The sequence below is a fragment of the Mesoplodon densirostris genome, chromosome 14 (genome assembly GCF_025265405.1).
Source record: "Mesoplodon densirostris isolate mMesDen1 chromosome 14, mMesDen1 primary haplotype, whole genome shotgun sequence".
NCBI classification, from domain to species: Eukaryota; Metazoa; Chordata; class Mammalia; order Artiodactyla; family Ziphiidae; genus Mesoplodon; species Mesoplodon densirostris.
Genome location: NC_082674.1, coordinates 8,588,199 through 8,659,972, shown reverse-complemented (window position 1 = coordinate 8,659,972; position 71,774 = coordinate 8,588,199). Strand labels below are relative to the sequence as shown.

Genomic DNA, 71,774 nt, shown 5'->3' with positions numbered 1-71,774 from the left:
AGTGTCTCTTGGTCACTGTATTCGGCACCTGATTTCCCAAAACTTCAGGGGCATTCCTTTGGCAAAACTGAAATCTCCAAAGAGTTCATTCCAGTTCTTCCCCTCTAACGAGCTCCGTGCAATCAATCAATACCCCTCCCCTTTTCCTTGACAAGCATTTCTGTGGGCCAGCCCCCTCCTGGAAAAAGCAGTTAAACAGCACATACATCTGAAGATACAACACTGACATTTGATAATAGAAATATGGCCGTGGTATGTGAGCAAAGAGGTGGACACCCACTGGACGGGTGTAAGATTTGGAGTCAAAGTCTCCAGCTGGTGAATTATAAGCTCAACAAAGCAGTAGACAACTTGGGAAAATAACTTATTTTCTCTAATTCTCAGGTTTCCCTAATACAAAATAGGTTAGCATGGTAACAGCTACACAATAGGATTGATGAAAGGATTACATGAGACCTGTAGTAAACAAGCCTAGCCCGGTAGGCAGCACATACACATTTGACCCTCAATGTCCACTGCTTCTCATCTGTGTCCTGGGATTTGGAGACACCATTCATTTCCCATCGTCTTTGGTCGTATAGGTCCAACTCTACACCATGTGGCCCAGGCTCCCGATCAGAAATATTCCTTCCTCCACCCAACCCCACTGATCCAACTGAACCTTCCAGAGTTATTCTCACTCCTGTTCTGTCAGGGTTAGAAGGACATGTGTCTTCCCCACTCTAGTCTATGAGCTCCTAAGAGCAGAGACCAGAACCCATTCGGCTCTTCAGCCCCCGAGCACAGTTCAGTACCTGGCACAGGCTACTATTCAGAAAATACTGGCTGAATGAAACCACAAATGTGCCGCTGCCACGGGTCCTGCTATAGCCCCCATGAGTGCAGCGGGACGTACCAAGCCAGAATGCCTGCCAACACGTCACCCTCAGTACCAAGAAAAGCCAGGCCTGGGAAGTTACTTCATAAACACTGGTTTATTTCATAAAAGCTAAATAAATGTGAAGTACTACAACGAAGCCACTGTTCCTATTTTTGTAAAGCAAGACCAAGAACCCTCAATGAATTGGAATTCTTGGGAAATAGGATGTTCCTATTAATTTAGGTTTCTGGTGAATCCGAACAAAACTCCAACCCAGGGCTACAGAAGTTCAGAAAAGGGAGAACATTCTATCAGCTCAGGGGACCAGGCAAGGCGTCCTGAAGGAAGTGGGCCTTGAAGGGTGACTAAGAGGTTCCCCAGGAACCCAGGTCTGTGCTAGGGACTCAGAGAGTCCAACTTGTGGCAGAGATCTTGAATGTTGCTCCCGGAAAAATCAGTCCCAATGGCCGAGCTACTTAAAACTTCCTTCCCTGAGAAGGCCATCCTTCAATTCTGGGACCGAAATCCCTCAAAGGTGACATAAAGGCCCTTACTCTTCCCACACTGGGACCAAGTTAAAGAGACCCAGCACTCTGTCAGGGAGATAAGCTGTGGGTCCCTCATTGACCCCCAGGATGGGTGAAAAAATATCCTTCCTTGGGAAATTAAACAGAAAAGATATACCTGAAACTAACACTACACTGTAAATCAAATATACTCCAATAAAAAATTTTAATCCTATATATGAAGCTGTAAATTGCAACCATATAACTTAGAAAAACTTTAGGATATAAGAAATCAAATTAAAATGACATAAGTATATTTTTTAAAAAAGATTTGATGAGTCTGCAGAGCTTTCTGGAACCATACCCTGCCTACCTACACAGTCTCATTTATGAAAAACAAACAGGAAAACAATCAGGTCCAATTAAGCCTATTATTTTTAAACTTTTCCTTTCCGCTCAAGAACAGAGAAGCCCTGACTTTATCAAAAAGTCCGTTCCCAGGCAGATGGGGTGATGAAAGAACCCACAGACATCTTCCCACAGTCCCTGGGTTCCTTTACCCAAGCTGCTCCAGCAACTGAAGGGTCATTTTGACCCGATTATCTTTGTGTATAAAACTTAAATCATATTCACTCAAGTAAAGCGTAAAACACACTAAACTGTGCAAAATGTCTGGGGAGTTGTTCGGAAGAGGCATTTCTTTCATTCTGTTCTCGAGAGGACCCTTCAGATCCAACGTCGGGTCCTTGATCACATAGGGAAAGAGGTTCAGGGGTAGATACATGGCTCCTACGACAGCTGATGGGACAAACAACCCGACCCAGGTTACTGACTCTCACCCCACTGCGCCTCCCATCGAAACTAGGGGCTCTTCTATTGGGTTGGCCAAAAAGTTCATTCCGGTTTTTCCTCCACTCTCCCCAGTATTTACTTTGGGAAAGAACAAAGAATTGTGTTTTCCATATGCCTCTTTACATATGCCCCCACCGTGATCTCCATGGAGAGGAAAAAGAAAGAAAAATATCTCCCTCCAGGAACACAAATAAGCATGCCCTGGATAAAGGGGATGCGACGCCTCCCTTCCACCCACCTCACCTCCCCCCTCCCCCCCTCCCCCCAGCACACAATGGAATACTGCTCAACACCACCTCCCAAGAAAAAAGGATTATGCTAAGAGAAATAAGTCTGACAAAAAGACAGACCCCATATGATATCACTTCTATGTGGAACCTAAAAGATGACAGCAACATAGTGAATATATACACAACAGAGGACAAGCTAGTGGTCTGCCAGTGGGCAGCATCTTGCAGAAAAACCTGAACGAACTTTTTGGCCAACCCAATACAATCCTGGGGCCTAGAAGCTCAAGACGAATTTTGTTCCAAAGCCTTAGGAAACCAGCAAATCTCCCCATGCCTGGTGTCGCCAAGAAAATCCTGGCAGGAGTCACATCTGTTTAATGCATCACTAAATGCCCAGGGCTTAGCCCATAGTAGGCACTCAATAACTATTTGTTGAGTGAATCAATTTGTATTTATAGGGAGAGTTGCTTCTTTCATTTTTTTAAAAAAAATGTCCACTTCAGCCCCATAAAAAATGATAGTTTCTTTCTTCGAGTTCTACTTATCTGAAGGATGGTTCTAAGACATGAGCTCTTCCACAGGAGCCAGGGGTCGACGGAGGGCCTCGGGTGGGGCGGGGCGGGGACTAAAAGCCTTGTAACGTGGACAGAATGTTATTCAAAATGGTGGTCGCCAAGCAAAGGGCGGTCAGCCACCCGAGGTGGAAAAAACAGTGGGTAGAAAAAATATAAAAAATACGAAAGTTTGGGGACTTCCCTGGTAATCTAGTTGCTAAGACTCCGCGCTCCCAAGGCAGGGGGGACTCGGGTTCGATCCCTGGTCGGGGAACTGGATCCCGCATACGTGCCGCAACTAAAAGATACCGCGTGCCCCAGCTAAGACCCAGTGCAGCCAAAAAAAAAAATACAAAAGTTTCATTCTGATCCATAGAAATGCAGCATTGGTGTCCCTCCCAAAACTTCTAAAAATGAAAATAAAAGAATTTAAAGGGCTTCCCTGATGGCGCAGTGGTTGAGAGTCCGCTTGCCGATACAGGGGACGCAGGTTCGTGCCCTGGTCCGGGAAGATCCCACATGCCACGGAGCGGCTGGGCCCGTGAGCCATGGCTGCTGAGCCTGCGCGTCCAGAGCCTGTGCTCCGCAACGGGAGAGGCCACAACACTGAGAGGCCCACGTACCGCAAAAAAAAAGAAGAATTTAAAGATGCTGTTGCTAGAGATGGCAGAGGCAAAGAGCCCTTTTTCAAATGAAGGTACTAAATGCCAGTAAACCCTTCACTTGAAAAAGGGTCCACTTTATGTCATATAAAGTTCACCTCAATTTAGGGGAAAAAAAAAGCCTTTACACTTCTGACACTGTTTTCACTTTCACGTACAACTCCATCGCCTTGTGCCATGGAAATTCCACCAGCTGCAGGCTAGAAATTCCCTGGTGATCGAGAGCGAGGGAGACTGAAGCAAGACTGTTCTTCTAGGAACACAGGTGCCGAAGTGACGGGCAGGGAGAAAAGTCTCACTGATGGTAACAGAGGCCACGTCTATGGAGGTCCTCATGACAGACCAGTGCTGGGCCACTACCTGAGGTGTATTATCTCATTTAATCTCCACAACAATCCTAAGAGAAGGGACTATGGTTATTACCCCAGCTTGGAGCTGAGAATACTTATCTAAGAGACTTGGGGCATCTACCAGGAGCGTCTGCTTTAGGACAGGTGTGGGCTCACTGTTTAACTAGGAATGGGTCTTGTTCCCAAGAAGCTCAGGAAGCAGAGGAGACCATGGATACGGGGGAGGAAGCACCACAGGGGAGAGTATTAGGAGCACAGGTAAGACTGAGGAGATGCTCACCTGTGTGAACCCCCAGCCACCCCTCCCCAATCCGAGTCGCCTTGAGATTTTGTCTGATGCCTCTTCGGAAAGGCATCCAGGTTCTCCCGAGATCCAGCTGCTCTTGTCATTTCCGCTCCACACTCAATGTGCCCCTCTTTTAGCTGGCCTTGCCCTGAATTCACCCTCCTGTCTTTCCCTGCCTTTCCCCTGCACCTGGAACGCCATCCCCCGACCTGTCCTCATTCCCTCCTTGATTTTCAGGGTTGGAGTCCCAGTTCCACCTTTACTGGCTAGGTCGTCTTGGGAAGAACTTCACTTCCATGAGCCTCAGCTCAGATGGGGATGATGGGGCAACGTTAAAAAAGCTCTGAGCCCTGGAAAACTGTTTGATGGGAAGCGGAGAGGGTGATCTGCTTCTGCCCCGTCATTGAAATCTCGCTCCCAAGGCCATCCACCAGGGAGAAGCTTTGCTCTCAGAGAGACTGCTGTGGGGAGTTGAGCCTCATACCTGGGCCATTGGCCAGAGGAGGGCAATTTGAGCACCAAAAAGAATAATTACTTCTCAGAACTGAGCCCACTGAATATGCTAAAAAGCCATACCTTCATAACAATACTAAAAAAATACTCATTGGTTGGCTTTGGAGTATGCTAGGGAACCAACTCATTATCCAGAAATCTGATGGTTGAAGAGCCAAGCACTTCTGCTGCCTTTCCTGTGTGATCTGTATTTCAGGGGAGCCAAGTAGCTGATGATGAAGAGTCCTTTATAAACGAATTCCAGGGCTTCCCTGGTGGCGCAGTGGTTGAGAGTCCACCTGCCAATGCAGGGGACACGGGTTCGTGCCCCAATCCGGGAAGATCTCACATGCCGCAGAGCGGCTGGGCCCGTGAGCCGTGACTGCTGAGCCTGCGTGTCCGGAGCCTGTGCTCCGCCACGGGAGAGGCCACAACAGTGAGAGGTCCCCGTACCGCAAAAAAAAAAAAAAAAAAAGAATTCCAGCAAATAAATGAAGAAGGAATTCCAAATTAGCGTATCATCATTTTGCAGTCCCTTATGAATTGGCAGTGACTGTCACTTGTGGCTAAATCCAATGCTGAAAGGCTGATGGGGAATTTATAAATGGGTAGATCAGGCTGACAATCCTGAACCCACTGGCCAATCCTAACGTCAGAAAGGGGGACACTCAGACGCGATGTGCCTCCCAGTGAGATGCAACGTAAGGTACGCACCATCACTCGGACACCTCTGGCCAAACACTGAACCTGAATCTGATCAAGCATCTATATCAAACCACCAATTTACTGATTATACAGGGACAAAGTTACATACTAAACAACAGCCCAGTGATGCAATCAGCAAAATCCAGAAAGAAGGGAAATGCAAAAGGTCAATGACCTGCTGGTTTCAACAAATAAATGGCAAGGAAAAAGGAAAAACTGTTATCAATCAAAAGAGTCCTAAGAGACTTATCAATAAAACACAACACATGGGCCTCCCTGGTGGCGCAGTGGTTGAGAGTCCGCCTGCCGATGCAGGGGATATGGGTTCGTGCCCCGGTCTGGGAGGATCCCATGTGCCGCGGAGCGGCTGGGCCCGTGAGCCATGGCCGCTGAGCCTGCGCGTCCGGAGCCTGTGCTCCGCAACGGGAGAGGCCACAACAGTGAGAGGCCCGCATACCGCAAAAAAATAAATAAATAAATAAAAATAAAAAAATAAAAAATAAAACACAACACATGGACCTCATTTGGATCCTGATTCCAACAAACAAATCAACTGCAAAAGCATGTCAATGAAACATCAGGGGAAACTGAATACTAACTGGATGTTTGGGATAATAAGGAACTACTGTTACTTTTTATTTCAGTGGGACAACGGTTTATTGAAAAGAGAATACCTTTCGCGGTAACACACAAAAATATTTTTGGGTGAAACAGTTTATCTGGGATTTGCTTAAAAATAATCCAGCAGGGAAAAGAAAACTGTTGGTAGGATAGACAAAACAAAATAGTCCATGTGTTGCTAATTTTTTAAGGTGGGAAATGCCTACAATTGTCCCTTGGTATGCAGAGGGGATTGGTTCCAGGACCCCTGTCAGATACCAAAATCCACAGATGCTCAAATCCCTCATATAAAATGGCATAATGTTTGCATGTAACCTACGCACATCCTCCCAAATACTTTAAGTCATCTCTAGATTACTTATAATCCTAATACAATGTAAGTACTATGGAAATAGTTGCCAGAGCAGCAAAACCTAGCTTTGCTTTTTGGAGCTTTCTGGAATTTTTTTTTTCCCAAATATTTTCAGTCCATGCTTGGTTGAATCCTAGGAATGTGGAATCTGAGGATATGGAGGGCATACTGTAGGTAGGGGTTCATTATAATATTCTTGTTTCTTTTGTGTATGTTTAAAATTTTCCATAATAAAAGGTGGAAAAGGAGAAAAAGCAGATTTGGCCCTGAAACTTTGGACTTAAGGGAAATGGTCATTCCTGGCAAATCAAAGGGAAAGGGAAAAAGGTTGGATTTGCCTTTCAGGCAGAGAGTCTCTGGGTACAGAAGACAACCTCAAAGGACATTTTGGGTGGGCAACAGTTAGCAGAAAGATTAACCTGGCAGATGATGATGTAAAATGGTGTACATCTAGAAAAGAAATGGTCTTCCACACGTTGAAGCCAAATCTCTGTAGTTTATGTTGGCTTTGAAAGGATGTTTTGTTAATCTGTTTTGTTTTCTTCCATTCTAAATACGGGTTTAGTCTACACTGTCCTGGAAAATGACTGTTTGTTCCTGGAAGGATTGTGTGTTCTTGTTCAGGCACATAAAAGTGGGAGTGGCCATCAAAGATGTTACGGAGGATGGGAAAACAAGTCTTCCCCAGGCGAGGTGAAGGACAGAGGGGAGACCACGCTCAGAAAGCCTCTTCTGTTGAAGAGCCCGTGGGGTGCTGTTGTTTGCTGGAAAACAAAGACTCTGGGAAACATTCCCATGCAGGGAGTGGGGAGGGGCAGCTGAGGGCAAGGCCAACCCTGGTTGTAGGGAGTGGGGTTTTCCCTCCCAAAGGAAAGAGAAATTCCGACCGCCAAGAATCTCTGGAGAAGGAAGATCTAGGGGTGGAAGGTGGACTAGGAGAGCAGGCCTGGGACTTGGGACAATGGGGACAGTGGGGCAGCCTGGGGGAGCCTGCTTGTGGTCATTCTCTCTCTTTATCCCTCTCTTGTCGAACTGGATGGAAAATCAGAAAATCTGAATCTAGTTGCAGCATCTATGAATGTCAGACCCTCTGATTTGGTCCTTTGACTCATCAAAGAAGCTGAAGTCAGGAGACCTGGAGTTGAGGAAAGCAAAGGAAGAAGCAGGTGCTGGCTTCTCTCCAGCTGTGTGTATAACACAACAGATGCTTGCCAGGTGCTTTGGGTCCCAGGTGTGCTGAGCTGGGAAGTGCAGAGTAGATCCCTCCTCCCCTGCCGTCAAAGACCTAGGGCTCACTTGTGTTGATGCGGTCACACTTAATACTACCTTTCCCCCAAATCATCGGGTGGACAATAAGCTTCAAACAGAGTAGAAAAGAGAGATCAGTGAATATCTGCAAACATAGGGGAAGTTCCTTGGAAGACTGGGACTCTGCTGGACTTTCACACGGGGAGGGTGTGGACAAGCAAGAGGGCATCACCCCATTAACGGTCCTCAGTGCCTCAAATTCTCGCAACGTTACAGGTCTTGCAATAGAGGAAAGACATGGTGGAAATGCCAATCACGGCTACTGTCTGAAAAAGCTCACCGCTGACTCCCAATCCCTGTGGCTAAATCTCCACTGGAGGTCCCCCGGAAGACCACCTGGAGGCCAGCTCAGAAAACTGAAGGCTAGACGCCCCCCCAGCCCCTTCAGCTCCATCTGCTGTCACATTCAAAGGCCTGGAAGAAAGCTTCATGGAGAACATCAAGTTTTCAGAGGCAGCTTGCAAAGGACACAGAGCCCACTGACCTGGCCACGGCTCCCCACGCCCGCCCCAGCCCCTGAAGCCCCGGCAGCAGCTTCCCATCACTCTGTGGTTAAGCTCTCTCATCTTTAACAAACGCCAAAAGGTTTTCTGGGCAGGTCCCCGCCTGCCCACCAGGCTGCACACCTCTGCCCTCCAGACATCCACCCCACTGCCTCCATCGCAGGCACGGGCCGCGGGGCTGAGCCCTGCAATGCTCACACTGCTTCCTGGGTCAGGACAAACCTCCTCCAGACCCACCACCACACCCCCTAGTCCTGCAGTTATTGCCAAGTCCTCTTCAGATCACGTTCCAATCTAGGTCACATTTCTTTGCTCTCTGCTCTCTGGAACTTTCTTCCTATCTGAGTGCATCCCTCCTCATTCATTCAGGGATTGTGTGATAAAGTCTGTCTCCCCCAACTCAGCTGAAGAGCCGTACACACAGGAGCCACGGCGGGGTTGGCTCACCAGTCTGTGCCTGACACACGGCGGGCGTTCAATAAATAATTGTTGTAGCAATAAGCAAACGCGGCGGCTTTGATGCCAGCCTGTCGCTTCTTCATCTCAGAACTACAAGTAAATTGCTCTCTCTCCGCCCCCCTGCACCACCCCTGAATGTCTGCCAACACTAAACCTCATCTCCCCCAATTTAATAGTTATTAGTAGCATACTTTACTACTGCTTTCCTCCCAGTGTCTATTTACAGGTGAGTTCAACCACTTTCATCATGTGTTATAACTCATCGATTTGTTACTATTGGATTTCCTCAAGGATAAAATCAATATTCTGGTGCTCTTACTGTTGTGGCCTCTCCCGTTGCGGAGCACAGGCTCCGGACGCGCAGGCTCAGCAGCCATGGCTCACGGGCCCAGCCGCTCCGTGGCATGTGGGATCTTCCCGGACCGGGGCATGAACCCGTGTCCCCTGCATCGGCAGGCGGACTCTCAATGACTGCGCCACCTGGGAAGCCCTGTGTCTATTACTGATCGTGATCTTGGTGAATGTGTGCCTATCTCTAAACTCATTACATATAATACAGAGATTTGGAAACGTTTTTGTTACATCACTGCAAAAAGAACACTGTATCAAAATTAAAAGTTGGAAAGAAACATTGTCATTCCACTAAGGTATATCAAGATCTAAAGAGAATTTTAAGATAATAAGTAGCAGCTGCTGCTACACTAACATGTTCCGGCTGGCTGATGAGTCTCTGTTTCTACCACATCAGGAATTACTAAGGTTAGGAAGTAGCCCTTTTTTTTTTTTTTTTTTTAATTATTTTTTCCCCACAGAAGTACCTCACGAGAATTTCTGAGGAAACCAATAAAACAGTAAATGACATCGTCCAACAGCCTTAGAACTACAAGGGTGTCTGTGCTGGGAGGTCATCTCTGACCTTGGGCGTGTGTGAAACCTCTATCCAAGCTGGGGGCTGAGATGAGGCCCCTACCACCACAACATGGTGCCTTAACCCTCTGGAAAGCTCTTGTATCAGTTGGCGCCACTGCCCCTCCTTTTCCAGTTCTATGAAGCCTGCGCGCCCCCCGCCCCCAGAAACTGGACAGCCCAGTGGCACCAACACAGCCTTGAGGATGCATAGACTTCAGTTTGAATCCCAGTTGACCCCTTCAAGCTGCATGACCCTGTCCTTGGGGGTTTCTCAGCCTCTAGTCCTCAACTCTGAAGTGGAGACAATAAAACTTATTCTGCAGGCTTGCTAGGAGCATTAAATCATGCATCCCTTCTATAAGCCCTATAGAATCCCCTATAAGCCTTCACTATATGAAGTGCTACAGATGAGACGATACATAAAGTAGATGGAGATACAGATGAAGTACCTGATACAATGTTTGTGGCCAGTAAAAATTTTCATCCTATTTGTTATTATTGCCTTAATTCAGATTCACTAATAAAGGAGCAAACAGCTGAACTGAGGGAGGCGCCAAGTTGTACTGGTTCTGTAAACTTACAAGGAAATCCAGGCTCTAATGAGTAAAAAAAAAAAAAAAATCAGTTCCGCCCAAACATAAATAGAAAGGGAACCCTAAGAGTATGATTCCTGGGAATTCCCTGGCAGTCCAAGGCTTAGGACTCTGCACTCTCACTGCCGAGAGCCCGGGTTGGATCCCTGGTCGGGGAACTAAGATCCCACAAGCCACACAGCATGGCCAAAAAAAAAAAAAAAATTATGATTCTTGAAAACAGAATAAAGCAAACCTAACAAGAAGCATCTCAAAATTATCTTTTCCTTTGGTAAAAGTATAATATAAAATAGTATCTAAAAGCACCTTCCCTTAGTAATGAACTGGGTTACAGTAATTCAGGAAACCTGTCTAAAATTCTTCACATCCCATCATGGAAAGAATCCCATAGTGGAAACAAGATGCCGTCCTCTCAGTCACATCCTTTTGCCTCTCAGCTCCCACCATCACCGTGGCAATTTACTCAAAAGAGCTCGGGACCTATGTGGATAACTGCAAAGTCTTAGGGCACACCACTGCATTAAAGGGGTTGAACATGCTCATTGGCCAGGAGGCTGCAGCACTCAGCTGGGGTCCCATGGGTGCCCAAATGATGGAGCCTGGTTTCCTGCCTTCAAAAGCTGGGCAATCCAGGTGCAGGTAAACAGGCGATGACATGCAGTGTGGTCAGGACAAAGAGCCTGGCACAGCGCTTGACCGAGGACTCTAAGATGGGACCAAAAACCTGAGCCCCGGCATCACGGCCAAGTCACATCATAGATGAAAATGTGGAGTAAAATGGTATCTCATGATCTGTTACATTTACATCACAGGCTAACACCGAAATCAAACTAGTTTGCCAGGACTCTCTACACTTTCTCTCTTAATGTTTCTTAGCCAAAAGTTGGCCTAGGAAAATGCAGCGGGGACCGATCTGCTGTCCCCCTTGTGAGCCTTTCCCCCACAGAGGTGCCCATGTGTTCAGAAGTCTGACCAGGATCCATTCCCTGCTGTAAAGATGTCAAGCATCCACTATTTGTTCAGCAAAACTGAGTCAGTCTCAGTGTTCCCTTATTCCAAGCGGCCAGAACCATTTGAACAGGCAAAGTAACAATCTATTACTTGAACATACCTTTACAAAGTTCCTACAATAAACAAAAGCAGGTAATTTTATACACAATGTTTTAGTTGCTACAATAAGAATTGTTTGCTAAGCAGAAAATGTAACAATACCATCTTAATATTTTTAAGCAACAATTCTAAAATCTAAAGAAATTATGTAAAAATGATATATGATAGAATACTCTGCAGATATCAAAATTTGTGCAGTAGAATGTTTACAGCAATGACATGGTTGACGCGTCCTAGCACACCTACAGGGAAACTGTATATACAGGAGGATAGCATTTTTTTGTAAAATTTCTATTGCATGTGAACATGAAAAAGACAAGAAGAACTTCCTAAAAGGCAAACAATGGTTATTTCTAGGTGGAGGAATTATAGTTTGGGGGTTTGTATTTTTCTGTGTTTTATAACTTTTCTGCAATTAACACACATAACATAAAGAAATGTAAAGAAAAGGCTTTTAAATCTTTTAATTAGGTAAGTAAACAAATTTTTTCTCAGAACAAAACAGAGAGACGGATGTACGTGGCTAACGCAAATACTACTGATCCGCTCTTACGTGGAATTAATAGTGGGACGGAAGGCAGAGGCTCTGCTCTCCAGGGCTCCCTGTGGGGAGACCCCTTCCACAGTCAGGGCAAAGGATAGGGCCAGATAACAGTGTTTAGACATGTCTTTGATGTCCGCAGCCATGATCCTGGACAGCTGAGCAGCGGAAACAAAAGCTCATTCTGGCAGCGCTGGTCCCACCGGCCTTGGTACCCCCCACCTTTGGGTGCAGTTGCGTTTGCCAGCGCTGACCTGTGCCCTCACACACACAGGCCTCATCTGCGGCATGATCCGCAATGTCAAAACCTCTCTCCAGATGCAGCCAATGAGAGAACAATTTCTTTTTTTCTTTTCTTTTTTTTCCAAACCAGCTTTTGTCTTGATGGTCCAGCTGGTGAAAGAAATGAGAAAAAAAAAATCTTCCTTCCAAAATTAATAATTTTTGTTCACAGGGATTATCTCAGGGTATGGGGATTACAGATAAATTTTGCTGAACTGTGCTATCTAGTTTTTTTTTCTAGTGAACACCTGTGTGTAATAGAAAACATTTTAAAATAATCACAAATTTTTCAGTGCAAACCCACACTCCCCAGATGGCACTGGGGTCCTGCGTGTTCTAGATACAAGTTTTGAAACCGCCAGCTGCTGGAGGCTGCACTGGGGGTCAGGGTGGGGCAAACCTCACAGGAGCTGACAGCTGAGATCACCAGGGATCAGGCAGGGATGCAGATGACAGGTGAGATGAAGTGGGAACCTAACCCGGTCATGCCCATGCCTTCCACAAGGTCAAGTCCACCAGCAGGTCAGCGTGCCCCAGGCCGATCCAGAACACCCGGTGTCACCACCCCTGCCTGGAAGAGGAAGCGGCCCAGCTGCCCAGCAGCAGCAAAACTGCAGAGAAGCTCAGCCTCCCATCCAGAGTCCCTGGGCCCTGACTCTCACTCCCCGACAGCTGCCATCAGGTCCTGACCCTCAGGGTCCCTCAGCTGAACTGTCCTTGTGGATGTCCTGACTATAATTAGCTACACGAGCAACTCAAATGTAAACTTCAGAGATGTGAGCTCATAGTAGTTCTGGTTTTCTGTTCAACCAAGAATCTCTCTCCTCTACTCGCTTCTAAGAGATGCTGTGAACAGCCATGAATGAACAGAAGAAAGATTATAATTAGAAGATGAAAGTAAAATCAAGCCAGCATCCTGGATACAGTCAGGCAAAGGTTATCTCTCTTAGAGCTACAGAAATCATAATGCCTAATTCTCTAGACAAAACCAAGAAATATCTTAGTAAAAGAGAGGGCCAAATGAAGATTTTTTTTTAGGCTAACACCCCATAAAAGCCTGTGAAAAAATGCAGGTTTTCAGAAAGAAACAGGGAAGATGATAGAAAGGATAAAGGCAGAATGTTTATCCTGAGATATGGCTGTTACTCTGACCAGCCCTGGGGCCAGGGCCAAGAGAAGGGAGACTGAATGACAGACAAATGAAAAGTACAAGTAGAAATTAACTTGAAACAGATGACCGATTGGACAGGTGACAGAATGGACAGAGACTTTTTGGGTGGGGCTAACATTTGCCTTCACAGTTGTATAGCCTTGTGGTCAGACAGATGTGCATTCAAATCCTGGTACAGCATCTCACCTCTACATGACCTGGATCAAGTTCCTGAACTTCTCTGGACTTTGGTTTTCCCACATATAAAATGGGAATGATAATACCTACACCTCATAGGTGCTATCAGTCCAACTCAGAACCTGGCCAGAATAGCCAAGAAATGTTAGTTCCCATTGCCTTTACTCCACTTAAAATCATAAGAGAGGAGGAACTGGGTTTTACTTCCATGTATCTAACTAAATAACTGCAAAGTTATATTCCTATCACAACTGAAGAAATTTACACTACTAAAATGAAAACTTCGTGAAACTCTTACAATGTGAAAATACAACCAAACTCAGTGGAGCCCATAACGAAGGTAACTAACTTTGCAGGACCCTGTTATTTAAATGCCTTCGAGTAGTTAAATGGTATTTAATTTTTAAATCTTACTAGATGTGCCCGAATTGGCTACTCAAATCAGTTCCCAGGTTTCCTCTTTGGGCTTCCATTTTCTTATTTCTAACTCTTGACTCACAGGCTCACCCTTGGGTGGCAAAACTGAAAAAACAATGCAATAGGATGGCCACCTGCAGAATCACCTTCAGAGTGAATGTGGGTGAAGAGAAAGGCACAGAAATGCACACAGATCATCCCTCACTACCTAGGAGATACAGTTTGAGGATCAGGTCCCACTTTTGTGATTGACCAGTTTTGTGATAGCTTCTCAATCTAAAACATGAGAATGATGGATTCCAAAGAGCAAGGAAGCCCTAGTAAATCCAAGGTCCAGATGGGTCTCGTGATATATTACTCCTAAACTGAGTCACATTCAAGTCTAACAGAAGACAAGAATGTCAGCAGGAAGCAGAGGCACAGGAAATGAACAGAATCGTTTGTCAAGACAGAAGCAGAGAGGACCAAACGGAATCCTTTGTAAAGGGTGGTCTGTACGTGTGCCTTCAACATCAAAATAAACCAGGACATTTAGGAAATGTGTGAATAATGGTGGTAGATCTTATTAACATGGCAGGGAGTTCATCTGATGGCTCAAATCCAGAAGTACTTGCTCTCTGAAGGACTTAGCAATTTTTGTGTGCTGTTTCCAGTCCAGAACTGTCTACCAACAACCGACAAACACCTACAGGTAAGTACCCTGTCATGTGTTGCCCCAGGCTACACAGGGGTATACACACTCAGTCTCCCTGCCAGGTACAAAAAAGATCACTGACAATAACGGTGTCACCTGTGTGTGCTCCAGCCTCACACACTTCAGAAGAAGAGCCTCGTTCCTCCTCTAAACCCCCCAAACCAGTGCTGGGAGCCCCTGTGTGCTCTTGCAAACCAACCCTAAAACTGCAGGCTCCAAAACTGAGCATGCTCACCTAAGGGGACAATCTTTGGAGTGTGCCATAGACTGAAGACTTGTGTCCCCCCAAAATTCGTATGTTGAGGCCCTAACTCCCAGTGTGTTGTATTTGAAGACAAAGTCTAAAAGGAGATAATTAAAATTAAGTGAGGTCATAAGGGTGGGGCCCTGATCAACAGAGTTAGTGTCCTTATTAGAAGAGACAGCAGAGGGCTCCGTGTCTCTCTCTCTCTCTCTCTCTCTCTCTCTCTCCCCATGCTCCTGTGGGAGGAGGTGAGGAATGGCCATGTGAGGACACAGCAAGAATGTGGCCACCTGCAAGCCAGGAAGAGAGCTTTTCACCAGAAACCAAATCAACCAGAAACTTGATCTTGAATTTCTAGCCTCCAGAATCGTAGAAATAAATTTCTGCTGCTTAAGCTGCTTGGTCTCTGGTATTTTGTTATGACAGCCCAGGCTAATACAGGGCAGTGCAAGAAGGCAATATTGGATCTTTCTTATTATGTATCTCTTACTTTAAAAATCATAAGTACTTTAAGCCTTGGTAATGGATTGACCCTGGCACTCCCCACCCCCAATGCATGTGTCACTTAGGGTAGGAAAGGTATCATGAGGAAAGAGTGGGCATCTCACAGCTCAGAGGGGTTGGCAGGAATGCCCACACCTGTCTGCTTGGTCTCCATGGATTGCAACATATTACAGTTTATATATGGCCAGATTGTGATCTTAGATAATAGAATCTTTACTATATTTTCTATGAAAATGAAAATCACGTACAGCACAGAGGTTCACTGCCAATCTTACCACTAGAATGTAAGTTCCAGGAGGGCAGGAATTGCCTGGTTTGTTCACTGCTGTATCTCCAGCACTTAGACAAGTACTTGGCACATGGTACATACTCAGTAAATAGGTATGTATTAAATAAATGATGCTAAAACTCGTGTTTCCTTTACAGACCATGATGTCTGCAGATTTTTAAATTTTGGAAACAACTTTCTAACCTCATTTTTAATTTTTACAAATGAAGGTATCAATGAGTTTTTATTTTGTTAAAATACAAAATTTCAAAACTTACCAATAAGCTCATGTCAGGGAATAGACATTTAGGCGACTCTCATAAAATACTTTTTACATGGTAGATGCCCAAAGATTGCGGTGGCTCTAGTAATTATTATTATTTGGCTAACTCTTGTGCCTGAAAGCACTGGAATGCAAGGTAGTTACCAACCAATGAAATAGTCGTATTAGTACGAGCTCCTTGTTTTACTCTTTTCTTTATTGCCTTCCATACTTCTCCCCAGAGGCCAAGATATTGCTAAGCACATAATACTTTTATGTGACAAATATAAAACTAACTGAACTTTTGGCTCAAATTCTCCTACACTGTAGTCAAGACCTCAAAATAGAACCCTTAATTGTTCTCTGATTGTTTCTACCAGTATTAGGCTTGGCTCTGTCCAGAGTTCTGTAAGTTCCCTAAAGAACAAAGCTCATTCGTTCCTCAAATATTTACTAAACACATACTATGGACCAGCCATTGTCCTGGGTGCCGGGGCGGGATGGTGAGCAAAGCAGACTTGACCCTTCACAGCACTTACCTTGTGCCACAGGGAAGATAAGACATCAAAGAAATAAATATGTAATTACAAATGTGGTGTGTCCCATGAAGTGGTTCTCGACCTTTTCTTTTTTTTTTTTGAATGAAAATTGCCTACATATACTTCAGTTCAGAAACATTTTATCTAAGCATTTCTTTCCCAAATCTTTTTGAGTCAAGAACTGTAACTATCAGAGTTCCTGATCAACAAAAGATCTCACAGTCACTCCACCATTGGTCTCATTCTGCACAAAGGGAAGAAGCTGACATTGTACTGACTTACCGAACTCGATGATGGGTAAATGCACAATTTCCAGTAGGGTTTCCTTCTTTCTTTTTTTTTTTAAATTTATTTATTTTTTGGCCGTGTCGGGTCTTAGTTGTGGCATGTGGGATCTTCGTTGCAGCGTGAGGGATTCTCTCTAGATGTGGTGTGTGGGTTTTCTCTCTCTAGTTGTGGCGTGCAGGCTCCAGGGCGCACGGGCTCTACAGTTTGCAGCATGTGAGCTCAGTAGTTGTGGCATGCGGGCTTAGTTGCCCTGCCACACATAGGATCTTAGTTCCCTGACCAGGGATCGAACTGTTGTCCCCTGAATTGTAAGGCGGATTCTTTACCACTGGACCACCAGGGAAGTTCCCTGTTCGTTTTTGTTTTTTTTTAAGAGCTTATAGACCTATTGTCTACCTTCACAGATTAGTGGTTCTCAAGCTTGGCTGTTCATCAGAATCACCTGGAGGGCTTATTAAACCACAAATTATTGGCAAATCTCCCCCTTCCCAGAGCTTCTGAGTAGGGCTGGGTGTGGGGCCTGAGAATCTGCATTTTGTGCAAGTTCCCTGGTGATGCCAAAGCTGCTGGTCCAGCAACTACAATTTGAGAACTACCACATTAGACTAAAAGGCAGACCTGAGCTTGAACAAAGTAAAAGTTGGAAGGAAGCTCATGGATTACCTAGGCCAAGCTCCTCAGGTGACAGATAGGTGAGCCAGAGAGCCAACCTGCTCAAGGTCAAAGCAGAACAAGGTAGGCAGGTCACTGGCATGTCTGTTACACAGCTTCCCAGCAAGCCCACCTTCCTGAAAACAGGCCCTTTTCGGTGGATTCGGAGGTAAACTCATCATCAAAAATCCAAGGGTATGAAATGCTGTAATGTCTTGGATTTACTTCAGGATTGCAGCGTGGGGAGGGAGGAGGAAGAAGAGACAAAATTGATAAAGTGTTCACAGTCGTTGAACTGGATGAGAGCACACAGAAGCTCAGTATATGGTCTTTCCACTTTTGTAGACGTTTGAAGTTTTCCACTATAAAAGGGTAACGGGAGTCAGTTGGATCAAGATTTGTCCTTGCACATCTCCGAGAGGACCTGGGTTCCCACACAGCCCCTGAAATATACTCCCCCCCCCGCCCCCACCAAAGGAATATTTTGGACATCTGTGACATGCCAAGTCTTGTCTGGCCACTAGAGGGAGTCAAACAAAATTAAGGCACAAATTGCTATCCTCAAGAAGCCCAGAATTTGGTGGTGTAAAGAAAATGCAAATTATTGTGTTACAGAGACAAATAAATGGCATAAAAGATAATGAAGAAGGGGCTAAGAGACTGAGAGGACTAACGCAAGGCTGCATCTTTTCCCACTGTATATCCCTGAAGCAAAACTTTTTGTGCCATTTTCTAAGGGTGGTCAAGTTTCAGAAATGTGTATTACCATCAATCAGTGATGTTTTATCAAAGTGGAAAGAACATCAAAAGCACAAATAAAAGGAAAAGCCCGAGTCTGCTAGGGTAATAGTTAAATTATAATTTATCCACACAAGAGAATACAAAATTGTAATTTAAAATGACAATATTGCTTTGCGGTTCCAACATGGCGGAGGTGATGGTGGAGACTCTCGGCTCCAACGGGGCTTTCGACAAGGGATTTATCAAAGATGTTCATGAAGACTCCCTCACAGTTGTGTTTGTTTTTTTTTTTAAGATGTTGGGGGTAGGAGTTTATTAATTAATTTATTTTTTTTTTTGCTGTGTTGGGTCTTCGTTTCTGTTCGAGGGCTTTCTCTAGTTGTGGTGAGTGGGGGCCACTCTTCATCACGGTGCATGGGCCTCTCACAATCGCGGCCTCTCTTGTTGCGGAGCACAGGCTCCAGATGTGCAGGCTCAGTAGTTGTGGCTCACGGGCCTAGTTGCTCCACGGCATGTGGAATCCTCGCAGACCAGGGCTCGAACCCATGTCCCCTGCATTAGCAGGCAGATTCTCAACCACTGCGCCACCAGGGAAGCCCTCACAGTTGTTTTTGAGAACCACTGGCAACCGGAACGCCAGGTTCCATTTAATGAAGTTAGATCACCACAACCACCTGATATTAAAAAAAGAAATTATTGGGGCTTCCCTGGTGGCGCAGTGGTTGAGAGTCCGCCTGCCAGTGCAGGGGACGCGGGTTCGTGCCCCAGTCCGGGAAGATCCCACATGCCGTGGAGCGGCTGGGCCCGTGAGCCATGGCCGCTGAGCCTGCGCGTCCGGAGCCTGTGCTCCGCAACGGGAGAGGCCACGGCAGTGAGAGGCCCGCGTACGGCGAAAAAAGAAATAAAGAAATTAGTGAAGGAGATGAAGTACAGGTGTATTCAAGAGCAAATGATCAAGAACCATGCGGATGGTGGTTGGCTAAACTTCAAATGATGAAAGGAGAATTTTATGTCATTCAATATGCTGCTTGTGATGCCACTTACAATGAAATGGTCCCATCTGAATGACTTCGGCCTGTCAATCAAAATAAAACTGTCAAAAAATACCTTCTTTAAATGCACAGTGGATGTTCCTGAGGATTTGAGAGAGCCGTGTGCTAGTGAAAATGCACATAAAGATTTTAAGAAAGCAGTAGGAGCAGGCAGAATTGTTTACCATCCAGAAACCACACAGCTAATGATACTGTCTGCCAGTGAAGCAACTGTGAAGAGGGTAAATACTTTGAGTGAGATGCATTTGCAAAGTATTCATACGAAGTTGATGTTTATGTCCAGAAATGAAGAGGCCACTAAGCACAAAACAACTTGCAGCAGCTCTTCATGAGGAATTTGTTGTGAGAGAAGATTGGATGGGCATGCCAATAGGAACACGTGGCAGTAACATACAGCAAGCTAGAAAGGCTCCTGGAGTTACAGCTATTGAGCTAGATGAAGATACTGGAACATTTAAAATCTACGGAGAGAGTGCTGATGCTCTAAAAAGGGCTAGAGGTTTTTTGGAATTTGTGGAGGATTTTATTCAGGTTCCTAGGAATCTTGTTGCAGCGTCAAGGATGGAGTTGCTGCTTGAGCTTCACTGTGCTAACATGAAGGTTGCTTTTATATGCTGCTGCTAGGGCTGCTCAGAGAAGACATACATCATGTGAATTCCCTGTCCTACTCCTTTGCGTTTTTCTTTTTACCTGTTCAGTTGCTGCTGCTTTTAAATTTAGGGTTATGGGGCAAGGAGGTGTGAAAACCCTCTAACAGTGTCTGCTGTGTTGACCGGCTTATTGCTGCCATTGCTCCCTTATTTATTCCCCTCCCCCCTTATTTATTCTTCATTGGGAACTGTTCTCTCAAGCATGCAATAGAAGAAACTTACATGTTAACCTCTTTTGACCAAAATTAATTTATTGTGGAAATAGATTGCTGATAGAGTATAAAATTTTAATTAATTGAGGATTTGGACTTAACAAATAAGATGTTGCTGTTAACTTAGGATACATCTATTCCATATAGTGATAGTTACCTGAACATCTACTTCTGTTACCAGGTAACATGACCCAGTATTGCTTTGTTACTTTATGGGTGTCTGTTTGCTTTATAACAAGTGAGTTCCTAAGGGGAAGAGCATCTTCATGTCCTCCTTTTACTTTCTCCTCTAATTACTGGATATTCAATAACTGCTATTTGACAGATTTACAAGTTAAGTGTGGAGAAGGTAAATAATTTGAATTTTATGTCATTTTACAGTAGTTCATATCTAGGAAGTCAGCAAACCATATACATGTTGTATGTAGTTGTACAGTTCTGCAGTACTTTAAAAACTTATAGGTGTAAAATGTAATACTTGTTAAATGTCAACTTTTTATTTCGGTGAAGAGAATATTCATTTTAGAAGAATCTTCAAGTCACAGGTGTGTTTTGAACAAATAGGAACTTGAAAATAAAAGCCAGATTGATGACTCTGTTAGTTGTTTGAATAATAATATATGTAACATGTCATAATTGTAAACAAATTGATGCAATTAATGCCAAAATAAGTTTTCTTTTTGCCTTCAAAAAAACAATATCACTGAAATAATAAGTATATTCATAATACAACTTTTATATTTAAAAGATATAAAATGACATATATTTTATATATATATAATTTTGGCCAATGTTTAGAAGCATATAGAACTTAATTTTAAGACCAGAAAAAACATGCCAAAGTATTAACAGTAATTATATCTGGATCATAGATTTCCAGTTTTCCTTTTTTTAACTCTTCTGCAAGTTTTTAAATTTTATGTCACAGATATAACTTCTACAACAGTCTTCCTCATTCTGTTGTTTTTGTTTTTAAGGGTAATTAGCTTTAAAGTACTATAATTTATCTGTATATTCAGAAACTGAACCAAAAAGACAAGCGTGCCCATTAAGTAGTGTACAAACTGCAGAGATTAACTGGAATCTTTTGAAGGGATTAGAGGTCTACGGACCCTCAGGAATGGCCAGATCAGGGCTCCATGAGCTGCCCTCGGCCAGCCCCAATGGTCAGTTACTCCCACAAAAGCCCTACAGGCTTCCTAGGGGAAACAGAACAGAACCACTGAAGCATGCTGGACAGGGAAATGTGGATTATTAAAAGCAAGCTCCCTTTACCCACTTAATGCATGAAGGGTCCATATCACAGCCTTTGTTTAAATGTCCTGGTCCCGCTCATTTATGAGCACTGTGCTTGGGCATGGCACGGGGTGCAGGGGGTCTGCCTCTCTCTTTAAGTTATAGTCTATCTTCTTTTCATTCTGAATGAATGAACCTTTTATTAGCTCTACTTTGAGATTGCCTCTGAACACTCTGGAATCACTAAATAATTCAAATGTTGAATCCACAAACTAGACACGATTTTCTTAAAATGGGGTTTTCTGATGTCAAATAAAATGGTAGTAGTAGAATGAACATCTGTAATGCCATAGGACTTGTCACTTGCTTACTAAATGAACCAACTTTATACTAAGCATAGAAACCTTTAGACAGGCTCTACATTATAAACTCTCCTATTAAAAATGACAAGACAAAAATACAGATATTAAAGTGTAGCTTCAAATTACCCACCCACTAAAAGATTACATGTATTGGTGCAAGTGGCTATTTTCACTGATTAAAAACATCTTAAACCACAAATAAGCCGTTTGTTAATCAATAACAAGAAAGGCTAGGATGGAATTTCAACTTCAACCTGAACTTACTTCTTATTCTTTAAAGAATATTTGTTCCAGAAAACACTAATTCTAAAAGATACATGCACCCAATGTTCATAGCAGCATTAGTTACAATAGCCAAGACATGGAAGCAACCTAAGTGTCCATCAACAGATGAATAGATAAAGAAGATGTGGTATACACACACACACACACACACACACACACACACACACACACACACAATGGAGTACTACTCACCCACAAAAAAGAATGAAATTTTGCCATTTGCGGTAACATGGATGGACTTGGAGGGTGTTATGCTAAGTGAAATAAGTCAGACAGAGAAAGACAAATACTGTATGATATCAGTTATATGTGGACTCTAAAAAAATACAACAAACCAGTGAATATAACAAACAAGAAGCAGACTCACAGATATAGAAAACAAACTAGTGGTTACCAGTAGGGAGAGTCGTGGGGGGAGGGGCACAATAGGGGTAGGGGATTAAGAGATACAAACTATTAGGTATAAAATAAGCTACAAGGATATATTGCACAACTCAGGGAATATACCCAATATTTTATAATAACTATAAATGAAGTATAACCTTTAAAAATTATGAATCAACACATTGTACACCTGTAACATATAATATTGTACATCAACTATGCTTAAAAAAAAAATTGCCTCAGCATGAACAGCAGACCACCTCATCCACTGCTGTGGGGATGGAAAATGTCACAGATCACAATGCAAACTTTAAATGAACCAGATTTCAGTATGAACAGACTTGTAGAAACATCTCCTCACCTGTGTTTCATTTAATTGTTTTTCATTTTTAATCTGATTTTTGTTTCCTAGAAACAAACTTTCCTGAGCAAACCCAAAAACAGTACTCTCGAAGCAATGGATTGCATATAAGGAATTCTTCAAATCGGCCCAGAGATTTAAGACATTCTAAGACAGGGGTAGGAGTCTAATTGGCCTTTAAAACTTCCAGTAGTGTTTTCCTACAAAGTGCTGCAAACCAGGTGACATTAAAACAACGCTTTAGGTAAGATGAAGCTCAGAACCGTCCCAGACCTCCACCTTTCCCCATGTCTAACACGCAGTGTTAATCAAAGAAATTAAAATGCTCTCGCTAGGAATAAAAGTTTTTGTCAAGTTAAAATGCACATATTGTTTAAAACAGATACTAAAAAAAATCTTCCAAGTCCTGAGTAACACTTACCTCTATAATAAAACTTTCTTAAAGAAAAGCTTCAGTATACAAATTAAGTAGTTCCTCTGTTTTTTTTTTTTTTTTTTTTTTTTTTTTGCTGGTCTTCATGACCAGGGATCAAAAGAGGCTTGACAGCAAAATGGCCCAACAGCCTTCTCCATGAATGGCCATCATCGCCTCCACCCCGCCTGGCGCCCTGGCGGCCACACACACACACACACACACACACACACACACACACACCTTCTTGGACTTCAGGGAAGCAGCCTTTGTTCCCAAGACCCAAAACTGGGATCCAGCTACTAAGCCTCCTCCTCCCCCGAACCAGCCTTCCCAAGGGTCGGAGCCCCTCAGAGACAGTTCCAGGGCGGTTCTGGAAAGAAGCCCCATTTTCCCCCGTGTTCCAAGTGCTGGGGCGTTGGGGCCGCCACCGCCGGCTCCGGCTTCTCTAAACAGACATGGACACGCATGCACGCACGCGTGCACACCCTCAAAACAGTGATTATTACCATCATTGTCATTTTTATTAGCTCTCACCTACGGAGCGCTCACCATGGGCCAAGCGCTCAGCGCGCGCTCTAAGTCCATCCAAGTCCAACTCTGCCGGCCCCTCTTTTTCTCTCTTTCACACTCTCACACGCACACACTCCCACGCGCGCACGCACACGAGGCAGCGGCACCCACACCCCCACGCGCCATCGAGGCTAAACCCCGACACTTCCGTAGCCTCCCGGCGGGTCCCGACCGAAAAGATACCCACGTCCGCCCGCGCGCTCCCCGGGCCGCGCTTCCCCGCGCGCTGCGCTGCGAGACGTTCCCCCGGCGGGCGGCCGCTCCTACCTCGGCCCTTTGTCCTCGCGCCGCCGCGGCCCCGCTCCGGTGCGCCCGCCGCCGTCGGAGGGACGGCCCAGCCGCCCGCGCGCTCACTCCCTCAGCTCCCGGGCTCGGCCGGCCGGGGGGCGCGCGGCAAAGCCCGGATCTGCGGAGCGCGGAGCGCGGCCCGCGCCCGGGACTGACCCCTGACCCCGGCCGCCCCCTGCAGTCCGCTTCTCCGGGTCTTCCGGCAGACCGCGGAGAAGGGCCGGCGGTGGGCTCGGCCGGCCCGGGACCCTGCTGGGGAAGGGTCGCGGCGAGGGCGGCGCCGGGGCCGGACCGGGCGGCGTCGGGCGAGGGGAGGAGGCTCGTGGGCCGGAGCCGAGCCCCGCGCCCGCCCGCCGGCCTGGGTTTTCGCGCCGCGTGCCCGGCCCCCTCGCCCTGCCCCTGCGCCCCACCTCGCCAAAGTCCGACCTCCTCACCCGGAGGGCGCGGCACCGGCCTCGGGGAGCCGCCTGCTCTCGGGAAACGTCGCTCTCTTCCCTGATCTCCCCGCGGGATTCCTCCCACAGCGTCCCCGTCCCGCCCCCCGGCACACCTCCCCACCTTCCCGCAGGGCCACGCGGGGAGCCCCTCCAGCCAACGGAGACTCAGCGGGCAAGGGAGTCTGGACAGACGTTGGAAGAACCCTCGGAGAACAGAGGTCATTTTGTCGCTTGGGACGCAGACGCCCAGAGGGGACAAGGCAGGTCTGCGAGGCAGCAGGAGCGCAGCCCAGGCTTCCCAAAGGCTCCACGCCAAGGGCCCCGGCACGCCCACCCCTGGACGCCCGGGCTGAGCCCTGTGGAGGGCCGCGTCGGCGGGGCGCCCTTCTCCGACCCCCAGCGGACCGGCTCAAGCAAGGCAGGATAGGGGGACCCGGGTCCCCAGCAGCCGGGGTCGGCCAGTGGCCCACCAGGGAGCCTGTCTGAGGCCAACAGAGGAGAAAGATTCTGGAACGGTGGGCACCTGAGGGGGGAACCCAGCCAACTCTCCCTGGCCCCCGTGTCGGGAAGAATCCGTGAGGAACGGAACGAGCCAAAGAATCTCCGATGAATCTTTGCAGACCTCGCAGGAGGCTGGTGCAGAGGTAGAGCGAGCAGCAGTGAGCACAGGGCAGGAGTATTTCTTTCTTTTTTTTAAGCAAGAGAGGATCCCCTGTGATTTCAGGAACCCGCGGGGCGCAGAGCTGGAATCGGGCGACCAGCCCGGCACCCTCACCGCCACTCACCCCCCTGACTCGCATTGTGGCCTTGGGCCAGTCTGACAGTGTCCTTGAGGATGGGGGACAGTCACAGTTCAGTGAGCTGGGCGGTTAAATGAGGAAATGAGGGAATGAGGGTCTGGCCCCCAGCAAGTGCCAGCACACAACAGGTCCTGGGTAAAAACGTTGCCTGAATCAATCTCCGTAGAATTCCTGGACTCTGATTGGCAGTACCATCATTTTCCTTTTCTTATAATGAAATATTTCAAATGCACACAAGAGACAGTAACTTCACGAGCCCCTCTCTGTGTGCCCAAGAACCAGCCAGTCCTAACCTCTTGCCATACTTACTTCGGATATTCATGTAGGAAATAAATATCACGATACAGTTAAAGCCCCCGGAAAGCCCTCCCTGATCCCAATTCTTCCCCCCCGCCACCGCCCGCCCACAACCCCCAGTACTTTCCTAAAACATCCCATCAATGTTTTCATACTATTACTACATATGCATGTGTTCATTACTACATATGCCTGAGTTGAACTACAGCATGTTTTCCAATATTGCCACTTTCTGTGTGTTATCATATTCTGTGTTTTGTTCTGTAACCCAGTCATTTGTTCTATGTTGTTTTGCTCAATATGATGTTTGTAAGAGCCATCTCATCATACATATAGCCCTAGGTTATTCATCTTAACTGCTAAATAGTATTCCATTGTATGAATGGCACAACTTGTACAGACATTCTTCTGTTGATGGAGCTTTGAGTTGATTTGTTTTTCATGATTAGAAACAAGACTGCAGTGAACATTCTTGACTGAATTTGTGTTTCTAGGGAATACACAGTTTTTCAACCACTCCAGTAAACACATGTACAGAATAGCTGTGTTGAATTCACATTTACCAATACATTGGTTCTATGGTTTAGATTACTTACTGCAATTGCTAGACCAATAATCACTGTACTTACTTTTTTTTCCCTTACATTTTTTTTTTTTTTCTTTTTGCGGTATGCGGGCCTCTCACTGTTGTGGCCTCTCCCGTTGCGGAGCACAGGCTCCGGATGCGCAGGCCCAGCGGCCATGGCTCACGGGCCCAGCCGCTCCGCGGCATATGGGATCCTCCCAGACCGGGGCACGAACCCGTATCCCCTGCATCGGCAGGCGGACTCTTAACCACTGCGCCACCAGGGAGGCCCTTTTCCCTTACATTTTGACAGCTTACACTTTATCAAGCAAATAAAATCCTACAGAACAGGGTCAGCAAACTTTTTCTTAAAGGTTTAAAAGAAATATTTTAGGCTTTGCCAGCCAAGAGGCAAAACCACACTATTCAATTATAAAAGAACTTATATAACCATTTAAAGTACAAATGTATAACCATTTATATTAAAGTATAAATATTTCTAAAAATATGAAAACTATTCTTACCTCATGGGCCATAAAAAAGGGTACCCCCACTCCAAGAAAAAAAAAAAACTAGCTGAACAGATTTGGCCCATGGGCCATAGTTAGCCCGTTATATGAAAGTCATTCCAAAAATTAATTCCTTTCCTTGAAACCCAACATTAAAAAGGAAGTCACTTTTAATAAAGACAAAAATATAATTTGATTCACCAGAAGAATCAAAGTGAATATGTGGTTCCTGCTAGGGAAAAATTCTTAGGAAGCTGTCCCGTGCCTGAGCTAATTGATACAGTGACTTTGGGGAAAACATTTAATCCCATTTTTTAATCTATAATAAATTTTAGAAATGCACAGACTCCTATCAATTAAGAATTAATAAGACAAGAAATGAAATTCAGTGAAAAAGTTGTGTATTATTTTCCTGCTTGATGAATCATCTCTCTGCTCCCAGTTCACTGATTTAAACACCAGCATGCAAATACGAATGATTAGCTTTTTTCTTCCTGAACTGAACCTGACCCACTCATTTTATGTCTTTACTGAACTTGAACCAAACCTTGAAAAAGTAATTTCAAGATATTTTCTTAAGTGAGGGGAATCAAGCTAGTGTAAAATGTTGTTGACAAACATGGGACTGAACTAAAAAACTGTGGTGGCCAACCTCAGACCCACAAAGGAGCTGTCAATCTCTAAGTGCATTCAGTAAGCAGGGTTCGCAGAGGCCATGGGGTCAGAAAGGCAATTAGACACGGCTTCTGGGCACATTTGCTTCTTTGACCAGCATTATCCTAAAGAAGCACATGCATGTACTTCTCCTCACACACTTACACACACACATTCCTCTCTCCTTCTCACACACACATCCTCACACATACGTCCCCCCCTTACACGTCTAGGCATGTGCTGCGCACATGTATTCCTTACACACATATCTGCCTCCTTAAATGCACACACACTTCAAACATACATGTGGCTCTTCTTCACATACATACACGTTTCCTTCTCACACGTTTCTCTCCACCGACAAACACTGAATGTCTCTCTCTCTCACACACACACACTCACACACAAACCTTGTCTCGCAAACATTTCTCCCCTTGGTACATACATTCTGCTTACACCCATATTTCTCTTTCTTGCAAATCCAACTCTTCTCATACCTTTTTCTTTCTAACATACACACATTTTCACATGACTACACCCAGACACAAACTCATCCTCTCACACGCTTTCATTTTTATGTATATTTGTTTATCTCGTCACACATACCAGTAGATACGCCATCTCCTTCCTCTGTGCCTGAGCAAAACAGCTTCCCCTTTTCACATCCATCCCAGCGCCCAATTAAAATGCGGTAGAGTGGAATGGGCTGAAGCCTTTGAAAGCTCCCATTTGTGCGTGTCAAGCACTGTAGAGTCATTTGTTATCAGCGTACCGCTTGCTTCTATGTGAAGATAGTTTCTGAATGGCTTAAGGGTACTTCAAGTTTATTTGCTTATAGTAAGTATCTCTAAACTATAACCCAGTTTCTGTTATTAGCTATCACTTTCTGGGGAGGAAATGTTTCTCTAGCCTAGTAAATGCTTGAACCCAGCTTACTTAAATTCTCCCAGAATGTGAGTGGGTAGGTATATTGGTTTGCTCAGGCTGCCATAACAAAGCACCACAAGCTGGTGGGCTTAAACAACAGAAATGTATCATCCATAGTTCTGGAGGCTAGAAGCCCCAGATCAAGGCGTCAGGGGGTTGGTTCCTTCTGAAGGCTGCGAGGGAAGGATCTGTCTGTCCCAGGCCTTTCTCTTCGACTTGCATGCCTGTCTTCTCCCTGTCTCTTCACATCCTCTTCCCTCTCTGTGTGTCAGTGTCCAAAATGTCCTTTCTTATAAAGACACCCATCACATTGGATTAGGGCCCACCTCAGCAACCTCATTTTAGTTTGATTGCCTCTGTAGAGACCCTCTCCCCAAATAAGGTCACATTCTGAGGTGCTGGGGGTTGGAACTTCAATGTATGAATGTGGAAGGAGGCAGGGGTGGGGAACACAAATCAACCCCTAACTGTAGGACTTGACTTGTTTCTACAGGTGGTTCAGACCAGAGATACTAAACTTCACCTGGATCACTAATACATCTGAGGTCTAGATGTGCCACATCCTCGTTTGAAACTTTAAATTCAACTCCAAGTGCATTCCACTCTACTTCACTCCCCCTGCATATCACCGGGAATACTGACCACCCCAAATTCAGCGGCCCTACTCAATGCGCTCCCTAAGGTGAAACTGCTCCACCTGGTGGAGAGTTAAGATGCTACACTTCAGCAAACGGTAAGTCGGCTGGTAAGTCGGCTTGTAACCAGGCTGCCAGCATCGCATTGTCTGGTATCAAATATTAGATAAACAAAGGAGAGACTGAGAGGGGCAAAACAAATTTGGTGCAACTGATGTATTTCCTGGGGGTAGTGCGTGGGAGGTGAACATTTAAGTAGGACACATTTAACAATCAGTAACACATTAGCAAACAAACTAAATTGTGCTTGTATAATTGTAACACATTAGCAAACAAACTAAATTGTGCTTATATAATTGTGCTTGTATATTCCACTTTATTCAAGTGGAATAAAATGTAGCAGTTCAACTTTAAAGGCCAAGTGAAAATTGACTTACCATATTTTTCCCACCTTGCTAAAGGGGAGGTAAATTGATTCAACTTCTTTAAAGGATAATTTGACAATATCTATTAAAGTCCCCTCTGGCCTCATAATTCACTGCTAGCCACTTATTTTTTTGATATACACATACCTGGGAGAAAGGTAGGCTGAATGAGATTGTTCTATGTTTGGTGTTGTTTATGGTTGCAAAATATTGGAAATAACCCAAGTGTCCAGACTTGGAGAGGGCATGGGTGATTTATGGTACATACACACAATGCAATACTGTGTAGACATAAAAAAGAGTGAGAAAAACTTTTATTGCACTGTTAGGGAACAATCTGCAAGATATTTTGCTAGGTTAAAAAAAATCGAGAAATAGTATGATTATTGGTGTGCAAACAAGGCTTGGGGAAATAACATAGAGTACTATTTGTGCATAAAATATCTCTGCAAGAATCCATACAAAACCAGTGCAATGTGAGCTTCAAAGAGAGGACTTTAGACTTCACTGCTGAGAGACAAGCGTGGGAGGGACATTTTTCACTGTTTACTCTGGTACCTTTTGAATTTTGAGCCATATAAATGAGCCTCTTCAAAAAATTAACAGTTTTCTTGTTTAATTTTCATTGTCCAAAATTTCTCAGCAGTCTAATGATATTTTTGTACTTTGGTATCAGAAGTCTGAAACCAACGTGGTTCATCCTCCAATATTTGGCAACTTTCTTTTCCTTTAGGGGAAGGTATTATAATTTATCTTTTTCATTATAAAAATGATGTGTAACTACCTAACAAAGAAAACAAAAGGTTTCAAGTTTGCTGATTGTAAGTCTTCTTTCCACACAATTTATACAAATGGATTTTATAATAGCACAATTAATAACACAATAACACAATTAATAAAATGGATTTTCTTTTCCCAAAATGAAACTAACGTAAACCTACAATATTTAAGAAATACTAAGAACATTAGTATCATTCATCCTAAAATTCAGTCGGAGGAAAAATAAAAGTTGCTAAACTTACCAACAATCTGATAATGCTGAATTAAAACAAAATCCAGCGTTAAGGTGTGCTTCAAAGATTTAAGACAGACTATTACCTCTATAATTTGGATTGTCATGTTTTGCTTTAGAATTTACATTTTGAAGTCAACATAGTAAAGAGTTAATTTTTTTTCAAATGCTATTTATTTATAATGTAATGTGTCTATGGATGGTGAAAGGTTACTGGGGGCATCAGTCCAGGTTGCGGGGCTCATCAGACAACACGTGGGAAGGAGGCTGGGGCGCTAGCCTCATCTGGGGGTTCAGAGAAGCCTTTCGGGGGGCGGGGAATGTGCAAAATAAGGATGAGGCATTTGCTAGGGGAGGCGTCAAAGGGTTAACGTTCCAGCAAAGGAAACAAGATGTGAGAAGACCCAGCAGTGAGGGAAAGCTTTTGAGGAATTGAATGAAGATTAATGTGACTGAGAGAAAGTGATGCATCCAATGGCTCTGATAGGTGGCAGGGGCCCCTGAGTGCCCTCCCTCCGAAAGTGTGATGCGGGAGACAGCCAGGCAGGCAAGTGACCAGTGCCCAGGGGAAACTACTAACCTGGAGCATAATACAGACAAAGTACACTGACAGCTTTTAAGCAGAGGAGTGATGAGATCAGACCCACGCTTTAGAAAGATTTCTCCTGCAATGAAAGGTCAACAGCCACCCCCCAAAAGGCAGTTGTTTAATTTGACAGTGATAGTATAGAGTCCCTTGTAAATGGCAGGACAGGCGAATGAATTAGGAAGCAGTTAAAATAGTCCAGGAACAATGTCAATGAGGGCAGTCGTGGGGCAGTGGGAATCCGGAGGAGGGAAAGGCTGAAACCCTTTGGGGGGCTGCAACTGACAAGCCCCTGTGCCCATCCTCCCTCCCCCTTGTGGCTTCCTCATTGGAGTTCACCCAGGCGTACAGCAATAGCTCATCTTTCCCACAGCTCTTTTTTGACAGGCTTTCATGGGGATTTGCCCTTGTGGGTGTATTTAACTGCAGGCTTACTTTTTTGTTTCCTTTTCTGAAGCAGGAGGCAAATACTGTTGCTAAGTGGAGAGACTGAATCCGTGCATCTGGACCAATGACAACTTTCGTGGGCTGGCATCTTCTTGGGAGCTCTCTGCAAAGCTTGTCAAGCTCTGAACAAAACCTCAGAACAAAGAGTCAGCCACCCGCCTTTGTCCCATTTGATGTCATTTTAGAACCATTTTTAGTCACTGGGGTAGGGAGCTTTGAGACTTGGTGAGAAACAGCCCCTGTGAAGCTAGGAAGTTTGTGTTACCACTGAAGATGGATTCAATGCACCAGGGATTTGACGTCCATTGTCTCTAATACAGCAGAATTGGAGGTATGTTTACCCTCAGTTTACAAACAGAGAAACTGAGGATCCTAAGGGTTAAGACGCTTGCCGGTGAGGCTAATAAGGGTGGATGCAGCACTCGCTCCAGTCCAGGTCTGTCTGTTCCTTCCTCCACGCCACCTCTCCTTTCTGCATCCGTCCGTCTCTACGACACTCCTTTCCCGCCAAGTGTTTGTCCTCGCGCCTCGTCACCTTCCTAAAAAGGGTACTGACCTAGAAAGTAAAAGACCAGAATTTGGATTGCAGCTCTGCTAGAAACCATCTTTTTATTATTATTAATGAAAACTGTTTAAATTCTATAGTGCTTTACAATTTTCAAAAGGTTCACACACATGATTTCCTAGAGTCCCATAATAACCCTTTTTTAATCCTCTACCCATATACTGCCCCTCCCCTCTCCCCACTGGTAGCCACTAGTTTGTTCTCCGTATCTGAGTCTGCTTCTTGTTTGTTATTTTCACTAGTTTGCTGTATTGTTTAGATTCCACATATAACTGATATCATACAGTCTTTGTCTTTCTCTTTCTGACTTACTTCACTTAGTATGATCATCTCGAGGTCCATCTACGTTGCTGCAAATGGCAATATTTCATTATTTTTATGGCTGAGTAGTATTCCATTGTGCATGTGTGTGTGTATATATATATATACATGTACATATCCACAGCACCTTCTTTATCTATTCATCTGTTGATGGACATGTAGGTTGCTTCCATACCTTAGCAACTGTAAATAAAACCGCTCTGAACATTGGGGTGCTTGCACCTTTTTGAATTAGTGTTGTCATTTTTTTCAGATATATACCCAGGAGTGGAATCGCTGGGTCATACTTACTGAGTGCCTGGTATGTCTACCAAATCTCCACTTCTACCATCTCCCCTGACTCTCAGCAGATGACCTTGGCTTCAACAGAGCATGAACTCCTTCAACGTCCTGCTAAAAATACCTTACAAGGCTGTCTGCCTCTGTCCTTACACGTTCCTCCTGTCACCGTGGCGGTGACGCCCTCCTCTTGTTTCCAGTTTCCTGGAATCCCTGACAGCATTCTCAGGGTTATCCCCTTTCTCTGTTGCATCTTCAAGCTTTCCCTTTCTACTAGCTCCTTCTCATCGACATGAAAAAACTTAGGTCTCTGCTATCTTAAAAAAGTAAAAGGTGGGGTGGTGGAGAGGAAGGAAACAAAGTAGGAAAGAATGAATAAAAGAGAAAAGAGAAGAAATGAAGGGAGGGAGGGAGGGAGGGAGGGAGGAAAGACAGAAAACATCCCTTCTTTTAACCTCTTTTAACCTCTAAGGCACCCATAGCCTAGATTCACTTTCTATTTCCCTAGCGGCTCCCTCTTAATTACCTTTGTTGTTGCTTAGTTTAAAAACAAAAGCAGAGGGCTTCCCTGGTGGCGCAGAGGTTAAGAGTCCGCCTGCCGATGCAGGGGACACGGGTTCGTGCCCCGGTCCGGGAGGATCCCACATGCTGCGTAGCAGCTGGGCCCGTGAGCCATGGCCACTGAGCCTGCGTGTCCGGAGCCGGGGGAGGATCCCACATGCTGCGTAGCGGCTGGGCCCGTGAGCCATGGCCACTGAGCCTTCGTGTCCGGAGCCTGTGCTCCGCAACGGGAGAGGCCACAACAGTGAGAGGCCTGCGTACCACAAAAAAAAAAAAAAAAAAAAAAAAGCAGAACTGCTTATTGTAGACAATGTGACAGTATCTGCCAGCCCTTTCACACTGGCCGCCCTCTGGCCCTGCCCCCTGGCCCTGCCCCATCTTGCCCTTACTCCTGCCCTTGTCAAATCTCACCTGTGCCTGGACTTCAAGTACCCGAAGCGCCACCTCGGGTCCAAGTCTTCCCTTAAACTTCATCAACCCCCAAGCTCTGTTCCTTCTCCATCTATCTTCTAGCTCTTGAATCTGTCCTTTGCTCTCCACTTTCACCGGCACTGCCCAGTTCTGGCCACCGTCAGCTGTCCTTTCGGTGACCGACAGCCTCCTAGCCATTCTCCTTGCCCCCCATTTGGCCTCTCCTGTCGTTGAAGATCTGAGAACGCCTATGCCGGCGGGAGAGGTAGATGCAGAAAGCTGTAACGCCTAGCAAGTCGTAGGTTAGAGTGGTGACCATTGGATTTGCTCCAAGCCCTCAATCCCACAACACTGCATTAGAAAAGTTACCTTGGCTTCAATTTAGCTGGTTTATCATCCCTTGGAGAGGGGATGAGGATCAGTCTCCTCACCTGGAAAAGAAGGGGTTGGGCTAGACCAGTGCCTGGCAGAGTACACCCAAATCCTCGGAGTTTCTGATTCTCTAGGGTTTGGGGTAGACCCAGAAAGTTTGCATTCCTAACAAGCTCTCTGCTGATGGTAATGCTGAGGTCCACAGACCACACGTAGAATCTCACCAGACTAGGTGATACCATAGTTTTGCATCTTCACCCGTGCTATCCAATATGGTAGCCACTAGTTACCTGGCTATTAAAATTCAAGTTAAATGAAAATAAATGAAAATTCAGTTCCTTGCTAGCCACACTTCAAGTGCTCAACAGCTACACGTGGCTAGTGGCTACCATATTGGACAGTGTAAAACATTTCCATTATTCCCTATTGGACGTGGCCATTTCCTCACAGATTTCTGGGGAAGAAATTTTACTGTAGAAGGAAGGTAAAATATCCCTTGACAAATAAGGCCTCTCAGCATTCCTCCAGCACACCTGGGCCTTTGGCCTATATCTCAGCCCTAATTTTAAAGTCTCAAAGCCTACACCCTATTTTGCCCTAACACCATTTTGCTCCAAGAAAAACACACAAAAACAGGACTGGAAATGGAAATACTAGAATTTCTGTGCTGGGAACTGTGTCTGTGCACCACAGTAGGACTTGATGGACAAAGCTAAGGATTTGGTGGCTGAAGTCCTGTATTTGAGCCACCTGAGGAGGTGGCCTTGAGCAAGTCACTTAACTTCTCTGAGCCTCTGTATCCTCATCTGTAAAGTATTCTAGAAATATCTACCTCACAGGAAGATGTGTGAAAAAGCACCTGTGACTTACACCAAGTCCAGTTATTTTTTTTTCTTCCTTCTCTGCACTTCCATAGCATGTTATACACATTCTAAGTTAGTACTTACGCATTCTGGTTACGTGGGGGCCACTGGAGCACAAGGTAAGGACCCCTCAGACTTAGTTCTCTCCTCAGCACATAGTCCTACCAGGCACAGGCTCAAAAAATGTGCGAATGATTAAGTCTCAGGGTAAAGCCAAGTCACAGGTATTATAAGTGTCTGGAGGGCAGGGTCACGGGCCTGACTCTCTATAGCTGTGCTCATGCTCGGTCTTCAGCCTGCAGCGCCCGCCAACACCACCCCTGCCCCCAGGCTCACCCACCTTCACTCCCCCCAACCCCACCTCTGGCTCTAGAAAATCTAGTTACCATACAAGAATCTTCCCAAGGATCCACATACTAAATCAATCAGCTATGAGGTCAAATCCTGCCTCTGCCACTGCCTAGCCAGGACCTCGGGTAATTTTTGTAAATCTTGCTAATATTTATTTTCCTGATCTGTAAATTGGGCAGAAAAATACTATCTTTCAGTTTTGATATAAGATTTACATAAGAAAGTGTGTACAGAACATTTAACAGAATGTTAAACAGACCTCAAATGCTGGGTTATGTCTTTAAAAAAAAAAAAACAAAACAGCCATTTCTGGTCTCCAGAGCTTGCCTTCTCAGGGGACTGTGGTTGGTAAAGGTGTCACTTAACCACTCTGGGAAATTCTCCATTCTGCAACATAATCCAATCTTTTAGAGACTTCTCCTAGATTATCCTTTATTTCAAGTCATTCGTTTAGCACTTACGGGGCACTTACTATTTGTCAGGAACTGTGCTAGACGCTGGAGATCACAGATTAAAGAATGCCTCTGACCTCAAGAAATTTCTAGTCTAGTGGGAACCCACCTTCCACCTTATGCCGGGTAGAAGCTCTTGGTATACAGCTCAGTAGCTGCCCTCCACCCTGCACTTATCACATGGTATTACCTTTTTATATCAAACACACACTATTCCCAGTTCTAAGTAGGCTACATTCATTAATTCATTTAATCCTCACAACAATCTTATGAGGTAAGTAGTCATTAGTCCCATTTAACAGATGTGGAAACTGAGGCACGGGGCGATTAAGCAGCTTGCTTCAGGTCTTGTAAACTTCTAAGTAGGGGGAGCCAGGATCTGAAAACACACCGTCTGGCTCCAGCTTTATTTTTTATTTTATTTTATTTTATTTATTTGGCATTTAAACTCCCCCTTTTATTACCTGCTTAGTGGATTTTTGGCACATGTAACCTTTGTTATTGAAACACTCTCCTTTCTTTTCTTTTTTTAACTTACGTTTAGTTGATTTACGATGTTGTGTTAATTACTGCTGTACAGCAAAGTGGCTCCAGCTTTAAATGTTCCTTTACTTATCTGTCCCCTCCACCGGAATCTGAAATTGTGCCAAATTCAAAGGAATATCTCCTGTGCGCACCACGATTTCTGACACCTAGGGAATCAATAGTTTATTCCTCAGATGAAAAGAAGGAAGAAAAGGGAAAGGAGGAAAGATGCATGTAAGTAAACAATTCCACGACGGTTTGGTTACCAACATTTACTAAGCATCAACACTGGGCAAGTGCCTGAGACGTGCGGAGGGAGCTCAAGAGTAAATTAACATCCCTGCGAGCTCAGAACTTTCAGTTATTAGTACCTTTAGTGTCGAGAATTCCGAGGCGACCACTGCGCTGTCCCGGCTGCCTCTTTCCTCTCGCCCCGTTCCCTTCGTCTTTAATTCCTGCTCCACGTCTTCCTTTTCCTTCGCCATCCTTCCCGTGGACTCCGCTCTCCGGGATTTCCCGAGCTCCGGCCTTCGGGAGCGGGTCTGTGTTTGGGAGCGCTCCGGCCGCGCCGGGCATGCGCGCTAGGGGCGGCGCACTGCGCATGCGGGAAGATGGCGGGCCTGGCGTCCTGAGAGCAGTGGGTCACCCTGCTCTCCTCCCGCCCGCGTTCCAGCTCCCGGGGTCGTGGGGCAGCGGCGCGGGCGTCCGCGGGCCGGCCTAGCCAGGCGGCGCCTCCGGGCAGGCCAGGAGTCCAGTTCGTGCTTGGCCCCCGGGGCCCGGCGGGTCGGGGGCGGCGCCCGACCCGAGCGGGAGAAGGCGGGAGAGCTCGCGGGGTGCGAGGCGAGAGGCGGCCGGCTGGGCAGCATGAGTCAGCAGCGGCCGGCGCGGAAGCTGCCCAGCCTGCTCGTGGACCCGGCGGAGGAGACGGTGCGCCGCCGCTGCCGAGACCCCATCAACGTGGAGGGCCTGCTGGTAAGACCCGGGGACGGCGTGTGTCCCAGCGGCGGGGCCGGGGCGCGGGGTGGGGGTGTGTGTGTGGGGGGGGGTCCCAGGCCCGCGGGGAGGCCGGACTGGCCGTCGTCTCGGTCGTGCGCTCCTCGAGGTGGCCCGGGGCTGCTCCTCGGTCTCCCCGCTGTCGCATTGCCCATCGCGTCCAGTGAAGCAGACAGGTCGTTCGCTTAAGCTCTCGCCTTCTTGTTTGCGTCTGCTCGCAAATGTGTTGTCAGCCTCCTGGGCTTTCACGTTGGCTCCAGAGTAGTGTTGGAGAAAATTGCCCAGCTTTGCCTGAGACAGTTATGCTTTTGCGTTTCCACTGGACTCAGTGGATCTCTGCAGGCTCTCTCTCGTGTGTTCTTCTCTGCAGCCTCTTCTGCCATTCTCCTTCTTCAGGGCAGCCACTTAAAACCGTGTCCACACCTCACACTTCGCACTCCACAGCTTCCCATTCAGCAAGTTATCTTTGGTCCTCTTTGACAGAGAAAGTGGGAGATCAGCCTCCCTGCCGGAGGTCAGTTTCCTCTGTTCTGGACCAGATGCGATATATTCTCTTGGAGTCTCAGGACCCTTGATGAACCCATCGTCTTCCATTCTCCCTATATTTTCGACTTCTCTGCTGGTTTCTTCCCATTCTTAGTAAATAAACATTTCCTGAGGTCCGTTTGCCCAGACACCAGGAGGACTCAGTGCTCAAAAATAGTTGATGAGCATCATCTCATTTAATTCCGCACAGCAGTCCTCAGGGTTTATTTTTCTTGTTTTGCAGTTGCCAGAACAGACGTGGAGCTGTTAAGTGGTTTGCCTGTCATTAATGAGTAGACAGGCCTGGGTTGAACCTCGCAGTGTCTGACTCCAGGTGGTAAATTCTCGCCTACTTAAAACGCGTCCTAAATCCATTTCCATTGTGAAAGATCCCTCCCTTAAATTCCGTATGCCCTTCCGCCTACTGTATCTCTTCCCCATTCACAGCCAAGCTTTCTGAAAAAGTAGTCAGCAGTCCTGGGTCTGCTTGCTCACCTGTCATTACCACCTGCTGGGGGACCTCTGCCCTAAGCACAGCTCTGAGACGTTCTAACCAAGGTCGCCAGTCGCGTCCAGCAGATGTCTCACTCCATACCTTCTGTAGTTTCCACACGATCGACCGCTCACTCATGTTGGACACTCGCCCTTGAACGGCCCGCTGGACACATACTCTCAGCGCTCCATCTGCTTATCTGGCCTCTCCTGTCCTCTTTTGTAAACTCCTCTTCCTTTTCCCATTCCTTCCATGTCGGTCTTATTCATATCTTCTACCTTCTCCACGGTTTCTTCATGCAGGGTGTCATTCACCACTCTCGTGACCTCTGTTACTATTGGTATTGGTGGTCTTAATCTTTGAGAATTTGATAAAAGCTCCAAACTCTTACTGTGGAAAAACCACTTTATTTTGCATTTAATGTCAGAAGATACACATATCCCTTGAAGGTGTAGACAGTCTTATTCACTCCGGTACTTTCAGTTACCATGTCATGACTCCCAAATCTATAAATCTGGCTCAGAGCTTTGCAGCTGTCTACTAGACATTGCTACTTAGATTTCAAACTCATGTATCTAAAGTGAAATTCATTGTCTTCTTGCCTAAGCCAGCAGCAACTCGCTGTCTCCTATCGCAGTAAATGGTACCACACCCACCATATTGCCCAGGCTGGTATCCTAGGCATCATCCTTGCCTTTTCCAAACGGACCCCCTCCATTCTATCTAATTAAAATTAATCACCAGTACTTGCCACTTCTAGCCATCGTCTATCTTTTGGATTGTAATTTTTTTTTTTTTTTTTTTTTTTTTTTTGCAGTACGCAGGCCTCTCACTGTTGTGGCCTCTCCCGTTGCGGAGCACAGGCTCCGGATGCGCAGGCTTAGCGGCCATGGCTCACGGGCCCAGCCGCTCTGCGGCATGTGGGATCCTCCCAGACCGGGGCAGGAACCCGTGTCCCCTGCATCGGCAGGTGGACTCTCAACCACTGTGCCACCAGGGGCGCCCGGATTGTAATCTTAACCAGTTTTCCTGCCTCTCGTCTTGCCCTTGATTTTTCTGTATATTCTCCACATAGTAACTAACCATAATGGTCTTTTTCAAACATATTTCCAATCACATCATTTGACTTAAAGAATCTGTCATGGTTCCCTTGTGCTCTCAGGATAGAGGAGAGACTTCTTTATGTAATCAGACCCCTGGATTTATCTTTCCTGAACTGCTTATAGTTGCTAAATTTTCCATATCTCCATATTCTCTTGGACCCCTGTATATCTGCACTCCCCCTTTTGAAAAAACCTTTAAAGCACACTTTTCCTTGTCACCTCCCATGGTTCTTCAGGTCTAGATTTACAGGTCACTTGTCGGAAGCCTTCCTGACTTCCCAAGACTTGGTTAAGCGCTCCTTTTGTGCTCCCAGGGCACTCTGTGCCTACTTCTCTCTTTGCACTGTGTGGCTCTTCGGTTCCTGAGTGCGGCGACTCTGTTCGTTTCATTGTTACATCCCCAGCATATTTCGTGCTGCTTGCAAAAATATTTGGTAAGTAGCTTTTGGATGAATGAAATAGGTACTCTGTAAATGTTTGAATGTATGAGTGTTTATTTTCCTGGCTGTAAAATGCTGATTTAAACACTATCTCAGCATTTTTTAATTGGCTAATGACTGGCAGTATTTAGTAAACGGTGAATTATTAAACACTGTGCAAAAAATAGTTATGTGTATGGCTGAGTGTTTGATGTTCCTTGGGCAAATGGCTTGAAAACTGGAATTCTGTGAAGGCAGAACATGGTACTGATTAAAGATGGAACTTAGTCTGCACATTGAAAAACAAGGAAAATTTGAGTGTGTGACAAGAATGCAGTCACCATGGGAAAAGGTGTATGTCCAGAGAGCTGTTAAAGGGATATTACTCCCCCAAACAGGCAATTGGTACAAAGAAGCATCTGTGTAGAGAAATTTTTAACCAATTTAGAGGCAGTGTTTAAGATCTTAGTCCCTAAAACTCACCTTTTATTCTATTCTTTCTCCTTTGAGATCACAAGTTGAAAAGCATAGGTTTTTAGATGTGGGACTTGGAGCGCTAGTGAAATAACTTGGAACGTGCTGCCTTGCCCCTCAGGAGCTGCTGGTGCATAGAGAGCCGTGTGCGCTGAGAGCAGCCTTAGTGGTTTCAGTTTGCGGGCACTGCCTCTTCCCGGCTAAGATACAGACAGGCTAAGAGGCTTGAGCAAGTGAGAGAGAGAGAAGCAGTTTGAGGATTGAACGGGAAGGTTTCCTAGGACGTCCAGTCTTGAGCTTTGGCTATTACTGGGCTGTCCCTTGGTATGTCTTGAGGAAATACCGGAGCGTAGCCCCTCAGTGTGACTTCCTTAAAGGAACAGAAGTTCCACTGCCTCCGCAGTGGTGGGCTGTCAGAACTCAAAGCAGCAGCATCTCTGCTGGCACCTGGGCAGGTTAGTGCCATAGAAGTTTGAGGGAGCATTCCTCTGAGGACTGCCATCCTAAAGATGCTGAGAAGGTCAAACATTAGTGTCCTGTGCAGGAACAGCACTCCCTAATCTGGGCCAGTGTGAGCCTCAAAGTAACAGATTTTGTACTCACAGAATAAGGTAAGAATTCAGGCTCCTTGAGTGTAGTTCTTTAAGTACAGCTCCTCAAGTACAGTTCCTCCAGATCTTTAGGCCTGTGAAACTAAAAAGACAAGTTATCTGACCCCTGCCCCCCACACACCCCCAGCATACGTCGTACACTGGTAGGACAGACCTGGGATAACTGCTGTGGACAGTCCTGTCCATAAAGGAGAAGGAGAGGGGTCACAGAGGAGCATCTGGTCTGGAGCAGTTCTGAAATGCCACCTGGTAAATGGGGGAAGTTGTTTGACGAGGTCTCAAGGTCTGGGAACAGTTCTCCATGTTCCCACCTCTCCCTCTGGCCTCATGGTTCCACCATCTGAGCCTGTCTTTCTTTTTCATGAAAGGTCATATCTCTTCAGTATTTGTAGCTGAGTACTTTTTTCAGCCTGCTTCCTGTCAGCATCATTTGGGGGTATCCAGTGGCCTCTTTTCACTTTGAACTGTCTTTATCCCTTTTAGACCAAGCTGGCAGTGATTTTGCCAATGTAATTCTCTCAAAAACTATATGATGTCCTGTGAATCTTGTGGTTCACTCAGTAGACAAGCGTCCCACCCACAGATTTCTTCGAAATAAACTCTTCTGTACCTTGGGCTCCTGCTGGGGTGGCCTAGGAACAGTACCCTGCAGCTTCCTAGAGGCCCTGTCCTTAGGTTGAGAGGATCTGTGAGGTTCATCCTTAGTCTCCTTCAGGGGCCTTTTGTGTGACTGAATGGCACTCTGAAATACCATCTTTGATCTCTGAGGACTTCACCAAGAATTGTTCAGTCTCGGGCTTCCCTGGTGGCACAGTGGTTGAGAGTCCACCTGCCGATGCAGGGGACACAGGTTCGTGCCCCGGTCCGGGAGGATCCCACATGCCGCGGAACGGCTGGGCCCGTGAGCCATGGCCGCTGAGCCTGCGTGTCCGGAACCTGCGCTCAGCAACGGGAGAGGCCACAACAGAGAGCGGCCCGCGTACCGCCAAAAAAAAAAAAAAAAAAAAAAAAGAATTGTTCAGTCTCACTTTCCCCTTTAGATGCGGTTTTTCTGGCGGTGCCTTTGATTTGGTCTTCCTCAGAAGTCTTCTCTTAATTTTTAGCTTCTTGAGAGGCTGAGAATTTTTTTAAAGCTACGAAGTCGTAGCTTCTTTTCTCTTAACAGTCCTTTCCTCTCTCTGTCTCTCTCTGTCTCTGTCTTCATCTGTCTCTCCCTCCCTCTCTCCCTCCCCTACTACCCAATCCCCGTTAACACTGTGTGGAAATCTCCTCGGTTAGGTTACCCGGCTCATTACCATCTGCTTTCCACGGATCTGCAGTTGACAGTGTTGCTCTGTCTTAGCATAACGGGGATCCTCCTTCTTGAAGTTTCTAACAAGTTCCCCTTCCTTTTGAACCCTTACTAGCAAAGTCCAGATTTCTACTGACAAACTTTTTTAAGACTGCTTAGTCTTGAACAGACTTCTTGGTAGTTATACTCTGGTTGTCTAAGAGAATGTCCTTGAGATACGCACTGAATTATTTAGGGGTCTGCAGTTTACCCTCAGATGATTCAGAAAAAATAAATTATGTGTGTGTATAGAAAAAAAAAGATAAAGCGAATGTAGTAAAACGTTAGCATTTGAAGGATTTGGGTGAAGGGTGTATGGCAATTCTTGGTACTATTTCTGTACCTTTTCTGAAGGCTGAGATTATTTCAAAATAAAAGGAGAATGGGTATCCCTGAAAGGTGCTCACACGATCAGTCTGCTGTTGGGAAGGGCCTCGGCCGTTCCTCACCTTGACCGGCAGCCCTCTGCTCACCTTCTCTCCAGTTTCCTCGTCCCTGCAGGGGTGTCGAGCCTCATCATTCTCCTCCAGGGCAGGGTGCCCTGTTCTGCTCTAAGGGACCAAGTGCAGGGGTGGCATTTCATTTACTTTTTTTTTTTTTTTAATAGCTCACTAACTTTTGTGTGGGAAAACCTGTATTCTGATTTTAAAGCCATTTAAAAAGAAGAACTCCTGGGCCTCCCTGGTGGCGCAGTGGTTGAGAGTCCGCCTGCCGATGCAGGGGACACGGGTTCGTGTCCCGGTCCAGGAGGATCCCACATGCCGTGGAGCGGCTGGGCCCGTGAGCCATGGCCGCTGAGTCTGCGCGTCCGGAGCCTGTGCTCCACAACGGGAGAGGCCACAACAGTGAGAGGCCCGCGTACCACAAAAACAAACAAACAAACAAACAAAAAAAAAGAAGAAGAAGAAGAACTCCTATCTAGTCCCGTTTCCTCCCAGAAAAGCTCCTAGCTTACCTGTTGGGTGTGTGTGGTTCACCAGTTAGAGTAGTTGGGAAGGCTTGCCAGGATTGTCAGATTGAGTCTCTCCAGATGATAAATTTGTATCAGAAAACAGAAACTGAGGCTTCATAGTCTCGCAGGGGTCCTTATTGATGGTGTACCAGAGAGGGAGTCTTCACCCTGGGCCCCTGTGTCTGTAAATACTCATTGTTGTTTGTCAGTTGAAGTCATCCAGACAAGGTCCTATTTCACTCTTCCGTTCATTAGTTTAACAATATTTACCAAGTGCCTGAATGTGCCAGGCACTGTTCTGGTTCAAAAAGGAAAACAATAACAATAGTCTCTTATGCTTTCATAGGATTTTTACAATTTACAAAATTTGTCATTTAATCTTCACAATAGCTTGGAAAGTGGGTTATATCCCTACACTGTGTTACAGATAAGGGTGAGATCTCCCAGCATCTAAGAAGTTCTGGTAGTCCTGAACCCGATCTTAAGCCAAGAACTATTTTGAGTATAAATGAGATGAATGTGTCATCACTGTGGGCACTTTGGAAATCTCCAGAATTGTAGGTCTGTAGGATTTATACGATCTTTATTTGGGATGTCTGCCCCTGAGGGGCCATGATGCTATTGTGATTCCTCCAAAATAAAGAGATAGCGCTTTTATATTCAAAGGGAAAAAAACGAATGGGTGCTGTTAGGGTCTGTTTTCCCACAGATCTCAATAGAGCCAATATGTGGTTTAGAGCATAGAATGTAGGGGAAAGGAAGTCATACTTTCTCATGTTACTAACTGAAGTATTATCCCTGTGCCAAGCTGTGAATAGCAGCAGTCCAGATAAGGAGACCAGAGGGAGGGGGTATAGAGCAGGAAAGGTGCCCTTGCAGAATGTGGAGAGAGCAAATAGGGAGCCAGCGTGTTTGGAAACCGTTACGCGCTGTGTGCAGGACTCGCCCTGCTGCTCCAAGCTAAGAACAGAAGCCTGTTCGCAGCAAGGCACCTATGAATGCTGCTCTGTTAGCCCTGTCTGTGTGCATTCTCAGGATTTATTCAGACATTATAGTGATTGAAGTAGTGTGCTGCAGATACATAAGTAACAGATCGTGGACTGAACAGAAAACTCATAGACAGACCATAATATTTACAACAACTTAGGATATTTGTGGATGTGTGTTTCAAATTAGTGTGATGAGGATGGATTTTTTTTCACTTAGGAATCTTGCATCAGTAGTTCAGCTCCATCTCATACTATTTTAGCAGAAGGCTTGAAAGTAAAAATAGCAGTGACAGTTGGTCCTGTTGGTCTGGTGTTTGCCTTGAATAGGACCACCCTTCAGTGTGGCACTGTTGGATGCTGTCTTCACAAGTGACTGTCAGCACTGCGCTGAGAGCTGGCAGGCAGAGTCCCTGCCCCAAGACGGGCTCTCCCAACTGGTTTTGCACCCAGCAGGTTTGTGTGTAACAGCTAAGTTAATGTCACAGTGGAATTCTGTTTCAGGGGACTTATTCCATATGAAGTTAGCTTGCTGACAGATGCCGTCACCTTGTCATAGATGGTAAGGAGATCATTGTGCTGAGATCGTAACGCTACCAGCAGGGAGCTTCTTAGCCGCTCACCTCAGCTTCAGGCTTCCGCACCTTCCGTCTTTTTGCCGCATTGCCACCATACTTAGATTTCTAAACCATGAGCTGGACGACGTCGTGTCTTGTTCAGAAATCTGTGGTGATTCAGCACTGGTTACAGCAGAAAGTCCAGACTCTGTAGCATGACTTTCACGGTCCTCTGTGTCGAGTGTGGTGCTAGCATTCCCGTCCAGCCTTAGTATCAAGTTGGTTTTGCACTAGCCACCCAGGCGGCTTCTCAAAAGGTGCCAGGTGATTTATATTTCCATACCTTTGTTCATTTCACTTCCTGCCCTAGGAATTCTTTTTCCTCCCTCCTCAACCTCCCACAGGTTCTGGCAAATTCTGGCTTGTCTTCCAAGGCTCAGCTAGGGGTCCCCTTGCCTGTGAATCCTTGTGATTTCCCTCGCTGGGTGCATCCAGAGCACTGTTGTTTCCCTTCTTAGAGCACCTTATGAAATTCACTTATCCCAGTTTTGCTACGGCCCATTTGGGGGCCAGTTTTTTTCACTTACACAGGAGCTAAACCTGCTCACAGCTTGTCTGGAGACACATGGCATCATTATACATACTTTATTCTAAGCAAGAGGCCAATATGGATTTCTGTTTATTAGCCTTAGCTTAGGTTTTATTTATTTTTTTGCAAAAACAATTTTTAAATATATTGCAGACATTACTACAAGTTTATATAAACTTTCATAGCCTCCAAATAGCTGGTAAAATGGTGAGCATTGATAGTGGAGCTACTACTAATTTCCTGGTCATCTCAGGAATTTAAAAGAATTTTTTTATGAATCTTAATACCAAAGTCTCTAGTTATGTAGCATGCATTATTTTCCATGATTAGAAATGCTGTTTTTACATTAATTATCACGGGAATGCATGGCTGCCTGTGAAAGTTTGTGAGCACTTTTCTTGGAGCCACTCTCTCTTAATTAGCAAGGAGTGAGCATTTGTCAGTTTGGACATCTCTTAGATCTCTACTGCGCTTTCCAGAGTCAGGGACAGTGTCCTGATCCTCTCGGTATTGCTTTTTATCCTCAGTACCTGATACAGTTGATAGGTGAATGTCTACTTAGTAATAAAGTCTCATATTCCCCCCCTCCCCCTGCACCATTCCATCCCCCCGCCCCCCCCCCCCCGCCGTCTCTTTAACTACTGCTTCCATACTTATGGAGGCCTGTGCAGTTTCAGAAATTCAAGTCGATGAACATTGTCAGATGTGATTACAGTTAGAGTAGATATAGTTTAGAAGGAAGACTGGTTTTCTCACACCAAAATTATTACTCCATGGTGAAAAAAAAGACAAACTTTTATATTATCCAGAAAAATGTTGTTCATTTGCATTGTTTCTGCTTTTTTTTTTTTTTTTTACCCTTTTTGGCCCCTTTAATCTGTAAACAAGGCCCCTTATGCACGCACGTTAGTTCATATAAAGAAGATTAACCACTGTGCCGCTATAAACTAGAGATGGGCAATAATTATTAACAATTCTGCTTTTATTTTTTGCTATTGATTTGCTTGTATTTAAATTACCAAGTTTAAATGTATCTTCTTTTTTCCAGCCATCAAAAATAAGGATTAATTTAGAAGATAATGTACAATATGTGTCCATGAGAAGTAAGTTGATTTGATTCCCAAATCGGTTTTAGGTTTTGTAGTTTGAACTTCATATGATTTAAGTGATTTATTTTAAATGTACACGAGTTGATGAGTAACTTAAAATGCATTATTTGTACACTGAAATGTAAAGCTTGGAATTTCAGCAAAAATTCCTGAGGTTGTGGGCTGTTAATGTGCACAAATGCCAGTTTATTCTCCATTGCTTTGGAAATGTCATTTTTAAAACAGAATGGTCTCTGTCGGGGTATTTTCCCAGAGTTCTGTGAGAGCAGTTGTCACCGCAAGCAGAACTGAAGGCAGTTTGGCAGCAAGCGTGTGGACAGTCTTTGGCCTTCCTGGCTTCCTTTGATTCCCTGTGCCCTTCCCATCTGCTTCTGCCGTGGATCAGTGTTCAGAGTCAGTCAGGTAGTTCCCTGTCTTTCTGAAAATTGTTATGACAAATGGCCCCACCCCCGTTTCTTCTTAATTTGGTGCTAATCTCGGTGGGTAGGTGGTGCGTCGGTGCCCACGAGGAACCATAACCTCAGCCTTCATTTCTCCCCGGCCCGGCCACAGTCCCACCTGTATCTGGCCCCCAGGTTTGGCCAGTTTTACTCTGGAAGCGTTTCCTTCGTCTGCCGCACACCACCAACTTACACTTATGTCTCACGTTGATTGAGCTTGTACAGTGCCTGGCCTGTATTAAGCTCTTTGCATGGATTATCACAACAACCTTTCAAAATTCAGGTTTGGATGATTATTCCCATTTGATAGATGAGTAAACTGATGCCCGGAGATTTTAGTAACTTGCTCAGTCAGGATTCAAGCCCATGCTCAGACTTGAGCCCACGGTCTTACCCACGGGTCAGGCTGCTGCTTCTCGGGCAGGAAGCAGTGGCCCAGCCATCTAAGTCAGCCATCGGCTCCAGGCTCTTCCACCCCCTCCCCTCTTCCGTTCTACTGCCCGTGTGATCTTTCTAATACAGAGATTAGATGATGGTATCACTCAACCTAAACTTCTGCAGTGATGCTCTGTTACATATGGAGAAAACCCTGACTCCTCATTTATTTATTTCTATTAAATTCAATTAAGAAACAAGGCAGAGAACGGACAGACAGATGCGCAAGGCCCTCGATGGCCACTTCCTGCTCCACTTTGCAGCCTCATCGCCTAGCACTCAGCCCCCTTCTCCATCGCAAACGCTGTACAGCTGTGGATTCCCTACAAACGCCATGTTCTCACACGGGGCTCTGCTGTTTCCTCTGCCTCACTCACCCACATCGCCCTCCACCTTCCTGTCCATCCTTCTATGCTCTGTTCCCAGCACACGCCTGTTAGGAGGCCTCCCCTGTTTCCTACTCCAGTTAAGGTTTTATTTCATCTTATGTAACTTTGAATCCCTCTGGCACACTCATCTCAGGGTTTTGGGTAGAGTTCCTTCCAGACTGTGGAACACGGAACGCCTTTGTTCTGGAGACCATTTTAATCATGTTTCTGTCCCTTCAGCAACTGTCACGTTATAGGTGTTCAATTAATATCTGTTCTTTATAAAATGGCTGGCATGATAGGAATATACTTATCCTGAACTTATAAGACCATGTCTTGTTAGTAATTTAGTATCATTACAGTTGACCCTTGAATAACAGGGTTTGAACTCTGCAGGTTCACTTAGATGAGGATATTTTTCAGTAGTAAAGACTGCAGTACTAAATGGTCTGGTTGATTGAATCCACAGATACGGAGGACCACGATAAATTATACGCAGGTTAACTCCTGCGTTGTTCAAGGGTCAAATGTAAATGTTTTTAAAGTCAGAGTTTCTCATTTGTAATCTTCCAAGATATGTTGTAGAATTGTGACTATCTTCTGCCTCCATTTTTTAAAAAAGTTTAATTCCTCTTTAATCCTGTTTAATCTTAAGTATAGGAGTAGTCTCCACATGGAAGACATTTACATTATAAAATCTGTACTTTTGTTTCTTGCAGTAACCACCAGTGCTCTTTAAACTGAATATGACATTGTCGAGGTTCTGGATAAGGGCATTTTTGACTGAAGATAGGATGACTGTTTCTTTTGAAGCATACTGTGGTGTGCCATGAAGTAGAAAAAAAGAGTAATCATATACTCCACACCAGAAGGACAACTAAATTATTCATAGAAGTATTTCCTCTGCACACTAAACCATAAGAACTTTTTTTCCTAGTATCAAATAGGGAAAGATGAAAAGAATGATAATATTCAGTTTTCCCCCTTCATTTACTTAAGTTAATACAGGGTAGTGAATATTTTAAAAAACAGTTACGCCACTTTTCCTCAAGGTAGGACATCACAATCCTCCTGATCAGAAGACTAACTGGAGCTCTTTCTGAACTTCATCAGACAGGGTAACACTGTGACGTGTATAGGAACATTTTAAACATTTTTTATTTTAAAGCCAATTCTCTAACTTTGCTTTCTAAAGAATTTCTTTACTTGAAGACCAAATGAGAAATTTAATTTTAAAATTCATTTCTAATCCTATTCCAGATAGTGGTGTGGATGCAAGTGCGGACTCACCACTTCGTGTCTGATATGGTGCCATGATGCCTTTTAAATTCACATATTCAGTGGAAACTGGTTGCATATTTCAAACACTCCTTTAAGTCTAAAGCCTTTGTTTACCTGCAATAGGCTAATAAACTTTTATCCAGTTTGAGAAATCGATTTCGTAAAAATTAACTATGATTTGGTCAGTGTGTAGAATATCTGTAGGTGTCTGTGCTTACTGATCAAGAATAAATAAATGGTTTTTTTTAATGAGTTGAGAAAGAAATGCTGGGGGTTTTTGTATTATTTATTTATTTGTTTTTTTAGAAATGCTGTTTTAAATTTTGTGAATTGTGTTTGTTTTGTTTCCCAGAAGCTCTAAAAGTGAAGAGACCTCGTTTTGATGTATCACTGGTTTATTTAACTCGAAAATTTATGGATCTTGTCAGATCTGCTCCTGGGGGTATTCTTGACTTAAACAAGGTTGCAACAAAACTAGGAGTACGAAAACGAAGAGTGTATGACATCACCAATGTTTTGGATGGAATTGATCTGGTTGAAAAAAAGTCTAAGAACCATATTCGATGGATGTGAGTTGTTTTCAAACTTTTCTTCTTTTTTTTTTCCCCCTTCTTTTTTTTTTTTTTTTTTTTGCGGGCCTCTCACTGTTGTGGCCTCTCCCGTTGCGGAGCACAGGCTCCGGACGCACAGGCTCAGCGGCCATGGCTCACGGGCCCAGCCGCTCTGCGGCATGTGGGATCTTCCCGGACCGGGGCACGAACCCGTGTCCCCTGCATCGGCAGGCGGACTCTCAACCACTGCGCCACCAGGGAAGCCCCCCCCCTTCTTATTAAGTGACAATACTGTGCTTAAAACAAACTAGTTACTAGCAATGTTTTTTTCCTACTTGGTACCAGTTAAAAGCCATAGACATAGAATATCATTCCAATATTATGGAAAAGTTAAGTGGAGTCATGATTAGTTTTAAGAATTTCACTTTTCAAGATAAGGGAACATCTGATTTGTATAGGAATTTTTTTAAAAAATATTTCTTCAGTTCTAATTGATTATTGACATCGGGGGAAATCAGTTAAGGCTGTAAAACAGTGGTTCTTGCACTGTAGTGTAATAAACACTTAGATGCCTCCCTCCTCAGGGGTTGTAATTCAGTTCTGGGAGAAGACAGATACCTACCTTCTTAACAACTACCCCAAGTGATTATGGTGTGTATCATACTTCGAAACACAATGCCCTGAATGTAAAAAAAAAAAAATCAGGAGACTTACTATCTAAAAGTCAATAGCTAAAGACTTAACATAACATAGGAGGGATCTCATGGAAAGAAGACTTTATGGTATAAATGTAGGTGTGTGTGTGCGTGTCCACGCGTGCACGTGTGCAGGGAACGCACACAGGAAGAAGGCTGTTATACTCGCAATAGGCAAGTATTTTGGATCAGTAAGAAACAGTTCCAGCATATAAGTACATAAAGACCTTTCAGGCAAATGAAAAATCTACCAACAAAGATCATTAAATGATTCTAAGTAATTAACTTAGCTCTTAGAGGAAAGGGATTCATAAAGGATGTTATTTTTCAATATTACAGAAATGCAAATTGGATTCTAATTTGAACATGTTTGCTAAATGACATTAACATTTTAGGGGTTAATATCAGATTGTGTTCCGAATCACTAATTAGAATCAGATTTGAGAACTAGCAAGTGAAAGAAAGGTAAAGTGGTAACAGCCTTTTCACTTTTTATTTTCTATAAAAATTGAAGAAAAGAATGAATCTTGGTTGTTGCTCAGGTCATGTCAGATTGGGGTAAACAGTAATAAAGAAAATATATCTTTAAAAAATGATCATTATATTCAGATAGAACTGGATAGAATATGCACAGTGGGGAAAAAATAAAGACTTACAGAATTTTAGCAGGGGAACTGTCATTTGGCCAGTACATCTTGTTTTTCATATGTAAGAACTAAAGGATTAAAAGATCATAACTTGTCAAAAGTCATGTGAGAAGTAGAGCTGGGCTGAAACTGGGTGTTACTGACTCAGTTCACTGCTCATTAAACTGCATTAAGCTTTCCCTGCTACTCCTAATTTCCACAGGGGTATGATGTTGGTTTTGTTTTTAAAGTCTCTGTGTAAGGGAATAGAAATGGGGACAAAAACCAGGAGAAATAATGGTTGTCTAGAATGATGGGAGGGAGGACTGCAGTTCCGCACCTGGTTTCTGTCATTGTGGGAAACACCTGGTGTCAACGTTTGGAGACGTTCCAGTAACCTAACTTGTATTTTTTTGTAATCTCCTAGATGTTATTGATGGTGATCTTTTTCTTTTAAAGAGGGTCTGATCTGAGCAATTTTGGAGCAGTGCCCCAACAGAAGAAGCTGCAGGAGGAACTTTCTGATTTATCGGCGATGGAAGATGCTCTGGATGAGTTAATTAAGGATTGTGCTCAGCAGTTGTTCAAGTTAACAGACGACAAAGAAAATGAAAGATATCCTTTAACTCTGTGCCTTTAAAAAAATTCTCCTTCCAAAGCACATTACTTCATCTGGTAGGGTCAGCTTGGGGATTAATTAATATATTTAAGATACAAAATAAGACCTTTAGAAGTGAGTGAATTGCCGTAGAAATGGTACTTAAACTGCCATTCTAGTCCACAAAGCATGACATGCAGCTGAATGTCGTACTGCTCCTAAGTTCAGTGTCTCTGGGACCAGAGGGGGAGATTTGTCTTTGGTACTGATCTCCTCCCGGGTCTCCTAGACTGTTTGGCTGCCCTGTTCCCCACACGGAACGGGCAAACACCTTTCTGAGGTGTTGCTGATTCTGAGCTGTTCCGTGCTTCAAGTTTACTTAGATTCTACCCCAGTCAAAACTCCTGTTTCCACAATACAGTTATTAGAAGGAAGGTAAATGCTATTACTGCACTCAATCAAAAGATGTGTGGAATAAGAAAAAAAAAAAAAAAGAATGCTGGGGAAACCCAGTAAATCATGTAACTGGTAAAAATTTCAGGCAACACAATAAAAGAAGATGAGAAAAATTCAGGTAGTGAGATGGAAAATAATTTTGGATGAGGGAAATCCCATGAGTACATGATAGTCCTGAAAAACTGGTTCTCTTAAGTTGTGTCTACTTCTTACCGATTCTTTCCACCTTACATTTTAGGAGATTCTCATCAAAACTGAATATTTTTTCCCAAAGGTTCTCACAGTAAGATCTCACAATGCATAGGGAAGGGCGGGGGGAGGTTTGATACCTTCATGGGTTGTGTTTGTTTTAGAGGTCCAGACTTCATTAATATTTTTCTCCAGAAAGTGTCGTCATCACAATAGTATAGTTTAAAGGGATTCTTCAAGTTATAAATATTGTAAAACACTTTATAAAATCTTAAGAATTGTTTATGAAATAATAAGAATTATATATGAAATAATTTTTTCCTGACTGCTTTCCTTAATTGTGAGTTTGTATCCCATAAAAACTAATGATATTCTAAGATTACACTTGGATTCATGTATTGTAAGAGATAAATTATCTCCCCACTCTGCTTAGAGACCCTTGACTGATTTTCACACTAGCATATGTGACGTATCAAGATATTCATAGCATTCAAGCCTTCCATGAACAGATTGTAATTGCAGTTAAGGCTCCGGCAGAAACCAGGTTGGATGTTCCAGCGCCCAGAGAAGTAGGTAGCTTTGCATTTTTAAGAAGGCTTAAAGGGAGGCAGGCCAGCTGCTTAGGCTGTGCTTTATTGCAGTCCCAGCGCCTTATCACCAGTGTGTGCGTGGTAGCTGCCTACCTGATATAGCTTGAGGCACTTTACACATTCTGCGTTGTTTTGCGTAACACAACAAACGCGGTAGTCCTGATTATTATCCTTTTAAAGATGAGGAACTGAAGCACAGAAAGATTAGTTAACTTCCTCACCATCGCACAGTAAGTGACAGAACCACAATTCAAGCCCAGATAGTTTGGGTTCACAGTTTGTTCTTAACCGTTGTACTCTCATGCCTCTTAGAGGAATCACCGAGGACTGCCTCAGTGTTGAGATTCAGTGTCAGCGAGGGCTCTAGGGAATTAACTCACTCACCAAATTCATAAAAGACTGAATAAAAGAGAACACTGAATTATACATTTAAAATGAAATGTAAAATTGCTTTGTAAACGAAAAGACCATCAGCTGTCAGCTGCTTGTAGGAAAGTTTGTATTGAAAGATACTTGTCATCAGAAGGTTGCGTGGTAAGGGTGGAATCAGAATGAAGGAGTGTGACCATTCTTAGGACAGACCAAGTGCTGACAGCCTGAGAGAACTATCACTGCTGAAGTCATCACATCATTGCGATAGGGACTTAACTCCCTCATCGTGAAGAACTTCTCACCACCCACCTTTCCTTTTATCCCCAGAAGACCACTGCCCATGTGAGACCCCAGTTGCTACTTGACAGTGTATTACAGTTGGATTAAGGAACAGCTTTCGTTTATTCCAGTCACACTCAAATTGTGACTTCTTGGTGATGCTTCCTAGTTGTTTTATTTAGATTTAGATACATTCCGAGTCTCCTAAGGAACATTTATATCTAATATGAATCATTTCGCATATTCACGTTCACGCATAATTACTAATCTTTCAGTACATCCTTCCTTTGGGGCATGATAGTCCATCCTGCAGTGGCTGACGGGCTTTTGGTTTTTTCCCTGTGCTGTGAACTGCTTCAGGCTGTAACTGCCAAATCTTGCTGAGCCTTCCATCATGCCCAAGATGTCTCTTAGATCCCATTTAAAAGCTGAGGAACGTGGGCCCTCTTGGTAGCCATTCTCAGCCATAAGGAAAGACAGCGGGACCGATAGACACAGAGTCCGATTCCAGGGAGATCTGGGGATCTAGTCCCAGTGGAGATGGACTAGCCTTTGGGTCAAATCCAGCCTGCTGGGTCTTTGTAAATAATTGTTTTGGGACACAACCACGTGCCCATTCGTTTAGATTGTGTCTCTGACTGCTTTCACTCTAGAATGGCAGTTGTGTGGTTATGAGAAGGATGGCATGGCTCACAAAGTCAACAATATTACCTCGCCCTGCACAGAAACGTGGGCAGCCCCTGACTGAGTGGACTGCGAGGTCCTCAGCTGCCACTTCTGGGCAGCTTAGTGGTTTCCTTTATTGCCCAGAAGTATCTATCGAATTGCACAACGTGTACCGTTCAAACAAGACCTGGCCTGCCCGTCTAGGAGCTGAGCAGATGTTCTTCAGCGTACCTGCCTGCTGCCGGGAAGCTGTGGAAGGTGGCACTTGAGGTTGGGAGCCCCTCTGCTGTGAGATCACAGGGTGGTGTAGAGCAGGGGCATCTGGTACCAAGCCCAGGCCCGACCACAGGAGAGGGGAGAAAATAACCTTGACTTTACAGTTGAACCCGCTCACATCAAAACAACAAAGAATCATGTATAACCGGGACTGTTCCTTACGAGTTTAGCATAATTCTCAGTAGAAGTACCCAATTTCCTAATATCTTTTGGGTTTTAATGTTTTAAATTACAAGAGGTATATTTTGTCTTGATCTCATCCTCTTTTTCAAGTGGATGGAAGAATGGTCCTTTCATTTAGCTCAGTACCTCTTCAGTGGTCTGAAATCTTAACACAGCCTTATCATTTGAGTCTGCGGGGTGTTGTAGATTTCTTTGTCGCCAAAATACTGATCTTTGAGTCTCAAGTACAGACTTCTTAAACGGGTCAAGTCTTGAGTAGAGAAAGATGGGCTCCTGAATGCTGAGGTGGTCCCCTCCTGGCTCTGAAACCGTTGCTGCACAATCAAGTAGCTGTGTTAACTGTGTGAATTGGCCAGTGGTTTCCTGTGACTCAAGCTAACTAATAAATACGTGATTTTCTCAAATATGTGATAGAAAGGAAACTACTTGAATGAGAATTTTCAAAAGTGTCCCTTGAAACTTTTACAGTTCTAGTAAGTGAACAAATATGATCAGTGAATTCTCTCATTCATCTAGATGTTTTCTGTGTCTTTTGCTAGGATTCTATCACAGTCCATATCAGGAGCACTCAAGGGCCTATCGATGTTTATTTATGTGAAGTGGAGCAGGGCCACTCAAGCAGTAACGTGTCGGACGGTGTTGGTGCCTCTTCATCTGAAAGCAAGCATCCAGAACAGCCCGCCCCTGAGAAAGGTAAGTGCACTAATCTTGTGATAGGAAAATTTAAGGTTTTAATGATTTTTAAAATAGAGTTTTTTTATTAGCCCTCATATAGGCTTTTTTTTATTAGTTTCTGCTTTATAACAAAGTGAATCAGTTATACATATACATCTGTTCCCATATCCCTTCCCTCTTGCGTCTCTCTCCCTCCCACCCTCCCTATCCCACCCCTAGATAGAGTTTTATAAATGAATATTATGGCCTTACAGGTATTTTTACTCTTCCTAGCTACAAAAACATGAGTTAAAAAATTACAAGGTAATTCTGAACTGTAGTTTAGACTGTTTCTGTGTAGTTTTGACAGCGTGAAAACTTAGAATTGTAGTTGGTCCCAGAGTGTGGTCTCTGTAGAGAAGGCTGTTTGCATGCTCTGACCTGGCCTCTCAGGCACATGCTTGAGTTCTAGTTTATTCTTGGGAGACTCAAAACATTAGCCTTATGCCATTAACGTAAGAATATGCTTCGTGACCGAGGTCTTCCTATTTTTTTTTAAGCACTTGAATTGTATGTTCTATTACCGGTCTGCCTTTCATACCTTCACTTAGGAGGGTTTCTCTTGTGCTCGTTATTTTTCAGAAGAAAATCCTCCACAGCAAAGTGAAGAACTGCTTGAAGTGAGCAATTGATGGCATTTGAGGATTCGTGCATTGAGTCTTTTGGGGACATCCTGTGTGGATGAATTATGCATTAGATGTGATTCTCAGAGCAATAAATCATCCCAGACATTTTCTCATTCTCAGTAGCAGCAGTAAGGCCAGGAGTACCTTCGAGTAGTCCACTACTTAGATTGCTGGATAATTATGGTTTCTTCATTTGAAAACAACTCTTTTTATAATTATTCACTGCTTTTTGTCAGTGAAATAGACATCTTGCCTACTGAAATTACTAAATCACCCAGAGTATCACTGAAACAGACAGGCAGGCTGGATGGACAGTTTTTAGTGGACCTTGCCCTTTGCTGCATGGATCATGTGTCATTATCACAAAAGAAATTGCCTTACACGGGTTCATGTCTGCAATGGATGGGTGTACGCACGCATCTGGACATGATGTCTTTGTATATATTTGTATAATGTTTAGATCACTTATGAAATACGTCGAAGTGAAACTTTTCACCTTTGTACAGCCAAAATAATGTATATATGGAAAGTAACAGACATATTCTCTAATTTCTGTGGTATCTATAACTTATTAGAATCCTCTGAATGAGGGTTAGAGGAGAGTTTTTTCCAAACTTCTACATGTAGAAGTATCATAAATGTGCTATACATTTAAAGTTCATGGATCTAATGAAGGTATTTCAGTCCGGTTCCCAGCGCTAAAATTGGACTTCAGGCTCCCTACAGAGGCATTGTGTCTGAACAGACTGGTGGCATGCTCCAAGCTTTAGGGGCGAGTGTACAAATGCCATCAGGTTATGGCTTAATTCCTTGCAAAACATGAATTCAATCATGATGAGAATTGGAAACTATTTTAACCTTTTTTGCAAGCAGGTTTTGTAATATGTTTCTGTATGCAGCCTTGCCCTTCAATCAAAGGGGTTTACTTACGATGAGTTAGTGGTCCCCTGCCCTCTCTTTAGCTCTAGTCCCATGTTTCCAAGTACCTAGCTATTTCTACCTCATTGGGTAAGTCATTTACCACTCTGTGCCTCAGTTTACTCAGTAGTTTACCATTAGACTGTGAGCTCCTTGAGGGACTTTGTCTTAATCATTGTTAAACCCAGCGACTTGCACCACACCTAGCACATAAAAAGTGCTCAGTAAGTGTTTGAACAAATCAGTGAGTGAGTGAGTGAGTGAACGGTCAAATTAGATGAATAATGCTCGGCTTATATAACGTACAAGGGTTTTATGTCATTCAAATTCATATTTTAAACTTCTCTTGCTTTCAAAGAAAGAATTGAAGCAACGTGAAATTAAGACCATGTGTAAAGAGTTAGCATAGGAATCAAAAATCAAAGTACTGAAAAATAATGCTGAGCATCGAGGACTGGCACACCTCTGAGCTCCAGCGGCTTTCGCCGGTCCCGTCCCTCTGCTGAGCTCCAGCCTCTCCCCTCCTCGCAGACCGCGCCGGCTGCCTCTGTCGGCCCAGGCCTGCTTGCCGTGCTGCTCCTCTTGGGCGCGTGTGGTGAACCTGAGAGTTCAGCAGAAGCGGGGTGTGGAGATCAGGGGCTCCGTGCAGAGGTCCAGGCTCTGCCTTGTAGACTTGGCAGCTGTCGGTCGTATGTGATGGCTAAACATGAGAGTGGATGAGGTCACCTAATGAGAGGGTACAGCAGAGAGGGAGAGGCCCATTAACACTTATTTTAGGGGGAAACACAGAAGAAAAGGCTTTTCCCGAGAAGGAATAATGAGAGGAAGGGAAAATAAACAACTAAAGAAGGCGGTGCCCCCAAAACCAACAAAGAAAGCATGGACACAGGTGATAACATCTTTCTAAGCTGCAGTTCCTTACTTGTGAAATGTGACAAATGTTCTACTTTGCATATCGCTCTGAGAGTAAAATGAGATCATGTAAACGAAAGTCCTTTGTGAACTGTAGACGTGTGACATAAATTAATCTCTCCTGTCACTCCAACTGCTGGTGTTGGTCTCTTCTTTTTACAGCTGCTAAGGTACGCATCCCCAGAACTAGCGTCCAGGGTTCTTCCTCCCCCACTCTGCCCTGAACAGCACTACCCATCTCTCTGTGCATACAGGCGTACCTCATTTTATTGTGCTTCGCAGATGCTGTGATTTTTAAAAATTGAAGGTTTGTGGCCACCCTGTGTCCAGCAAGTCTGTAGGCGCTATTTTCCCAATAGCGTTTGCTCATTTCATATCTCTGTGTCGCATTTTGGTAATTCTTGTAATATTTCAAATGTTTTCGTTATTATTATGTTTGTTATAAATATAAAACTTGAACAGATGAGGAGTTGCTTCTTATTGATGAACCAAGAAAGTGGTTTCTTGAGTTGGAATCTAATCCCGGTGAAGATGCTGTGAAGATGGTTGAAATGACACCAGAGGATTGAGAATATGACAGATGTAGTTGATAAAGCAGCAGCAGGGTTTGAGAGGCTTGATGCCAATTTTGAAAGACGTTCCGCTGTGGGTAAAATGCTAGCAAACAGCGTTGCAGGCTACAGAAAAATCATCCGTGAAAGGAGGAGTCTACTTCATTGTTGTCTGACTTTAGGAAATTGCCACAGCCTTTGTCTACTAATCTAAAGCCATGTCTCCAGTCAGCTTTATTAATAATGGTAGAGATACTTTATTAATATCTGATATCCGTCTCTCAGACCTGCGTGTCTATCAGTTCATTCTGAACGTGGAAGAGGAGGAGGGATGTTACTTACTGGGAAAAGAAACCGTAACAGACTCTGCACTGGGGCACCCATATTAGCAAGGATTAAATTCAGCTGCAAGTAGGAGAAAAACCCCCAAATAACAGCAGCTTAAGAAAGATACAAGTTCATCCCTCATATACAGGAAGTCTGCAGATAGTCCAGAGTTGGTATGGCTCTCCAAGGGGTTAGGGACCAAGTTTCCTTCCAGGTAGTTCTTCCTTCAGGCTTGGCTTCCATTTCCGAGTTCACTGCAAAGTCCAGGAGAGCTGCTGGAGCCCCAGCCGTTGTGTCTACATACTAGCCAGCAGGCAGGATGAAGAAAGAAAAGAAAGGTACACTTCTTCTTGAGGACACTTCCTGCAGTTCACTTTACATCCATTGGCCACAATTTAGCCACTTAGCTTTAGAAATGTAATCTTGGATAGGGGGACAGCCACGTGCCCAGCTAACACCTGGAGCTCTATTGCTGTTGAAGAAGAGTAGATACAGGGTGTGGTTAGACGTTATTAGATCCTATTCTCCTCCCCTCTGGGCAGGAAGATGACCTCTAGTGAGACCACATGACTAGTTCTAGCCAGTTGGCTATGAAAGGAAGTGACATGTGAAAAGACGACATGCAGTTCTGCAGTACCTCTTCCCGCCCCAGCAACCAAGAAAGCCACGGGTTCTGGGTGAAGCAGCTCTAAGATCCTGGAGTCTCCATCAGCCTGGATCCCCAAGAGACTGGGTGGAATTGCCCTACCCATCTGCATGCAATGTGAAATGTGTCAAATCATCGGGATTTATTTGGAGCTAATTTGTTGCTGCAACATAACCCAGCCTATGCTAACTAGTATGTTTGGGGACAACTAGCAATCTCTGCCACAAGTCAGTGAATGAAAGACTCAAAAACAGCCTCACACCAAACCAGTGTCGTACCTTCGGCCCACTCCCAACTTGTCAGTTGCTTATGATCAATAAAATTGGACTGTTAATACATTTGTTGGCCACTAGCGTCACGGGAGGCTAACACAAATTTGTGTAATGATTGCCATCTAGTGGAGAGTTCAGAGTTTCCAGATCTCTTATTTCCACTTAAGCAGATGCTGCTAGAGAATGGCATTGACTTTAAATTTACAGATCTCGTTCTTGTTGATAAAGTGAATTCACACTAATTCTCACATATTAAGATCTAAATGGAATAACTGGGGAGGAAAGAAGTCACAGCCGTTAAGAGATCAGCGTTATATTCCGGCTACGTCCATGTCTAGACCATGTTCTTGCCATGATCTAGTCTGCAGAGATCTTGAGTGTCTTCACTCCCCTCAGAACGTCACATTGGCCCATGACATTGGATCTGTTGGGCAGGAAGTAGTAAATGCCATAGATGTTTCAGCAAGACATACGTGTTCCAAAGATGGTATGACAAACACTCTTAATACCAAGTACTGCATCAGGCAGGGTCCAGGAAGAAAACCATGGTGGGTGTCACGTCAGAGGTGAGTTAATACAAGAAGGCTGAAGTAGCAAAAAAAGGACCTTGAGGTAGCAGATATGAATAATTCAGGAAGCAGCTACCACCCCTAGGATAAAGTAGCGTTCCTGTAACCCGGGAGCCCAGAGGAGAGGTCCTCACATCTCTGGAGGAGATGCCACACCAGTGCTCTGGTGGGGAAGGAGACACCCACCTAATGGCTAGTACTCAAACCTCTGATTGGGATGGGACACAGGCGTGTACACCGCTAAGGGGGTTACAGCCACTAGGGCTGACACTCCTGAGGGGACACCGTGGCCGGTGCTGGGGCTACCAAAGGAATCTGGAAAGTGAAGCCACGCGGTCCTCTGTTGCTGCCAGGACACTGACAGGAGCTAGAAAAAGGAAGCAAGTCACTTCTGTCCTCTTCCTGCATTCCACTCTCCCACCACTGCCTGCTTATCAGCACCCAGCTGGCCAGCAGGGGAGGATAGGCCACGGGGCTTGCAGGGCCCAGTCCCAGCGTGACGGAACAGAGCGTAGAAGGGTGGGACGGGTCTGAGAAAGGAAACACCCAGCACGTCCTACCCACCCATAACGGCCGCGTGGTGTAGGCAGCCCAACCCCGCCCTTCCTAAGTATGACTTCAGAGAAATCACCCTGTTTTCCCACCTGTAGGCTAATTGTGAAATTCCATTGTACAGTTGACCCTTGAGTAACACGGGTTCGAACTGCTGCGCAAGCCCAGTTATATGTGGACTTTTTTTTCAAAAACTACTATAGGATCACACGATCCCAGGTTGGTGGAACCCGCAGATGAGGAGCCCGCGGGTACAGAGGAACCGCGAATAGGAGGATGGACTGTAAAATTAAATGTGGATTTTCAGCTGCGCCAGAGGGGCGCACCTAAGTCCCACATCGTTCAAGGGGTAACTTAGTTACCCCTTAGTTCTATCGTCTGTGATTCTAAACTGATTCCTGGGTCCAAGATGACCCTCAGTCCAAGTGGATGGCTGTGCTGTGGGTTGTTTCCTGGAGATTTGCCTTCTGATGGTACGTGTTGTAATTCAGTTTGAACTGCATAAATGCAAACCAACCTCATCGGGAGCTGTCATCTCCCTTCCTCCTTCACCTCCACTCTCCTTTACTGTGATGAGGACGACAATTTGCTGCAGTAATTCAAGGCTCTTATTCCCAAGGTTACCTTACATTCTCTTTGGCCTTTTGCCAGTGCACGAGCTGTGGGGAAAGCAGGTACCTAGTTCTCTACGTATAGCCTGAAACTGGTGAGAGGAGGTAAAACCTTAGTCTTTTTAAAACCTGGGAGTGGTATCTACAAAGGTGGCCACTTCAGCTGTTTACACTGCTCTGAAATGTGGGCCCAGGGACGCAGCCCCCAGGTCTGTAAGCTGAGCATGTTCCAACACAGAACCTCTCCACTCATGAATGGAGTGGTTATGTGGTTGGGCTGGAAAGCACTGCCCAGCATTTTTGCAGCATTTCAGTCCTGAAGCATAGGTTGCTGTGTAGGCAGAAAGAAAAGTAAACCATCCACCCTACATCAGATTGGTAACCGGGCTCCTTCGCACATTTCTTCTAGAATTTATTCTAGCTGCCCCAAAGGCAGCTGTTGTAATGGAAAAATAAAAAACATATGTGAAATTGATGGGGGAAAATTATTTTCAGGTTTAACCAGAGTTCTATGAGGCTTGTTTCCTTTAAGTGTCTTTCGTTTCCCATAATCAACTTATTTATAAAGAGAGAAATTCTATTTGAATTCCGAAGTGTAAGTTTTACTAATCTTTTTGTTCTGCTTTATTCCTCCAGAGTCAGTCAACCTCTTTTTGATCATGGTTTCTTTACGCTAAGACATGTATGGATCTTCTGAAATCTGCCCCGATGGCATTCTTAATTTAAATGGGGTCGCATCAATGTTGGGAGTAGGGGAAAAAAAGAGCAGATAACATCACCAGCGTGTTACGTGGTACTCACCTCATTCAAGACAAATCTAAGAATCACAATGGATGTGAGTTGTTATCAAACTTTTCATTATTTTTAAGCTTTAGTTATAGAGGAATTATATTGCTGTTAAAAGCTGAATATGGGATTTCCCTGGTGGTCCAGTGGTTAAGACTCTGCGCTGCCAATGCAGGGGGCCTGGGTTTGATCCCTGGTCAGGAAACTAAGATCCCACATACCACAACTAAGCCCGCACGCCACAACTACTGAGCCCGCATGCTCTAGATCCCTTGCACCACAACCAGAGAGCCCGTACGCCGAAACTAGAGAAGCCTGTGCACTGCAACAAAGAGCCCACATGCCACAATGAAGACCCAGAGCAGCCAAAACAAACAAATAAATAAATAATAAATTTTTGTAAAAAGCTGAATATGACAATAATGGGAAATTATAAGGCATATTAAGAAATTGATGTTTAATAAGGATTAACTGCAAGCAAAGTCTATAAAAGAGTGAACATAACAGGCCTTTCTGAGCCAAGCTCTGTTACAGGCGTTCGAAAGAAAAACAAACACAGGGGACTTTCCTGGCAGTCCAGTGGTTAAGACTCCGAGCTTCCACTGCAGGGTGTGTGGGTTCGATCTCTGGTCGGGGAATTAAGAGCCCGCATGCTGCACAGTGCAGCCAAAAAAAATTTTTTTAATTAAAAAAAAAAAAAAGAGGGTTTCCCTGGTGGCGCAGTGGTTGAGAGTCCGCCTGCCGATGCAGGGGACACGGGTTCGTGCCCCGGTCTGGGAAGATCCCACATGCTGCAGACCGGCTAGGCCCATGAGCCATGGCTGCTGAGCCTGCGCGTCCGGAGCCTGTGCTCCACAATGGGAGAGGCCACAACAGTGAGAGGCCCGCGTACCACAACAAAAAAAAGAAACTCAAAACATGGCATGGTCCTTGCCTTTACCAACAGCACTAGGCGAGACCAGCAAACAAGTAACTACCACCCAGGAAACAGAGGAAGGGATGAGAATTAAATGGCTGAGAATCGAGTGGCTGATGCATTTCAACTGGGACTTGAAGGATAGCTAGAGGTCCCCAGGCAGAGCAAGGGAAGAACATTCCAGATGAAGAAACAATATGTGCAAAGGCAGGGAGAGGTCAGAGGGCAGCGAGGATGACGTTTTCAGTGTCCCGCACACACACAGATGTTTCCCAGACAATACTTTCCTCACTCCCTTGCAATACACTCTTCCATGGATTCCATTTCACTTTTTAAAGACTTCATCAGTCACAAGCCACAGTTTGAAAAACATTGCGATAGAGCTTCCAGGGCTGTCCAGTTCCTGTAGGATGAAGGGTTGCCGCTCTTTACCAGTCAATGGTAAGGTCGGATTTGTATTTTAGAAAGACGACTGCACAGTAATCCTAGGGAAAACCACCTCGAGTCGGGAAGATGGGAATGTGTTCCTTCATTCCTTCATTCACTCCACAAATGCACGTTGTACATTGTGTCGGTGCTGGATATGCAAAGACAAACAGGCAAGGTCCCCACCTTCAAAGAGGGGGACAAAGGGGGCTTGAATCCTGCATCTTCCACTTAACAGCATAAGCCTGTAAGTCCTTTACTTAACCTCTCTGAGCTCAGGGCGATTACCCCTTAAAGCGGTCAGTCTGAGAGAGGGAAACATGGTACCCAGCTTAAAATAAGTGTTCAGTAAATATCAGGTTTCTCCCTCTTGTTGTGGAGGGGGCTTGAGGAGAAAAGTGACTACTGGCAAGGAAAAAAGATTGTTTTTTTAATTTATTTTATTGAAGTATAGTTGATTTACAACATTGTTAATTTCTGCTGTACAGCAAAGTGATTCGGTTATACATGTATATACATTCTTTTTCATATTCTTTTCCATTAGGCTTATCACAGGATATTGAATATAGTTCCCTGTGCTATATATAGTAGGACCTTGTTGTTTATCCATCCTATAGATAGGAGTTTGCATCTGCTCATCCCACACTCCAAATCCACCCCTCCCCCTTGGCAACCACAAGTCTGTTCTCTATGTCTGTGAGTCTGTTTCTGTTTCATAGATAAGTTCATCTGTGTCATATTTTAGATTCCATATGTGATATCATGTGGTATTTGTCTTTCTCTGTCTGTCTTAATATGATAATCTCTAGGTCCATCCATGTTGCTGCAAATGGTATTATTTCATTCTTTTTTATGACTGAGTAGTATTACATTGTATATACACACCACATCTTCTTTATCCATTCATCTGTTGATGGACATTTAGATTGAAACAAGATTATTTTTATTTTCTGCTTCAGCCATTTTAGAAAATGTATAGGTTATATTGAAGTTATGGACTAGGGTGTTTTGCTTTTAATAACTTTGATTACATTTCCAAAAGTGGCTTGGAATTGCATTGGGACACAGATGTTTGTTTAGTTTGGGTTCCTGGTTTGGTCCTAGTACCCGATGGGAACTGGACTGGGGAGATGAAAAGGAGATATATCTACTGTGTATCCAAAAAAGCAATCAAATGCTTAGGGTCGTTATATGAGGATTAAATGAGTTAATGTTTCTAAGTACTTACTTTTGAAGTATTTTTAATGTACAGGGCCGGCACACAGTAAATACTATGTAAGTATTTGATAAATTTAAAAAATCTAATAGAAATGAGGCTGATCCGAATTCTGCTTTGAGGCTGTAACTAAACAGATATTTATACTTTGAATTTTCATCCATCCATCAGAGGGGCTTCTGACATGGTAGGGGGCACATTGCTGCTTTTAACAGACGCTTGTCTGACCCGTGTGCTAGCAGAGTGATGGATCAAGGAATCCAGAGCGTTCCAGCCTTCCATGATCAGATCGTTGTTGCAACGAAAGGTCCAGCTGCAGCCAAATGAATTCCAACTCCCAGAAAAATAGATGGGGAGTCACAGATTTTTATCTTCCATTAAGAAAGTGAGAGGGCTTCCCTGGTGGCGCAGTGGTTGAGAGTCCGCCTGCCAATGCAGGGGACACGGGTTCGTGCCCCAGTCCCGGAGGATCCCACATGCCGTGGAGCGGCTGGGCCCGTGAGCCATGGCCGCTGAGCCTGCGTGTCCGGAGCCTGTGCTCCACAACGGGAGAGGCCACAGCAGTGAGAGGCCCGCGTACTGCAAAGAAAAGAAGAGCGAGGAAAAAAAAAGAAAGAAAGAAAGTGAGAAATTATAACACGTGTGCTGTTTATTTCCTAAGGTTGCCACAGTGCTGTTGTCTTCAGGACTAAGTGTCCAAAGATCCTAGCTGTCCTTACCTGTGTATCAGCTCTGGGAAGCCCAAGAGGTGGAGAGTTTGGAGCCAGTTGTGGTTAATTAATACAGTCGGCTGTGACTGTTCTGTCCCCGAGGGCGCGTCTTTGTGCGCTGAGCCTCCCGTGGCTGTCCTTGCAGTCCTGCCATGCAGAGGCAGCAGTTCCATGGTGTGGAGGATTCTGGTCATGCCCAGGGCTTTCTCAGCCCCGTTTGAAGTGCGTGCACGTGGCCCTCCTGGCCAGCCATTCTCTGGAGCAGGGAAAGCCATGGGGGTGTGTGTGGCACTGGTTCAGATGTCTTGGTCCACAAGGTCTGGGAGGACCTGACCGGATGCAAAGTCATCAGTGGACTGTCTTCAGAAATCTCCACGGAAGAACGTGCTCCTTTGGGGAAGGAGAACCATTCAGAGTAGAACTAGACCTAGACCTGTTGTCAAGAAGGTGAGCTGATCGCAGATGTTCTTAGGTCTAAATGGGGAGCCCATGAGTGGAAGGACAAGTAAGGACCTGAGAATGTCATTCTTCATCTCACTGCCAGTGACTCATGAGAGATGGTGGAGGGACGGAGCTGGCAGGGTTGTGGGGTCCTGGGTGAAGTCGGGTCTGCCAGCCCAGATGTAAAGCAACAGGGCCGGAGGGCATGGTGGGGTAGGGTTTCATATCCAAGGGCCACAAGGCTGCTTGGGGCTTATAACACTGTCCTCTTGATAATGATGCAAAGCCAGCCTTTCCACAAAGCTGTTTCCATGCCTGGAATGGAGAATAAGACAGAAAACGTGGGACGGAGTGGTCAAATTTCATGAAGAAAATGATGAAAGGAAACGTCCCATTAAGAAGAGATGGCGGGCTTCCCTGGTGGCGCAGTGGTTGAGAGTCCGTATGCCAATGCAGGGGACACGGGTTCATGCCCCAGTCCGGGAAGATCCCGCACGCCGCAGAGCGGCTGGGCCCGTGAGCCATGGCCGCTGAGCCTGCGCGTCCGGAGCCTGTGCTCCGCAACGGGAGAGACCACAGCAGTGAGAGGCCCGTGTACCGAAAAAAAAAAAAAAAAAAAAAGAGATGGTGCAGGACTTCCCTGGTAGCACAGTGGGTAAGAATCCGCCTGCCAATGCAGGGGACACAGGTTCAAGCCCTGGTCCAGGAAGATCCCACATGCCGCGGAGCAACTGAGCCCGTGCACCACAACTACTGATCCTGTGCTCTAGATCCTACATGCCACAACTACTGAGCCCACGAGCCACGACTACTGAGCCTACGTGCCTAGAGCCCTTGCTCCGCAACAAGAGAAGCCACCACAATGAGAAACCTGCACACCACAATGAAGAGTAGCCCCCGCTCGCAGCAATTAGAAAAAAACCAAGTGCAGCAGGGAAGACCCAACGCAGCCAAAAATAAATAAATAAATAAATAAATAAATAAATCTATAAAAAAGAAAAGAAGAAGAGATGGTGCAACTTTGGGCTCTGGGTAATTCTCAAGAGGAAAACATCCCTTTCTCAGTAATGTAAGGAGAAGACATACTTCATGTTTTTAAAATAATTATTTGCAAGGAAATGAACACGTGACACCAGAACACATGAGCACTCATCCTACTGATCATGTTCAGGCCATGTTAAGCTAATAATAACTTACAAATACATGGGCGGTAAAGCAGTATGAATTATGCTGATTTGATCTCTTCCCTTTATATCAGGAAAGGAATCTGTTCTTGGTTGGTCTGATGTGTCCATAAATCACATTAAGGTGAAAACAGTCATCATTTTGGTTCTTTGGTCTCAGCAGACCTCTTGTTTCTCACAAAGGTATGAATTTCAGTGATAGAGACAGAATTTCCCAATTCATACAGGACAAACAGCTGTATGCAGTAGGGGCTGACTTTTATTTTGGTTTGAACCTTACTCTTTAAAACTTCACCATCCAGGGGTTTCCCTGGTGGCCCAGTGGTTAAGAATCCTCCTGCCAATGCAGGGGACATGGGTTCCATCCCACATGCCACGGAGCAACTAAGCCCGTGCGCCACAACTACTGAAGCCCACGCACCTAGAGCCTGTGCTCCGCAACTAGAGAAAGCCCACACACAGCAATGAAGACCCAACACAGCCAAAAAAAAAAGAAAAAAACCCTTCACCATCCAAACAGTAGCCACTGGCCACATGGGGCTATTTAAATCTAAATTGTAATTAGTTTAAAATCAAATAAAATGGAATCAATTCTTGAGTCACACCAGCCACATCTCAAGGGCTCAATGGTCACGTGTGGCTGGTATCTTGCACATTAGGCAGCACAGAGATCATTTCTGTCACACAGAAAGTTCTAGTGAACAACGCTGCTATAAACTTTTATTATAGCACCCCCCAAAAAAGGTTAATAGACTGTAACTAAGCTTAACCAATTATATTTCTTTATTTAAATTGTTTAATCAAGAAATGTTTTATTGTCAAAGATTAATTATAGTCGTTCTAATAAGACTAAAGTTATTAAAGCAGTTAAGCTGATTTATCTCGTGGCATAGTTATCAATAAAGCGTTTTAGCATGAATTTTATAGTATCAACAAATATGGAATGCATATAAATGAAATATAAACTCAACACCTAGCTTGCATGAAGCGTGATAGATTAGCAGCTGTGAGGCCTCAGGGTTCTGAGTATTCACAGCCAGGTAAATCCAGCCCAGCACGTGTCATGACCATTTCATTAAACTCACATTGTTTTTTAAACCTCTACTCATTTTTCTTCAAAAAAGAGGGAAAAAGAAATTATAGGATCCCTATGTATTATGAGCTGGAAAGAATGTAAATTAAAACTTTGAGAAACAGAACTTTGCCTATTCCTGTAAGTAAAACAAACCTGCTTAATACTTTCTCTTATCTATAATGGTATCTTTTATCTTTTCCCAGAATGTGTCACAGTCCATATAAAAGCACCAAGGAGCTAATTAACGTTTGTATGAGAAGAAACAGGACAAGGGCCACAGTTGAAGACCTTGGGGCCTCTGAAATAAAAACATTTCTCTGACACTTTAACCAAAGTAAATATAAAGGGATTCAACATGATTATTTAAAAAATACATTTTACATGGATGTTATTGCGTTATTCTAAGAGCAGTGTATGCTTGCAGCAAAAAAAAACTGGAAAATGCAAAGACACGTAAGAATCATCCGCATTTCTTCCTAGTTTTATTTCTATCCATCTATCTTTACACATACAGTTGAAACAGCCAAAATAAAATTTTCTATCAGAATAATGAACTTTCAAACTCAAGGTTCGAAATGGAAAAAATTATCACTTTAATTATACTCTTACAAAAAAAATGTTTTTAAAACTTCGTTAAGAAATATTGTTTGAACAAGGCCATAAATATCTTCTCTTTATTTATTTATTTTTTTTTTGCGGTACGCGGGCCTCTTACTGTTGTGGCCTCTCCCATTGCGGAGCACAGGCTCCGGACGCGCAGGCTCAGCGGCCGTGGCTCACGGGCCCAGCCGCTCCGCGGCATGTGGGATCCTCCCGGACCGAGACACGAACCTGTGTCCCCTGCATTGGCAGGCAGACTCTCAACCACTGCGCCACCAGGGAAGCCCCCATAAATATCTTAATTGACATCAGTATCTCATTCTTCCAATATAAGTGGTTGCAGATATCAGACAGTCACCATTATGTGGGACAGTCTAACCTAAGATGATATAAACTTCCATGTATTAAACTTTAGACCTAGGGAAAAAATGAGAAGCCATTGTGGGTTAAGTATGAGAATATGGGATCAGTAACTGATGGGAAAGAGGTACAAGGAATGCTGGAAATTTTTTGTGGTGACAGAAATGTCCTCTATGTTGTATTAGTGGTGACGGTGTATACAACTGCTAAATTTAGCAACTGTATACAACTGCTAAAACTCATTGAACTGCACATTTAAGATCTGTGCATTTTGTTGTTATTAATAACTTGATTTTTAAAAATTCTTAGCCTTTCTACAATTTATGTGTTATTCCAAAGAAAATTAAATACTTGGGTTATACACTTAAAATATGTACAGGATCCAGGGCTTCCCTGGTGGTGCAGTGGTTGAGAGTCCACCTGCCGATGCAGGGGACACGGGTTCGTGCCCCAGTCTGGGAAGATCCCACATGCCGCGGAGCGGCTGGGCCCGTGAGCCATGGCCGCTGAGCCTGCGCGTCCAGAGCCTGTGCTCCGCAATGGGAGAGGCCACAACAGTGAGAGGCCCGCGTACCACCAAAAAAAAAAAAAAAATGTACAGGATCTGTATGCAGAAAATTACAAAATGCTGATGAAAACAATCAAAGAAGACCTAAATAAATAAACCTTCAAATACTCTTCCTAAATGGCAGGATTTGCACCTGGATTCTACCCAAACCCAAGCAGGGGATAAAGGCAAATGAGTCGGCCACAGACCACATGCGAGGAGAGAAACCAATCCTGGGAGACAGGCTCATGCTGACATTCACGGAGTTTGGAATCCATGCATTGAACTGCTTTCCCATTTTGTAAGATAGTTTTACATTTGTCTGTTTCTTAAACAACCTCTGGTTGACTTAGGTGGTAATGTTAAGAGAGTTAAAAATGTATTTGTACTGGTCAGAATGGGCATCATCAAAAAACCTACAAACGATAAATGCTGGAGCGGGTGTGGAGAAAAGGGAACCCTCCTACACTGTTGGTGGGAATGTAAATTGATATATGGATATCATGGACACCATGGATATATGTAATGTATAACTGATTCACTTTGTTGTACAGCAGAAACTAACACAACATTGTAAGTCAACTATACTCCAATAAAAATTAATTTTAAAACGTATTCAAGGTGGAAAAAATCAGACTTAGAAGAAAGATGGAAATGTTACATAGTTAAAAGCCTTTAAAAATTTGTTTCCACTTAACATATGGCAACTTAGTCAATCATATAATCTGGTGAACAAGAGACAAGATTGTGACACTGACTTGTTATTTATAACAAGGCAATATATTGCTTAGGACCTGTCAGCTTTCGAAGTAGCTGAACATCATGTCCAATACTCTGCAAAATTCTTTCAGATCCTCTAAAGACAGCTTCAGTAGAAACGTCATCACAAGCCCACTCAGTTGTCTATAGACAGGCTCTCATTTCATTTTTCACTTTGAGAATATATTTACAGTCCTTGCAAAGATTCATTCTTCTCTGTCGCACTGCAGTATTTAATTTGGTGCAGAAGGAAAATTGGGTTGCAGGTAAAAGTTGAATATTGTTTGGGCGGTGAATTGTAGCAATTTCAGCTACATCTAGATCTGCTGTGCTTTTATGAATCATTTTACATTTCATGACTGTTTTAATTATTACCTAGGCCTAATAATGACTACCTTTATTGAGCCCTTGTCATGTGCCAGTCACTGACATAAGAGATATAAATAGTTGAATCTTCACATTATCTTGTCAGATAGGTATCATTACCCTCATTTTAGAAATGAGAGAGCTGGGGCTTGAGAGGGTAAGTTGCCAGGGCTACACTGGGCAGGGTTCCTCCCTGCCTAGGGCTACACTGTTAGTTAATATGAGAACTAGGAATTGGACCCGACACAGCAGGATTCACAGTCCCAGACTCCCTTTAGACACAGAGGTGACCCCCTTGCTAGGCTATGTGTTTTGAGGCTCTAACATTCTTTTCATTATGCTGTAGCCGTGAGAAAATGTCTTAATTTTTGGACAGCTCTTTAGAAGTTGGGACAAATGTTAACTGTCATATTGCGACAACCATACTACTACCTGGTTCCGTTTCTTTGACTATTGATTAATTCTTTTTTCCCTTGACCAGTACATATGGGTATGAATACATACATTATAATGATACCCGGTGAAAAGAAGCAATCTGACTAAAGCAGTAGGGCTGGTTTTTGAGTTTGGTGTCGTAATTCACTAATAAGGCTATTTTAGCTGGGCAGTGAACCCCTGGAACTGTAGCTGAAAGTTTGTGTTAAAGTCTCATTCTCTCTCTATATATATATATAGGTATCTGAAATCAATATATATCTGAATACATATGCATATGTATTCTGAGGTAACTGCTTAGATCTTGATTTCAGAAATCTGGAATATTTATTTTATATTCAATTAGGGAATTTGATTTGAGCTATTTTAAGCAGACTCACCTAAAATAATCTGTCACAAGAAATTTATAAAGTTATTAATACTTTGAAATATGACAGTTTTACTTATTAGCACCTTACATTGTATTAACGTTCCAACATCTTATAAAAACATGCAATACAGGATTTAAAAAAAAAAGAGTTAAGGAAACTGGGGCAAAGGGCAAATAAGGGTAGAAAAAATAAATGAAACCAGGGGAGAGGTTAGTACACAGAATGCCTGCTGTAAAGTGTGTGTCATTTAGGGCATCTCATTTTAAAAATAAAACAGTACAGCTCACTTTCCTAAAAATGTGGCTCCTTGATCAGGAATCTCCATCTATTTTTTTTCAGCAGTGGAACTTCCTGTCCTTTTTGATATGTTGTTCTTTCTACCCTGCCTTAGGAAATATTCCACTTGATTTTTGTCTTTTTTTTCTTTCGGTAATAGGCAACTTTCCACAGCAGTTGAGACAATGAAAAAATCACTTGAGCTTTTTTAAACAAGTGGTCATGAGGAGCATTTGAGGATTCATTTGTCAAGTTAGTTGGAAACTCTTATGTGGGCAAAGCTCATGTTTCCAATTTGGGACTCAGAGCAAGCTATCAGCTGTGTAGAATTCTCATAGCCGCTTGGCATCAGCCCTGAGACCGTGGTATCTTTAGCAGCTTACTGTGTAGGATGACGCCAACTGGATGAGTCGTCCCGGTGGAAAACAGCTCACTCGGAATATGTTTATGAAGCTACAATTTGGCAGTAGTATCAAGACCTTTCTTCTAGAAATCGCTATGACCAGTACACATAGTGGAAAGA

The 71,774-nt window shown here is 44.4% G+C and overlaps 1 protein-coding gene, 1 long non-coding RNA gene and 1 pseudogene across 3 annotated transcripts; 2 read left to right on the top strand and 1 right to left on the bottom strand.

The window, feature by feature from the left end:
- The first annotated feature begins 18,314 nt into the window (after nt 1–18,314).
- Nucleotides 18,315–19,806, top strand: LOC132501293 (RNA-binding protein FXR1-like; annotated as a pseudogene).
- A 10,450-nt stretch (nt 19,807–30,256) lies between these two features.
- Nucleotides 30,257–36,451, bottom strand: LOC132501842 (uncharacterized). The gene is made up of 4 exons (XR_009534332.1): nt 36,311–36,451; nt 35,953–36,106; nt 33,746–33,807; nt 30,257–31,795 (listed from the first exon to the last, which is right to left on the bottom strand). It is a non-coding gene; the product is annotated as an uncharacterized LOC132501842 (long non-coding RNA).
- Nucleotides 36,452–36,532: 81 nt separating this feature from the next.
- On the top strand, nt 36,533–57,718 carry E2F6 (E2F transcription factor 6). Of its 2 annotated transcripts, none has more exons than XM_060117448.1 (7): nt 36,533–36,911; nt 46,020–46,074; nt 48,957–49,173; nt 50,936–51,092; nt 52,175–52,288; nt 54,625–54,778; nt 55,382–57,718. In XM_060117448.1, exons 1-7 carry the CDS (start codon nt 36,804–36,806, stop codon nt 55,429–55,431), a joined length of 855 nt encoding a protein of 284 aa, XP_059973431.1. In that variant the 5' UTR covers nt 36,533–36,803; the 3' UTR covers nt 55,432–57,718. The 2 variants fall into 2 exon arrangements, with proteins under 2 accessions (XP_059973431.1, XP_059973430.1); XM_060117447.1 differs by lacking the exon at nt 55,382–57,718 and adding an exon at nt 53,614–53,896.
- The last annotated feature ends 14,056 nt before the right edge of the window (nt 57,719–71,774 follow it).

Coding starts and splice junctions, on each gene's coding strand:
- E2F6 (XM_060117447.1), top strand. CDS start 36,804: ATGAGTCAGCAGCGGCCGGCGCGGAAGCTGCCCAGCCTGCTCGTGGAC. Junction 36,912..46,019: donor TCAACGTGGAGGGCCTGCTG/GTAAGACCCGGG, acceptor TCTTTTTTCCAG/CCATCAAAAATAAGGATTAA. Junction 52,289..53,613: donor ATGTTCCAGCGCCCAGAGAA/GTAGGTAGCTTT, acceptor CTTTCACTCTAG/AATGGCAGTTGTGTGGTTAT.